This window comes from Lotus japonicus, chromosome 3, assembly GCF_012489685.1.
Source record: "Lotus japonicus ecotype B-129 chromosome 3, LjGifu_v1.2".
Classification (NCBI taxonomy): domain Eukaryota; kingdom Viridiplantae; phylum Streptophyta; class Magnoliopsida; order Fabales; family Fabaceae; genus Lotus; species Lotus japonicus.
This window is the reverse complement of record NC_080043.1, coordinates 35,577,591-35,648,342: the sequence shown is the minus strand read 5'-3', so window position 1 is coordinate 35,648,342 and position 70,752 is coordinate 35,577,591. Positions and strand designations below refer to the sequence as shown.

Here is a 70,752-nt window from a genome sequence, read left to right as displayed (position 1 = left end):
GAACTCATCAGCATTTTGAAGTGCCATGAGCTGAAGCGCTCAGAGATGCAAGATCTGAAGAAAAAGTCCATAGCCTTGAAATCCAAATCTGAAAAGGCTAAGGTTGAGAAGTCAAAGGCTCTTCAAGCTGAAGAAGAAGAATCTGAAGAAGCATCAGAAGATTCTGATGAAGATGAGCTGACTCTGATCTCCAAGAGACTCAACCGCATCTGGAAGCACAGGCAGAGCAAGTTCAAAGGCTCTGGAAGGGCAAAAGGAAAGTATGAGTCCTCAGGCCAGAAGAAGTCTTCAATCAAGGAAGTCACATGTTTTGAATGCAAAGAATCTGGGCATTACAAAAGTGATTGTCCAAAGTTGAAGAAAGACAAGAAGCCAAAGAAGCACTTCAAGACCAAGAAGAGTCTGATGGTGACATTCGATGAATCAGAGTCAGAGGATGTTGACTCTGATGGTGAAGTCCAAGGACTCATGGCAATTGTCAAAGACAAGGAAGCAGAGTCAAAGGAAGCTGTTGACTCTGACTCAGAATCAGAAGGAGATCCTAACTCAGACGATGAAAATGAGGTATTCGCTTCCTTCTCTACCTCTGAACTGAAACATGCTTTGTCTGATATCATGGATAAGTATAACTCTTTATTGTCTAAGCATAAAAAGTTGAAAAAGAACTTATCTGCTGTCTCTAAGACTCCTTCTGAACATGAAAAAATTATTTCTGATTTGAAAAATGAAAATCATGCCTTGGTAAATTCTAACTCTGTGCTTAAGAACCAGATTGCCAAGTTAGAAGAAATTGTTGCCTGTGATGCCTCTGATTGTAGAAATGAATCTAAGTATGAAAAGTCTTTTCAAAGATTCCTAGCTAAAAGCGTGGATAGAAGCTTAATGGCTTCAATGATCTATGGCGTAAGCAGAAATGGAATGCATGGCATTGGCTATTCTAAACCAATTAGAAATGAGCCTTCTGTGTCTAAAGCTAAATCCTTGTATGAATGCTTTGTTCCCTCTGGTACCATATTGCCTGATCCTGTACCTGCTAAAGTTGCTAAACATCCTCTTAAAAAGGGATCTTTCTCTATGACTAAATATCATGCAAATATTCCTTTAAAATATTATGTTGAGACACCCAAGGTGATCAGAACCTCTGGGGTAACTAACAAAAGAGGACCCAGAAAGTGGGTACCTAAGGACAAGATCATCTATGTTGCAGATATCCTTGATAGCTCCACTGAAACACCAATCATGGTATCTGGACAGTGGATGCTCGCGTCACATGACGGGAGAAAAGCGTATGTTCCGAGAGCTGAAACTTAAGCCTGGAGGCGAAGTTGGCTTCGGAGGAAATGAAAAGGGTAAAATTGTTGGTACTGGCACTATTTGTGTAGATAGTAGTCCATGCATTGATAATGTTTTATTGGTAGACGGCTTAACACATAACTTATTGTCTATAAGTCAATTAGCTGACAAGGGTTATGATGTTATATTCAATCAAAAGTCCTGCCGGGCTGTAAGTCAGATCGATGGCTCTGTTCTGTTTAACAGCAAGAGGAAGAACAACATTTATAAAATCAGATTATCTGAGTTGGAGGCTCAGAATGTGAAGTGCCTTCTGTCTGTTAATGAAGAGCAGTGGGTATGGCATAGATGGTTAGGGCATGCAAGTATGAGAAAGATTTCTCAGCTGAGCAAGCTAAACCTTGTCAGGGGCTTACCCCATCTGAAGTTCGCTTCAGACGCTCTTTGTGAAGCATGTCAGAAAAGCAAATTCACAAAAGTCCCTTTCAAGGCAAAGAATGTTGTCTCAACCTCAAGGCCGTTGGAACTTCTGCATATCGACCTTTTTGGACCAGTGAAAACTGAGTCTATAGGTGGCAAGAGATATGGGATGGTTATCGTTGATGACTATAGCCGCTGGACATGGGTAAAGTTTCTAACCCGCAAGGATGAGTCTCATGCTGTGTTCTCTACCTTCATTGCTCAAGTGCAAAACGAGAAGGCTTGTAGGATTGTGCGTGTCAGAAGTGACCATGGTGGAGAGTTTGAGAATGACAAGGTTGAGAGTCTGTTTGATTCCTATGGAATTGCACATGATTTCTCTTGTCCCAGAACTCCTCAACAAAATGGTGTTGTTGAGAGGAAGAACAGAACTCTTCAGGAGATGGCTAGAACCATGCTCCAAGAAACTGGCATGGCTAAGCACTTTTGGGCAGAGGCAGTAAATACAGCATGTTACATTCAGAACAGAATCTCTGTGAGACCAATTCTGAATAAGACTCCTTATGAATTGTGGAAGAACATAAAACCCAACATTTCTTATTTTCATCCTTTTGGCTGTGTTTGTTATGTTCTCAATACTAAGGATAGATTGCATAAATTTGATGCTAAGTCTTCTAAGTGTCTATTACTTGGTTATTCTGATAGATCTAAAGGTTTTAGATTTTATAATACTGATGCTAAGACTATTGAAGAATCTATTCATGTTAGATTTGATGATAAGCTTGACTCTGACCAGTCAAAGCTAGTTGAAAAGTTTGCAGATTTAAGCATTAATGTTTCTGACAAAGGCAAAGCTCCAGAGGAAGTTGAGCCAGAGGAAGATGAACCAGAGGAAGAAGCTGGTCCCTCTAACTCACAAACTCTGAAGAAGAGCAGAATCACTGCAGCTCACCCTAAGGAATTGATTCTGGGCAACAAAGATGAACCAGTCAGAACCAGATCTGCCTTCAGACCCTCTGAAGAGACCTTGCTGAGTCTGAAAGGATTGGTGTCCTTAATTGAACCCAAGTCCATAGATGAAGCTCTTCAGGACAAGGATTGGATTCTGGCCATGGAAGAAGAATTGAATCAATTTTCCAAGAACGATGTTTGGAGCTTAGTGAAGAAGCCTGAGTGTGTCCATGTTATTGGAACGAAATGGGTATTCAGAAACAAGCTAAATGAGAAAGGAGAAGTAGTCAGAAACAAGGCAAGGCTAGTTGCTCAAGGCTACAGCCAGCAGGAAGGAATAGACTACACTGAAACATTTGCTCCGGTAGCAAGACTGGAGGCAATTAGACTGTTGATCTCCTTCTCAGTAAATCACAACATAGTTCTACATCAGATGGACGTAAAGAGTGCCTTCCTAAATGGTTATATCTCAGAGGAAGTCTATGTTCATCAACCCCCAGGTTTTGAAGATGAAAAGAAACCAGACCATGTGTTCAAATTGAAGAAATCACTCTACGGTCTGAAGCAAGCTCCCAGAGCATGGTATGAGAGACTTAGCTCATTCCTTCTGGAGAATGAATTTGTAAGGGGTAAAGTAGATACAACTTTTTTTTGCAAGACTTATAAAGATGATATCTTAATTGTGCAAATTTATGTTGATGATATTATATTTGGTTCTGCTAATCAATCTCTATGCAAAGAATTTTCTGAGATGATGCAGGCTGAATTTGAGATGAGTATGATGGGAGAATTAAAGTACTTTCTGGGAATACAAGTTGATCAAACACCAGAAGGAACATATATCCATCAGAGCAAGTACACTAAAGAACTTCTGAAGAAGTTCAATATGCTGGAATCTACAGTGGCCAAGACTCCAATGCATCCTACATGCATTTTGGAGAAAGAAGATAAAAGTGGTAAAGTATGTCAGAAGCTCTATCGTGGAATGATAGGTTCACTTCTATACTTAACTGCATCTAGGCCAGACATATTATTTAGTGTTCACTTATGTGCTCATTTCCAATCAGATCCAAGGGAAACCCACTTAACTGCTGTTAAGAGGATCCTAAGGTATCTGAAAGGCACCACTAACCTTGGCTTGATGTATAAGAAAACATCAGAGTACAAGCTTTCAGGTTATTGTGATGCTGATTATGCTGGAGATAGAACAGAGAGAAAAAGTACTTCTGGAAATTGTCAATTTCTGGGAAGCAATCTAGTCTCATGGGCAAGCAAGAGGCAATCAACCATTGCACTATCAACTGCAGAGGCAGAATATATCTCAGCAGCAATATGCAGCACTCAGATGCTCTGGATGAAACATCAGCTGGAGGATTATCAGATCCTTGAGAGCAATATCCCAATTTATTGTGATAACACTGCTGCAATCTCGTTGAGCAAGAATCCTATCTTGCATTCAAGGGCAAAGCACATTGAGGTAAAGTATCACTTCATTAGAGATTATGTGCAGAAGGGCGTACTTCTTCTGAAGTTTGTTGATACTGACCATCAATGGGCAGATATCTTTACAAAGCCCTTAGCAGAGGATAGATTTAATTTTATTCTGAAAAATCTAAACATGGACTTTTGTCCAGAGTAAAGATGGATCAGAACCTCTGACTATGATACTTCTTGATCAGAAGATGTCTAGTCCAGAAGGTAACTCAATCAGAGTGTGTGTGCCCACTGGTACTGACTCTGAAGCTGAGACAACAACACGTGCGTCAGAATTTCTGATGCATAGTTCCTTGTGCCCGTGTGACAGTCTGTTATGATTGTGTGTAGATATGCTTATCTCCTGTGTGTGATTGTGTATTTTACTGTTACTATCTATCTTTAATTTTCAACCGTTGATCTTACAGTGCTTTTTGAATCAACAACGGTTATTTGATAAAACCCACTATACACACACGTTCTCGTTCACTTCCGGTTTTCACTCTCGCACTCTCTGCTTTTCAAAACCGCCTCTTTCTTGATTTCTCTCTCGATCTCTCTTCATCCTTCAAACTTCATCTTCTACCTCAAACCTTCAACCTCTTCAAAATGGTGAGACAAACCAGAAGATCTACTGTAGATGCACCTCAGTTCCCTCACATGGAAGTTGGTTTGGCAACGGGTCAAAGGGGCTCTGAGAACCCGGCACAAGAACAAGTTCAAGTTCAAGAGCAGATTGTTCCTATTGCAGAACGGGGCTGTGCCGTTCACTGCGTATTTGCTCCTGAGGAACTCCAAGTCCTGGCAGAATGGAGATTCAACCTCGACAACCTGGCTGCAAATGGGTTTGATCTTCGTCCTGAAGTCCAAGCTCAAGGTTGGGGAAACTATTTCAATCGACTTCGAGGACCGGTGTATGAGAAATTGGTAAAGGAATTCTGGAAGCACGCAGACTGCGATGACACTCAGGTGGTCTCTCACATTCTTGGCAGAAAGATCATTATCACGGAGAAGTCATTCGTGAATCTGCTAGGAGCAGAAACTGCTTATGGGTATCGGTTCCAACTGACGGAATCGAAGCTGAAACCCAGCACCAAGGACATAGTCAACAAGGCCCTGTACACCACCTTCAAACCGGGCAAGACGAGTTACAAGGTGATGGATCTTCACCCCAAACTCAGAATCTGGCACAAGATCCTGCTCAACTGCATCAATCCGAGACCGAAGGGCAGTTCCCCAGATTACATCAACTTCAACCAGAAGGCGATGCTGTTCTTCATCCAAGACAAAGAGAAGATCTGCCTTCCCTACTTCCTGTTCTCCTACTTGAAGGAATGCATCCGGAAGTCTCGCACCACCGCCTCCATCAAGTCTGCAATCAAATACATCCCTTTTGGGAGGCTGCTCTCAGACTTTCTCATTGAAAGCAACTTGGTGCAAGATTTGATCGATGCTGGTTGCACAGAGGATTTGAGCACAATTGTCAGTGATGTCTTCACTGCAAACTCCTTGAAGAAGATGGGCTTAATCCAGAAGAAGATTGCTCCTGCTCATGAAGACACATCTTCTGAGATCAGAGGAAGAAGATTGCCTCTGAATGACTACCCTCTGTGGACTCAAGCAGACCATCCTGAAGCCATCAGATGCTATGTTGAAGACCTCAGGGCTCAAGGTTTCGAAATTGACCTTGATGATTTCATCAGCAAACTACCACCAGCTCCAGAGTTTCCTTCTCCTCCCAAGAAGAAAACCAAGAGGAAGATGGTTCTGGAAGAATCCTCAGAAGAATCTGATGTTCCTCTGGTCAAGAAGACAAAGAGCAAGCCTGATGATGATGATGGTGATGATAGTGAGGATGGTCCTCCAAAGAAGAAGCAGAAGAAGGTCAGAATTGTGGTGAAGCCTACTCGGGTGGAACCAGCTGCTGCAACGGTCAGAAGGACTGAACCTCCTGCCAGAGTGTCTCGATCATCAGCACATTCAAGTAAGCCTGCACTTGCTTCTGATGATGATTTGAATTTATTTGATGCACTTCCTATTTCTGCCTTGCTCCAACACTCTTCAAATCCCCTCACTCCTATTCCTGAATCCCAGCCAGCCGCACAAACCACCTCTCCACCACATTCCCCAAGATCCTCCTTCTTTCAACCTTCTCCTACTGAAGCACCCCTCTGGAATTTGCTTCAGAATCCAACCTCTAAGTCAGAAGATCCAACCTCTCTCCTTACCATTCCATACGACCCATTCAAAGACGTTGTTCCATGATGTCGAGTCTGGATGAGCTTGTCTGAGTAGAGCTGGAAGGAACATTCTGAGCAGCTTGAGGTTCTGGAATGGAAGCAGAAGCAGCAGGAGTAAATACAACTGGCGCAAGTCGCTCTGCCTCAGCCTCAGCTTCAAGACGCTCTGCCTCAAGTCTGGCTTGTTCAGCTTGAGCTGCTGCTTGACGTGCAGCTTCTTCTGCCTGTTCTTTCTGTCTCTTGGCTTCTTCAATAGCTTCAAGAAGCTTATTTCTCTGTTCTAGTTCGTGAAGAGCCACTCTCCTAGCAAGCCTTTGCTTTGCAGCCTCAATGCTCTGACTGCCCTCTGCATGCAGGTGCTGCATCATAATTGGAACTTGAGCCACTAGCCAAGTGCTCAGATTGTTCCACTCATCAGCCACATTTTCAGCATTCTCACTGAGATCAGTCTGACCGTGCACATTGCGGAGCCTCAAAGAGGCTTCATGATAGAAGATATTGATGCACTCAGAGAGAGATGTGGGTTGAAGGTGAGTATAGGGAATTATGGAGAGGTTGGGTTCAGGAGAGGCTGGGTGATTGCTGCTATGGGCTTCAGAGGCACCTTGTGGAGAACCAATGCTAATCATGGGAGCATTGGGTTCAGAGGTTCCAAGGTGAGGGTCTGAAGTTTCAACCAGAGGGTGAGGTGATCTAACCGAGGATTGGTTAGACACTGATTGTTCAGGTTCAGGGTCTGGTTGAATGGGCTCTTGTTGGTCAGGGACAGGGTGAGCTTGTTGAACTAAGGGGTCTGCCTCTTGGATAGGATTGGCCAAGATAGGTTCATCTGGGTCAACTAGACGTTCAGGTCTAGGGCCAGGATATCTCCTAGGGCTTGGACAGGTAAGGTAATACTCTTCCAAGGCAGATACCTTTTCTTTTCTAACCTCCATGAATTTTCTAATTGATTCAGAGGTATTGGAGGGAGGAGAGTCAATGACATTGATTGGGAAGGATACAGGGGTGAAGGTTGAAGAGTCTGTATCCGTGGTTCTGGCAGCAGGACGTGCTGATGCTCTGGGAGCAGAGTGATCAGACGTTCTGGGTTGTGGTTCTGTTTGGTTGGGCTCAGGTTGGTCTTGGACGATTGGTTCAGAAGATAATGGGTCGTATGGAATGGTAAGGAGAGAGGTTGGATCTTCTGACCTAGAGGCTGGATTCTGAAGCAAATTCCAGAGGGGTGCTTCAGTAGGAGAAGGTTGAAAGAAGGAGGATCTTGGGGAATGTGGTGGAGAGGTGGTTTGTGCGGCTGGCTGGGATTCAGGAATAGGAGTGAGGGGATTTGAAGAGTGTTGGAGCAAGGCAGAAATAGGAAGTGCATCAAATAAATTCAAATCATCATCAGAAGCAAGTGCAGGCTTACTTGAATGTGCTGATGATCGAGTCACTCTGGCAGGAGGTTCAGTCCTTCTGACCGTTGCAGCAGCTGGTTCCACCTGAGTAGGCTTCACCACAATTCTGACCTTCTTCTGCTTCTTCTTTGGAGGACCATCCTCACTATCATCACCACCATCATCATCAGGCTTGCTCTTTGTCTTCTTGACCAGAGGAACATCAGATTCTTCTGAGGATTCTTCCAGAACCATCTTCCTCTTGGTTTTCTTCTTGGGAGGAGAAGGAAACTCTGGAGCTGGTGGTAGTTTGCTGATGAAATCATCAAGGTCAATTTCGAAACCTTGAGCCCTGAGGTCTTCAACATAGCATCTGATGGCTTCAGGATGGTCTGCTTGAGTCCACAGAGGGTAGTCATTCAGAGGCATTCTTCTTCCTCTGATCTCAGAAGATGAGTCTTCATGAGCAGGAGCAATCTTCTTCTGGATTAAGCCCATCTTCTTCAAGGAGTTTGCAGTGAAGACATCACTGACAATTGTGCTCAAATCCTCTGTGCAACCAGCATCGATCAAATCTTGCACCAAGTTGCTTTCAATGAGAAAGTCTGAGAGCAGCCTCCCAAAAGGGATGTATTTGATTGCAGACTTGATGGAGGCGGTGGTGCGAGACTTCCGGATGCATTCCTTCAAGTAGGAGAACAGGAAGTAGGGAAGGCAGATCTTCTCTTTGTCTTGGATGAAGAACAGCATCGCCTTCTGGTTGAAGTTGATGTAATCTGGGGAACTGCCCTTCGGTCTCGGATTGATGCAGTTGAGCAGGATCTTGTGCCAGATTCTGAGTTTGGGGTGAAGATCCATCACCTTGTAACTCGTCTTGCCCGGTTTGAAGGTGGTGTACAGGGCCTTGTTGACTATGTCCTTGGTGCTGGGTTTCAGCTTCGATTCCGTCAGTTGGAACCGATACCCATAAGCAGTTTCTGCTCCTAGCAGATTCACGAATGACTTCTCCGTGATGATGATCTTTCTGCCAAGAATGTGAGAGACCACCTGAGTGTCATCGCAGTCTGCGTGCTTCCAGAATTCCTTTACCAATTTCTCATACACCGGTCCTCGAAGTCGATTGAAATAGTTTCCCCAACCTTGAGCTTGGACTTCAGGACGAAGATCAAACCCATTTGCAGCCAGGTTGTCGAGGTTGAATCTCCATTCTGCCAGGACTTGGAGTTCCTCAGGAGCAAATACGCAGTGAACGGCACAGCCCCGTTCTGCAATAGGAACAATCTGCTCTTGAACTTGAACTTGTTCTTGTGCCGGGTTCTCAGAGCCCCTTTGACCCGTTGCCAAACCAACTTCCATGTGAGGGAACTGAGGTGCATCTACAGTAGATCTTCTGGTTTGTCTCACCATTTTGAAGAGGTTGAAGGTTTGAGGTAGAAGATGAAGTTTGAAGGATGAAGAGAGATCGAGAGAGAAATCAAGAAAGAGGCGGTTTTGAAAAGCAGAGAGTGCGAGAGTGAAAACCGGAAGTGAACGAGAACGTGTGTGTATAGTGGGTTTTATCAAATAACCGTTGTTGATTCAAAAAGCACTGTAAGATCAACGGTCGAAAATTAAAGATAGATAGTAACAGTAAAATACACAATCACACACAGGAGATAAGCATATCTACACACAATCATAACAGACTGTCACACGGGCACAAGGAACTATGCATCAGAAATTCTGACGCACGTGTTGTTGTCTCAGCTTCAGAGTCAGTACCAGTGGGCACACACACTCTGATTGAGTTACATTCTGGACTAGACATCTTCTGATCAAGAAGTATCATAGTCAGAGGTTCTGATCCATCTTTACTCTGGACAAAAGTCCATGTTTAGATTTTTCAGAATAAAATTAAATCTATCCTCTGCTAAGGGCTTTGTAAAGATATCTGCCCATTGATGGTCAGTATCAACAAACTTCAGAAGAAGTACGCCCTTCTGCACATAATCTCTAATGAAGTGATACTTTACCTCAATGTGCTTTGCCCTTGAATGCAAGATAGGATTCTTGCTCAACGAGATTGCAGCAGTGTTATCACAATAAATTGGGATATTGCTCTCAAGGATATGATAATCCTCCAGCTGATGTTTCATCCAGAGCATCTGAGTGCTGCATATTGCTGCTGAGATATATTCTGCCTCTGCAGTTGATAGTGCAATGGTTGATTGCCTCTTGCTTGCCCATGAGACTAGATTGCTTCCCAGAAATTGACAATTTCCAGAAGTACTTTTTCTCTCTGTTCTATCTCCAACATAATCAGCATCACAATAACCTGAAAGCTTGTACTCTGATGTTTTCTTATACATCAAGCCAAGGTTAGTGGTGCCTTTCAGATACCTTAGGATCCTCTTAACAGCAGTTAAGTGGGTTTCCCTTGGATCTGATTGGAAACGAGCACATAAGTGAACACTAAATAATATGTCTGGCCTAGATGCAGTTAAGTATAGAAGTGAACCTATCATTCCACGATAGAGCTTCTGACATACTTTACCACTTTTATCTTCTTTCTCCAAAATGCATGTAGGATGCATTGGAGTCTTGGCCACTGTAGATTCCAGCATATTGAACTTCTTCAGAAGTTCTTTAGTGTACTTGCTCTGATGGATATATGTTCCTTCTGGTGTTTGATCAACTTGTATTCCCAGAAAGTACTTTAATTCTCCCATCATACTCATCTCAAATTCAGCCTGCATCATCTCAGAAAATTCTTTGCATAGAGATTGATTAGCAGAACCAAATATAATATCATCAACATAAATTTGCACAATTAAGATATCATCTTTATAAGTCTTGCAAAAAAGAGTTGTATCTACTTTACCCCTTACAAATTCATTCTCCAGAAGGAATGAGCTAAGTCTCTCATACCATGCTCTGGGAGCTTGCTTCAGACCGTAGAGTGATTTCTTCAATTTGAACACATGGTCTGGTTTCTTTTCATCTTCAAAACCTGGGGGTTGATGAACATAGACTTCCTCTGAGATATAACCATTTAGGAAGGCACTCTTTACGTCCATCTGATGTAGAACTATGTTGTGATTTACTGAGAAGGAGATCAACAGTCTAATTGCCTCCAGTCTTGCTACCGGAGCAAATGTTTCAGTGTAGTCTATTCCTTCCTGCTGGCTGTAGCCTTGAGCAACTAGCCTTGCCTTGTTTCTGACTACTTCTCCTTTCTCATTTAGCTTGTTTCTGAATACCCATTTCGTTCCAATAACATGGACACACTCAGGCTTCTTCACTAAGCTCCAAACATCGTTCTTGGAAAATTGATTCAATTCTTCTTCCATGGCCAGAATCCAATCCTTGTCCTGAAGAGCTTCATCTATGGACTTGGGTTCAATTAAGGACACCAATCCTTTCAGACTCAGCAAGGTCTCTTCAGAGGGTCTGAAGGCAGATCTGGTTCTGACTGGTTCATCTTTGTTGCCCAGAATCAATTCCTTAGGGTGAGCTGCAGTGATTCTGCTCTTCTTCAGAGTTTGTGAGTTAGAGGGACCAGCTTCTTCCTCTGGTTCATCTTCCTCTGGCTCAGCTTCCTCTGGAGCTTTGCCTTTGTCAGAAACATTAATGCTTAAATCTGCAAACTTTTCAACTAGCTTTGACTGGTCAGAGTCAAGCTTATCATCAAATTTAACATGAATAGATTCTTCAATAGTCTTAGCATCAGTATTATAAAATCTAAAACCTTTAGATCTATCAGAATAACCAAGTAATAGACACTTAGAAGACTTAGCATCAAATTTATGCAATCTATCCTTAGTATTGAGAACATAACAAACACAGCCAAAAGGATGAAAATAAGAAATGTTGGGTTTTATGTTCTTCCACAATTCATAAGGAGTCTTATTCAGAATTGGTCTCACAGAGATTCTGTTCTGAATGTAACATGCTGTATTTACTGTCTCTGCCCAAAAGTGCTTAGCCATGCCAGTTTCTTGGAGCATGGTTCTAGCCATCTCCTGAAGAGTTCTGTTCTTCCTCTCAACAACACCATTTTGTTGAGGAGTTCTGGGACAAGAGAAATCATGTGCAATTCCATAGGAATCAAACAGACTCTCAAACTTGTCATTCTCAAACTCTCCACCATGGTCACTTCTGACACGCACAATCCTACAAGCCTTCTCGTTTTGCACTTGAGCAATGAAGGTAGAGAACACAGCATGAGACTCATCCTTGCGGGTTAGAAACTTTACCCATGTCCAGCGGCTATAGTCCTCAACGATAACCATCCCATATCTCTTGCCACCTATAGACTCAGTTTTCACTGGTCCAAATAGGTCGATATGCAGAAGTTCTAACGGCCTTGAGGTTGAGACAACATTCTTTGCCTTGAAAGGGACTTTTGTGAATTTGCCTTTCTGACATGCTTCACAAAGAGCGTCTGAAGCGAACTTCAGATTGGGTAAGCCCCTGACAAGGTTTAGCTTGCTCAGCTGAGAAATCTTTCTCATACTGGCATGCCCTAACCGTCTATGCCATACCCACTGCTCTTCATTAACAGACAGAAGGCACTTCACATTCTGAGCCTCCAACTCAGATAATCTGATCTTATAGATGTTGTTCTTCCTCTTGCTGTTAAATAGAACAGAGCCATCGATCTGACTTACAGCCCGGCAGGACTTTTGATTGAATATAACATCATAACCCTTGTCAGCTAATTGACTTATAGACAATAAGTTATGTGTTAAGCCGTCTACCAATAAAACATTATCAATGCATGGACTACTATCTACACAAATAGTGCCAGTACCAACAATTTTACCCTTTTCATTTCCTCCGAAGCCAACTTCGCCTCCAGGCTTAAGTTTCAGCTCTCGGAACATACGCTTTTCTCCCGTCATGTGACGCGAGCATCCACTGTCCAGATACCATGATTGGTGTTTCAGTGGAGCTATCAAGGATATCTGCAACATAGATAATTTTGTCCTTAGGTACCCACTTTCTGGGTCCTCTTTTGTTAGTTACCCCAGAGGTTCTGATCACCTTGGGTGTCTCAACATAATATTTTAAGGGAATATTTGCATGATATTTAGTCATAGAGAAAGATCCCTTTTTAAGAGGGTTTTTAGCAATTTTAGCAGGTACAGGATCAGGCAATATGGTACCAGAGGGAACAAAGCATTCATACAAGGATTTAGCTTTAGACACAGAAGGCTCATTTCTAATTGGTTTAGAATAGCCAATGCCATGCATTCCATTTCTGCTTACGCCATAGATCATTGAAGCCATTAAGCTTCTATCCACGCTTTTAGCTAGGAATCTTTGAAAAGACTTTTCATACTTAGATTCATTTCTACAATCAGAGGCATCACATGCAACAATTTCTTCTAACTTAGCAATCTGGTTCTTAAGCACAGAGTTAGAATTTACCAAAGCATGATTTTCATTTTTCAAATCAGAAATAATTTTCTCATGTTCAGAAGGAGTCTTGGAGACAGCAGATAAGTTCTTTTTCAACTTTTTATGCTTAGACAATAAAGAGTTATACTTATCCATGATATCAGACAAAGCATGTTTCAGTTCAGAGGTAGAGAAAGAAGCAAATACCTCATTTTCATCGTCTGAGTCAGGATCTCCTTCTGATTCTGAGTCAGAGTCAACAGCTTCCTTTGACTCTACTTCCTTGTCTTTGACAATTGCCATGAGTCCTTGGACTTCACCATCAGAGTCAACATCCTCTGACTCTGATTCATCGAATGTCACCATCAGACTCTTCTTGGTCTTGAAGTGCTTCTTTGGCTTCTTGTCTTTCTTCAACTTTGGACAATCACTTTTGTAATGCCAAGATTCTTTGCATTCAAAACATGTGACTTCCTTGATTGAAGACTTCTTCTGGCCTGAGGACTCATACTTTCCTTTTGCCCTTCCAGAGCCTTTGAACTTGCTCTGCCTGTGCTTCCAGATGCGGTTGAGTCTCTTGGAGATCAGAGTCAGCTCATCTTCATCAGAATCTTCTGATGCTTCTTCAGATTCTTCTTCTTCAGCTTGAAGAGCCTTTGACTTCTCAACCTTAGCCTTTTCAGATTTGGATTTCAAGGCTATGGACTTTTTCTTCAGATCTTGCATCTCTGAGCGCTTCAGCTCATGGCACTTCAAAATGCTGATGAGTTCTTCTAAACTCATATTCTCAACGTCTCTCGTGAGCTCTATTGAAGTCACCAAAGGCATCCAACTTTCAGGAAGACACCTGATGATCCTTATGACATGATCTTTTGTTGTGTAGCTCTTGTTGAGAGGTCGTATGCCAGCTACAAGCAATTGAAATCTGGAGAACATTTCTTCAATGGACTCATTTGGCTCCATGATGAAGGATTCATACTTTTGGATCAAGGACAATGCCTTTGATTCTTTGACTTTCTTGTTTCCTTCATGAGACATCTTCAGAGAATCAAAAATGCCTTTAGCAAACTCACGATCTGTAATCTTCTGGTACTCCTCATAGGAAATAGCACTTAGAAGAATTGCTCTTGCTTTGTGATGTTGTGAGTACAGCTTCTTTTGATCTGCAGTCATCTCTGATCTTGGGATCTTCTTGCCATCTGTATCAACTGGACGCTCATAGCCATCCACAATAATGTCCCAGAGATCTGCATCGAAACCCAGAAAGAAACTTTCCAGTCTATCTTTCCAATATTCGAACCTTTGACCATCGAACATAGGAGGCTTTGCGTTGTAACCATCTCTTTGAGTTTCACTGGTGGTGGCAGCCATTGTTTTTCACACCGGCCCGGATCACTGAACACTGTTAGGTGTGGTAATCAGAACTTGCGCTCTGATACCAATTGAAGGTATGAAAAACGGTAGAAAGGGGGGGTTTGAATAACGTTTTCAGAACAAGACTTCCACCTTAAAGATTTTGACAAATCTTTCGAGAACTTAAGTGCTAAAGATAAGAGATAGAAAAGCACACAAGTATTTTATCCTGGTTCACTTGATAAATCCCTCAAGCTAATCCAGTCCACCCGTTAAGGTGATTTCTTCCTTCTTAGAATGAAGGCAATCCACTAATCAGATAATCGTTACAACTGCACTTGAAACCTACAAGTGACTAACAATACACTGACTTAGCTCTCACTAAGATTCACTCTCTTAGTCTTCTCTAGGATCCGATCAACCTTGATCTCCTAAAGGAATCACCACTAAGATTCACTCTCTTAGTTTTCTTAAGGATACTGACCTACCCGGTCCCTTAAGGAAAATCAAACAACTGTTTGAGGTTGGTGTTTACAAAGGTTTGCTTCTAAATAAGCTGAGTGTAAACTAACTAAGAACAGATGAAAGAAAGCTTAGAATATTTTGAATATGTCTTGCGCGTGTGTATTTCTTCTTTTGATATTCTCTTGCCGCTTCTTTCAATCTTCAGCCTCTATATATACTCCAAGGATTAGGGTTGAGCGTTGCATGGGAAATGCTACCGTTGGAGGGCAGTTCTGGAAAATCCAGCTTCTGCAGTGGCTGAGAACGTTAGGTAGGTCGTCAGGAAGGTACACTTGCTTTTGTACTTGGATAGCGACTTGACCTTTTAACCTAGGAGACTTCTGATCAGGGGAATACTTCATATAGGAACTTGTGAAGCCGGTTGATCAGAGTCAGAGGGAAAGCACAGATCCTCTGACCATTGTATCTTCTGATTCTGAACTCAGAGGGAAGAACATAGCCTTCAGAGTTTCTTGCTTCTGGACTTCAGAGTTTCCACTATTCAGCTTCTGGATCTTCAGAGTCTTCTACACCATCAGAACATCTGAACCTTCAGTGTTTCTTGGTTATCAGAACTTCTGGATCTTCAGAGCTTCTAGCGACTGAGTCCACATCAGAGTTTGTATAGCTTCAGAACTTCTGAAGCTTTTCCACTGTTCATACTGAACATGGTGAATGCGAAAGCGTTGCTTGGGTCACTCTTTATACACAGTGCTTCTGATTTGTGTGAGATTGAGTTGAGGTCAGAGCCTGTAAATAGCACACTCAGAAAAACACGTTAGAGTACCACAATTGTTCATATCAAAAGGTTAACTTGTAATCATCAAAACATAGAGTTGTACTACTAGATCAAAACTTGATCTTACAGTTAAGTGGTAACGCAAACAATTAGAGCGAAAATCGCTCTGCAGACAATCAATTTTCATTCTTTGCAGAGTCACACAACCTAGCACAGAAGACCTATTCCCCAAAGACTCCCAAAAGACTCGACTAAGCTCTGATACCACAATGTAACACCCCGATTTCCGGGTGTCACCTTAGTAACCAAAAATAACTCTACGCGGAAAACAGGTAATTTTTTTTCGTTTGATTCCTTTTAAATAAAGCAATAGAAAGTAAAGACATAACCCAACCACTAAACTAACCAATATACATCAAATATAAACATGTACAGCCTCAGCTGCACTCCCACGTCACGCGCACTCGCAGTGACTCCAAAGTAGTGTGCCCGTAGGCAAATATTTACAGATCCAGAAGTGTGAGTGAGAAAATTATAATTACAAACCACTAGGAGAAAGTCGGCCTCAAAATGGCCTAAGCAAAGACCCCTATGGTCCGACTGACTCACTGTGATCCCTCAGTAAAAGAACCACACAAAAGTCATGCGTCGGGAACCTACCCTGTCCCAAAAGCAAAACGAATCAGAGCTCTACACAAAATATGACGCCTGCCTAAACCTACCCTCCCAGTACCAAGTCCACTGCGAACTGAAGTTGGCAAGTTGAAGCTCAGCTCCATGCGTCGTAAAGCTCCTTTCGTCAGACGTCCACTCTCGTCAGTCCGGTCCTCCATGACCCTTCCCCGGTACGTCGCCCGATGACCAACAAGATAGATCACCCAAGCGGTGGGGCATGACGGTCCACCAACTCATATCTGATCCCCCCCGAGGGAAAGACCATCGAAACCCAATCCACCGTTGACATCTGGCAGCATGCCGACCGCCCAAACACAAACATACAACCAAAGCCAAGGCGCTAGGGTCAACTCACGGAAATAAGTAGATATACACTCAACATGTGATATGGGGTATAGATATATATGTTGATATATATATATATATAAACAATCCTAGCATGTTATTGGCTCTAACAATGCTTCAATAAATCAAACAGCACACGATTTCAGTTAGAATGAATGTATGCGTGAAATGCACAATATGATCCGGATTTGTGATGCGTTCCTGTTCGCCACAAGTGAAGCATTCCCGTTCTTCACTATGGATGAACCATTCCCGTTATTCATCCTGGATGAACCATTCCCGTTATTCATCCTTGGTGAACCATTCCCGTTATTCACCATATGATGAACCATTCCCGTTATTCATCATTAATGCAAGGTGAACCATTCCCGTTATTCACCATGAAATGCACAGGTGAACCATTCCCGTTATTCACCCGATTGATGCAATATGATTAGCCAAACATCGAATCGCCCTCACCACATAAGTGTTTAGCTCAAACCCAAACTCAAAACAAACCCAAGAGTTAGTGTCGGTCAATACAACACAACTCGGAGTAAGTGTCGGTCAATACAACACAACTCCACCAACAAGAATACACAAGGGATTAGTGTCGGTCAATACAACACAACCCCAACAACAAAACCCAAAATCAAAGCCAGAGTCAGTGTCGGTCAATACAACACGACTCGGAGTTAGTGTCGGTCAATACAACACAACTCCCACCACAAAACCCACAAACAAGGCCCAGAGTCTGTGCCGGTCAATACAACACGACTCGAACAACACTACCAGGAGTACTAGAGTACTCGGTGACTTTCAATCATCACCATAGCTCACCTTAGTGGCTTTCCCCAATTCCAAAACTCTCCAAACCCACAACAAGTCGACTTTTCCCCGTCTTTCACAATCATTTTCTCCTTTAGGTCTCCTATGATTATTCGTTTAGTAAAAACGTTTCGAATTGAATTAGTCAGGTTATGAGTTTATTCCTCAAAGTCTAAGTCTCCCAAAGTCTCTAGTTTTCGAAATTCTAATCATTCTAAGTTTTCCAAAAACCCTCCAAAAGAAGTTTCCCGGGGAAAGTCTAAGTATTCAAACGAATCCCAACAAATGGCTAAGTCTCAAACCCCACATTTGAACTTGCCTAGGGTTGTTCATCCAACCCGAAATATCAAAGATCACCAGATCAATGAATCTCCACTCCGAAGTCGCGTCAAAACGAACCATCCAACAATATCACAATATCACAAGTTATGGAAAAACATCATAACATCAACTCATCATCATAACAACATCAAATAAAGCATGAGTCGAATTTATCGACGCCTATCATGCAATCATAGCTAATATAGTAAGTTGCCCTAACCTCGAGCTGCTCCAGCCTCGTAATCAAAATCTCCTTCACACAAATGCTCTGAAACTCCCAAAGTTCCTTCAACTGAACCTCGGAGAAAAACAAAGCAGAATCCAAACAAAATCGATTAGTTCGATCACAATACAACTCACAAGCGCTAGACAAAGCATTAAAGCTTCAGAATACAACAATCGGATACAAAAGACAAGTTTTCGAAAACGAAAACTCCCCCCTAACACTACAAGCTCACGGCCATAAGAGAAAAAGGGCTCAGGCTCATTTTCTTCGATCAAATCTGTTTACAAGGTAGTTTTAGGGTAAAACTAAGGCAAAGAAACTGTCGGAACAATTTTCGGACAATCGGATCAAAATACGGCCGTTCAGGGGCGTTTTGGTCCAAAATAAAAGCTCAAAGCCTCAAAGTTATCAGTTCTGAAAACAAATTTGACAGCAATGATCCTAACGACATCCGTGACAACAAATCCTAAAGGCACGAAGTCCGATTATGACTTTTCGACAATAAAGTTTCGAAATGTGCGACTAAAGAGTTTTGAATCAGTTTTTCAGATCCTGGACAGCTCGATCGCAATCGGCGATTACTGACAGAGGTTTTAGACTCTTGGGAACGTAGGGAAGATAACCCAAGTAAGAAATCAGAGAAAACGGACCGTTTTACAAAAAGCTCAAAACTGTGAGCACAGAAACGACTTCAGAAACGCAGTAGAAACAGAAATCAGAGGTAAGAATCAAGCTAGTTACCTCGATACCTTGAAGTAGAGACGAACTGTGCGAAGATTGGTCAAGTTTTCGCGAAAAATCTTCCTCTCCTCCTCTCTCCTTGCTCGCGGCCTTGAATGGGTGAGAATGAAGAGATTTTTGCTTTTTCGACTATTTATAGGCAGGTGAAATCGCGGGAAAATGAAAATTTCGCGATTCCGATTTTTGCAGCACATTCACCGATGAATTCTAAGAGAGATTCTGGCGTCAGAATTCCATAACTCAAAACAAGTATCTATGATTTGGGAAAAACGATATCTAAAATCCCAAAAGCGGTGTAAGTTAATCTGACCCGAAAAACCACTTTTTGCTGTGATGCTCAAACGACAAAACTTCCTACTGAAGAAAGATTGGAAATGTCGAAAAAAATCTGGCAACACGGACGGAAACTTCGTTAGAAGTCCCGAATAGAAAAAGTCTTCATCCATCGCTCGAATCTCGGGTTTCGAAGCAAAGAAATTAGCGTCGTTGGACTTCCAAAAAGTGAATACTATCATGCGTACAGTCCAGAGTTCCGAAATGAAACGCTGGTTGAAGGAAAAATAAAGAGAATCTTTAAATTTTCCAAGGATTTGAAATCTCACTTAAAACGTTGCTCTAAAGCAAAATTAGCCTATTCTGGACACGCTCGCCATAAAGCAGGTGTGCAGACAACTCGCACTAATTCCTACAGCGACTCCGCAACATTCCTCAAGCAATTCCTGAACTTTCTTCTTCATTAATCTTTCTCAAATATCAAACTCATGTCACGCTTACACTGATTCTACGCGTGAGTCGGAAATTAACTTGTTCTGCAAATCCAGGTCTTACAGATCGGATCCTAGAGAAGACTAAGAGAGTGAATCTTAGTGTGAGCTAAGTCAGTGTATTGTTAGTCACTTGTAGGTTTCAAGTGCAGTTGTAACACATACCTGATTAGTGGATTGCCTTCATTCTAAGAAGGAAGAAATCACCTTAACGGGTGGACTGGATTAGCTTGAGGGATTTATCAAGTGAACCAGGATAAAATCCTTGTGTGCTTTTCTATCTCTTATCTTAAGCACTTCTTGAGTCACGAAAAGATTTGATAAAAATCTTAAGGTGGAAGTTTTTATTTAAAAACGCTATTCAAACCCCCCCTTTCTACCGTTTTTCATACCTTCAATATATGTAACAATTGCACGTAGCAATTAACCTCGATCGCAACTTAGAACCGCAACCCCAAATCAAACCAAGCACAAAGACGAATCAACTCAAGGAGATATGTGATTTACCTCAGCAAATCACATCAAGAATCACTTCTACACGCAGCAGAATGTGATTTTCAGAGAGATCGATTTTCACCCACAAGCTCTAGGTCAAACACACGCTCTTGATACCAATTTGTTGAAACTTAGAGAGAAAATAGAGGAAAAGAATTGAGCTGAGAATGAAATGTTCTCATTATTGAAGGAAGAAAGTGTGTACATGCCTTTATATAACTATTTAGGGTAAACACTAATCCACTAACTAACAAATAACTATGCTTAGTGAGCATTTTAACACTCTAAGCTATACACCTCAGCATATACATTCAACTAACCAGTACTTGGATTACATTTCAATATTCAACACACTTCCCTAAGCCAAGTACTTGAGAGAAACAACACCCATATTCTTCTTTAAATGAATGAGAGAAAAAAAATTATTTTTTTATGCTAAGAACTCAAAAAGTAAAACATCTTATATAAGAACAGTTTTTATTTTTAAGAACTAAGAACTCCACGTCAGTCTCCTCCAGTGGTTAAAAACTCAGTTCTTAGTTCTTAACTCAAAAATAAGAATTAAGAATTAAGAACCTTACATTAGAAATACTCTTAGATTTTACAGGTGAAACTCATCACATTACTTTATAACAAATGTTTTCATTTAAAAAAAAAAAAAAACTCCGAGATTTACCATATTCAATTATTGCAGATTGAATTATGAGAGAATGAAGTTAATACAAAGTACAAAAACACTTAACATGTGGCATTGAACCTATTGACGTGGTGCCTTTGTCTACTTCGGTTTCGGTTGACTTCTTCAGTAGCACGGCACCACCGTTCACTCTCTCTCTCTGTGCCCGTGGCCTAAGCCTGAACCTGAGTTTTGTTCTGCAACCATCACCGTAGAAAATGGCTAGCGACGACGATCTTCGATTCTTCGAGCTGAACACAGGTGCCAAGATTCCTTCTGTTGGTTTGGGCACTTGGCTTGCTGCACCTGGCGTTGTTGCTAATGCCATAGCCACCGCCGTCGATGTACTTGTTCCCTTCACCCACTCTTGCTATTATTCCTTATCATCCATTCCATTGTTTTTCAGAATCTAGAGCTTCCTGTTGTTTTCTTTGAGTTGTGAATTTTCTTGCTATGTTTATGTAGGTTGGATATCGGCATTTGGATTGTGCACAAATTTATCGCAATGAAAAAGAGGTCAGAGTCTATGGTTGAGGTTAATGTTTAAAGAGCTTGCAAGAGATGGAGAAGAGAATATGAACTTGTATTTCTGATTTATTATATGGGTGTGTTTGGGTAAACAACTTAATTAAGCACTTATGACAATAAGCACTTAGGTCCCGTTTGGAAAACCAGCTTAATTAAGAGCTTATGGTCATAAGCGCTTATGACATAAGTGCTTGTTTATAAGCTAATTTAAAAGATTTATTGAAATAATTGAAAATAAGCTATAAATAAGCGTAAGCTCTTTTTCATAAGCTCTTATGAGTAGCTTATGAAAATAAGCTCAAAACAGCTTATGGTAGACCATAAGCTATTTGCATAAGCTCTCCCAAACACTGACATTAACGCTTATGCTGTCAGATATTTGTAAGCTAATTTGAGATAATCATTGAAATAAACGGAAAATAGGTTATAGGACAGCATAAACTCTTATTCATAAGCTAATCTGATCAGCTTATGAAAATGAGCTCAAAACAACTTATAATATAGGTAGGTCATAAGCTCTTCCAAACGAAGCCTATATAACTATCACACAGTACTGCTTGTGGGTTAGCTGGAAATGACATGAGGAAACTGTTGAGAGCTGAAGTGCAGGGTCATGTGATCTGGTAGAGCCAATGTTGGCTGTAGTAGTGTAAAGATGGCAGCCTCCCAGGAGGGAATGGAGTTAATTCAAGTTAGCTAAGATTTCAAGTTATGAGAACTTAAGTCTGAATTGGTATGCAACTACTGTGAACAGGATTACTCATTAGTCGAGCATTGTCTAGGGTTCATGCTCAGCTTGTCTATAGGGTTCATGCTCTAGTCAAGCATTTGTTAAAGATAAGTATTAGAAATTAGGGGCCTAACTCAACCCAAAAGCTAGCTCAAGAGTTGAGGGTTGCTATACCCTTATAAAGGCTATCTATGTCATATCTCTAGCCAATGTGTGACTTCTAACAATAAGTTCTGTGGATCAGTGAATATTTGAATTTGATTTTGTTTATTTATCTTCAAAAAACAGAAAAGGAAAATAGAAAACTCTTTGTCAGCTCATTTACAAAGATATTCATTCAGAAAAATAGTTCTGTACACCCGTAAATGGAATTGGAGTGTAGATCTCCATCTGCTTGCCCTCTCTTTAGCCAACACTAGCCAACAAAGTCTCAAATAGCACAATACTGGAATCAGCACTAAAAATCAATACTCCCCAATGTGACTCAAGTTGGAATAGAGTCCAGCTGATACAAACAGAAACATGTGGATACCAAGGTAGAACATTGAACTTAGCCACTTGAGAATGGTCCCTTAACCTTTGAATTAGCAAGCTAGTGCAATCAGCAACAACTAGGTCCCTCAAACTAATAATTCCCGAACCATTTTCCTTCCCACTACCAACTTCAACTTGATTTGTATGAAGAAATTTAAGGGCTGTAACATGGCCATCACTATGCTGAAATTGCCCTGTTAATTCCAAATTATTCTGGGCTTTTCCTTCCTCCCAAACACTTTTGTTATATTTGTGCCCCAACAAATGTGCTAGGCCTAGGAATTCCAAAGCTCTAGGTACAGAGGCAGTACACAAAATAAGAGCTAGATCTTGGAAAAACAACAAGCTAGTAGCAAAAATACTGTCAAGCCTCTTTCCTGTACCAAGTTGGAGATGGTCTAAACTAGCAGTAAAAGCTTCAACATCCCATTTTATTGTACTACTTTGGCCTTGTTCCATTCTACTAAAATATTTAAATGCATACCTGTGGTGCATCTCACAATTAAAGCAGAAGTATAATTTTGACACAACAGCCCTAACTTCTTTATTACCCCCATTTGAAGTTAACACCATGGTTCCAGTAAAATCTTGGGAGTGACCACAAGCTCTTTCACTTAGCATTTGCAAATAACCATGTGACTCTTTGAAGTGAATTATGATTCCTTGTTGTCTCATATCAATGGGTAAATTGGGTTTTAGCCCAAAGTATGATAAGTTGACCCAACCCATACGAACAACCTTGTTTTCCATAAAAACTCTACTTCTCTTGATCAGACCAGCTCTATCCTTCTCTAGGGCCCAATTTTTTCCACTAGTGAAATGGGTATGACCCATTCTGTGAAGAAAAAGTTCCAGCTGGTACCCAATTCCTGCTGGCCTTGTCTCCTTGTTCCACGTATCCCTGAAGCAGTCCCTCACATGCATGCTTCTTCTTACTGGAACAACTTGCTTTGCTTGCCCCTAATTGGCTACTATCTCTGTTTCCACCTCATCCAGAGTTGAATCAAATGGTTTTCGCTGCTTAAACTTTACCTGAACGCTAGCTGTCTTCGTTTCCATGGCTTGCGGGTTTGCTCTCATCATCACCTCTGTTGTCATTACTAAATCTGCAAACCTTGCATGAGCAACCGTTAAATCCAGCGGTTCCGGTGGTGGTTGTTTCTCCTCCGGCGACCTACAACTCATCAATTCCACCGGCGCCGAGCCCCGGTCGCCATCGCCCCACCAATCTGGCGGTTCCGCCGGTGGCCGTACTGTCTTCCGTCGCATGAGAAAGATCGCTCGCTCGTCAGCTTTCTTCCAAACCAATTCCATCAGCGTCGAAACCCATAACTCCGCCATGTGAGGTGGTTTCACCGGCGGCCGATTCACCATCTCCTCCTCGCCAGGCCAGAACTTGGTTCTCTTTTCCCCCAATTCTGAAATTCCTGGTCCGGGGAACCCTAATTTGTCAATTTGGGGCCAAACAGGGAAATTTTCCCTCTTCTCACCCACGAACGATTCCTTTTGTCGCAACGCCTCGGTGGCCAAACGCCTTGCATCCTCCGCTCTTGTCTCCGATTCACCCTCTGTTTCAAGACTTAGTTTCTGAGTCACTTCCGCCGTCGTAGTGTCATGATTCACATTCTCCGGCGTCGCCTCTGCTTCAGAGGTTTCGTTTCCTTCTGCCTCTGATGCAAACTCTGATCCTGTCCTTTCTTGTGCGACCAGAATGGTTTTCTAAATAATCTCAGAAAGAGAATGAAATTCATAGGATTGTACCTCTATCCGGATTTCTTCCTTCAATCCCTTCAAGAAAATGCCTTTCACAAATTCTGGATCAATTTCTCTGAGAGCACCCACGTACCTCTCAAAATCTTTCACATAATGTTCCACTGTTTCATCTTGCTTCAGAGAAAGAAGCAACTCAAATGGATTTTGAATCTTTGAGGGTTGAAACCTCCTCACCACTGCAATCTTGAACTCTTCCCATGATGAATTGGGATTACAACTGGTCCACCCTTGAAACCAGGTAAGAGCCCTTCCTTCTAAGGCCTCCATGGTTGCTTGCATCTTGTCTTCCTCTCTAACCTTCTTCAACAGAAAATACCGCTCCAAACAGTGTACCCAATCATACGCATCATCACCCCCAAAAATTGGAATTTCCCTCACCAATTCCTCTGAAATTCTCACCATGCTCCTTGATTCTTCCATAACGCAGCAAAGAAATTGTGGTTCAGGCACCAGATCGGTGCTCTAATACCAATGTTAGAACTCAGAAAATCAGCTGTAGTTTATTGATAGAAGAACCCTAATTCCCAATTGGGGATTAGGGGAAAGATACAAGGAAGGATACCAAACACCTTCCCTAACCCAAGAGAGAACCACTTCTCTCTCAAGAACTCAATTCCTAACTGAATATCAGAATGATCCCTATTCTCTAACCCCCCTCTTATTTGTACTAGCCCTCTAACTAATTGTCTAATTATGTGATAACTTCTTCACTTATGTGATATGTGAGTTCCTATCAATAACAGCTTAAACTTTTGGGATAAGTGGTTGCTTGACATGGTATCAGAGCCTCTATGGCCGAGAGGTATAGAGTTCGATCCTTGCTCCCCTCACTTTCTAATTAAACAGTGGAATTTAATTAAGCACATGGTAGGTGGACCTGTGCATTTGTCCACGCTTCAAGCCCAAAGGGCTCTTGCGTGAGGGGGCGTGTTAGAGTATAATATAAAACCATTAAAGTGGCTCTTACCTAACAGCTTAAGCTTTTGGGATAAGTTGATGCACCACGGATTTCAGCGATTCCTTCCCCCTTTGATCCAACGTCACCCCCTGCATCTGAAATGATAAATTTTCCCTCATCTCCATGGGCGACTGTGGTTGTCTCTGAGATTCTTGACCCAAAATGTTGTTGTTTGCGTTCTTGGAAGCTTCATTCTTGCTTCCGATTTCTGTTTCTCCTCTCTGCTGGACCACCACCACCTCTGCGATTCCTGGTTTCCCTTGCGACGCCACCAGCGTGGTTGATGCTCGCTCCTCCTCCCCTGTCAATTCTGTTACCCTCAGCGACGCTACCACTGCCGTTGTTCGTTCCGCCTTGATTGCCGTCTCCGTTGCCTCTGACGCCGCCTCAGATTCTCTCTGCGCCGCCTCTGCTGCTTCAAATTCGCGCTTTTCCCGTTCCCTATGTTTTCTCCGCTCTTCAAGTTCTCGCAAGCGGTTCTCTAGTCTTAAAATTTCTTTCTCAAGTTCAGGGTTTGCAACGAATTGCACCCCCAGTTTCTTCCCAAACGCTGCAAGTCGTAACTCGTTCGCCGCGGCCCTGGCTTCAAGCGACTCCATTCTCGCCCTAAGTTCTTTGCGATCCTGCTCCATCGAACACAGCACAGGGAAATCGTGGTTCAAGCACCAGATCGGTGCTCTGATACCAATGATAGAACCCAGTAAAATTTGAGTATTATTTCTATGAAGAATTTGGGAATTAGAGAAGATACATGAGAGAAGGGATACCAAACACCCTTCAAACCCAGAAAGAGACCACTCTCTCTAGAACCCAAAACCAAAACAGAATACAACGATACCCAATTGACTCTAACTTCCCCTTATTTATAGGACCAACCTCTAACTAACTAACTAACCCTCCCAACTAATTAACTAACAGTGAGTTCCTGTCAGCGTTGTTTGATCCATATAGCCAACCTCACTTGTGAGACAAAAGGCTTTTGTTGTTGTTGTTGTTGTTGTTGTTATTGTTTTTTTCTTTTTCTGTTGCACAATATTGGTATTCTATCTGGTAACTTAGAGTAAGTTGTATGTAGATTGGGGATGGGTTGAAGAAGTTGTTTGCTGATGGTGTAGTGAAGCGTGAAGATATGTTTATCACCTCCAAGCTATGGTTTGTCATTTTCTATATCTACTTCTCAAGGAATTCTTAATTGTTTACATGATAACTCGCTTATCAATTCACCCTTGTACAGAAAGATGAGATATTCTGATATTAGCGTTATTAATGATTTGTACAGTGTCAATTTATTGATAAACTTTTTGGTGTTTTTCAACTCTTCAAACTTACTACAGATTATGATGATCTTCTTGAATTTGTATCTGGACATATTTTTTTCATTATATCCACAAGATTAGCCATTTTTAGCTAAAAACAGAAGTCTGTCTTTTTAAAGAAAAGGGATTTTTGTTGTTGAGATTATTTTTTAGCAATCTATATAAGAAGTGAAGGACTATCTCAACAAAAGTGCATGGACTTCTCTGGGGTTTATTCTAACTTTTCTTCCTAATTTGTTCTCAAACCTGAAATGTTTTCACATATATTATCATTTGGATGCCTGAATTTACATTCTTTTCTATCTAATTTAATATGCTCATGTTTTAGGTGTACCGATCACTTGCCAGAAGACGTTCCAAAGGCATTTGATAGAACATTAAGGGATTTGCAGCTGGACTATCTTGATCTCTACCTTGTGTGTGAATAACAATGAAACTAATTTCTTCCTATATCATTTCCCAATGTTTGGAATATTATATATTGTCTAGCTCTTATTTAAGAGTTCCTTTGCCATATGTCTATATTCTTCTAGATTCACTGGCCCGTCAGCATGAAAAATGGGCAGCTCACCAAACCCGACATACCTAGCACATGGAGAGCAATGGAGGCACTCTACAATTCCGGCAAGGCTCGAGCTATAGGAGTCAGCAATTTCTCTGTAAAGAAGCTCCAGGATCTGTTGGAGGTGGCAAATGTGCCTCCAGCTGTTAACCAAGTGGAATTGCACCCTTCATTACCACAACCAAAATTACATGCTTTCTGTAAATCCAAGGGAGTGCACTTATCTGTGAGTATGCAAACTTTTATAAGGTTGTCTGATAATTATGGGCTTTACCTACTGAATATAAAGGACTTCAGGGAATTATTATAGGTTAGACATTTTGTAGCAAAACTCCGCCTATGCAGTTGCATAGCCAGTACTAAGCCCGGATAGAGGAGGAAGTTTGTGTTAGGCTTTCAGAAACCAACGTAAAACTCACTGATATCTTTAATATAGATCTGTGGTCCATATAGCCGGCCTCAACTTGTGAGATAAGGCGTTGGTTATGGTTATGGTTACAGTCACAGACATTTTGTAGCAACTTGAGTATCACATTAGAAAACTCTCATGATTCTTAACTGCAGTTCTGCTGAGTATCACTGTTAATGTTCTTGTTCAGGGTTATTCCCCATTGGGTAAAGGACTTGAGAGTAATATTCTTAAGAATCAAGTTCTGCACACAATTGCAGAGAAGCTAGGGAAGACACCAGCCCAAATAGCGCTTCGATGGGGACTACAAATGGGTCACAGTGTGCTGCCCAAGAGCACAAATGCCACCAGGATCAAGGAGAACATTGATCTGTTTGACTGGTCCATACCTGCAGATTTGCTTGCCAACTTCTCTGAAATTGAGCAGGCAAGTAATTTTATGCAATCTTCTGGTCATGGAATTCCAGATTTTTCAATTTTCATGTTGCATTTAATTGCTGGACATGTTTCATATTTTAAATTCAGTCTATGTCAGCGTTATCGCCACCATGGCCGATAACCCGCCATCATTATTAGTCTAATATATGGCCGGTTTTTGGCTCTCCGCCATGGTCCGCCATCCGCCAATAACAACATTGTTCTATGTGCAAAGAGGTCCCATAAGACAGATAGCATTAGAAATAAAAACATTAAAGATGAAATCAAGATAGCACCTTTACCCCTTAAAGAATTTGGTTAGACCTACCCCAAAACTAGTTGAGATGTATGAGTATTTTAATTTTAACTACTCTTTATACGGACTATTTTATCCATATCTCTAGTTAATCTAGGACCTTAGTGGTGCCACATTATAGAAAAGATAGTAGAATCTCTTCGTAAGTGGTTTGTAAAGGAAAGTCTAGAGTTAGATTTAGAAAGAGACCAAAAAAACCTATAAACCAAACCATTAAAAGATTTGGATTTCAATTCTCTTAGCATTAAACATGATTCATGATAGTTGTGTCATTTCATCCATATAGGTGATCTTACCTAGTTGAAAAAGTCTATGGTCACTCTTATTGTAATCTATGTCCAAAGGAAAATCCAAGTATAGGAAACTTCAGTGATTCAATATAGACATGGTTTCATTTCAACTTTCTGATTTACTGACGCAGGAGAGAATTGTTCCTGGGTGGGACTTTGTTGGCAAGACATCTGCTGGGTACAAAACAATTGAAGAACTCTGGGATGGCGAGTAATGGACAGATTCCATATTGGCCATTGTTCTTCTCCTATTTAAAATTTTAATGCAGAATGAGTGGATCCTTATGATAATTGTAATAATTTACCATGTGTTTATAACTTGGGACTCAAGATATGTTATTGGGAATTTGGAACTTTACATTTACAAAAATAATTTAACATTTTATAATTTAGCTCTTTGGGTCTTGGATACCTTATTCCTAGTTGGAATAGTTATTTTATGATTACCTAAACTTGGGTTGTCTATCATAATATTAGATCGGTTGTCGAAGTCCCGTCCGAACGAGGGAAGTTAAGCCCTATGACATAATATTCTTAGATGTATTATGAAATTTCGGTGTCTTGGACTTTGAGACCCTTATTCCTCCATCTTGTTGTGTCATTGGCTCTTCTGTTATGCCATTTCATTGTTTTCATGTGCAATGCAAATTTAAATGTTTGGGTATTCGGTTAAATCTCTAGAATTACTCTCCTTTTGTCAGTGGTTTATTTTAAAATCACTTTTTATCTTAGTGTGGAAACCTACTAAGTTCTTAACCATGCTTAAACATATATCAAGATAACTCATAGCATGCTTACTCATACAAATACATGTAAAAAAATAACAGAAAATCCCACACTCACAAGAACCACAAACTAACTATTGACAAATCCAAATTTATGTCTACTTTTCAATTCTTCATGTGTTGCCTCTTTTTTCCTTTTTTTTTTTTTTGAGGAAGTGCTGGCTTTGCACCACAACTATGCGTCTGGCCAGAAGAAAGGGCGGCATTGACGCATCACATAAGAGACATGTGGAGGTTGGCAAATGTTGTATGACGGGAGGAGAGTTGGGGTACATTGCATGGAAGCGAAGTTGCAATTTCTGTAACGTTGTGATCTTCATGGAGTGTCCCAGCTTCTGGCTACGAAGAAACCCCCTGGAGACAAGATAGTGGCAAAATGAAAATAAAAGTAGGGAAACAAAGCCAAAATGCAATATAGGTAGGAAACAGAAGCAAAACAAAAATAGTTACAAGAGTCAAGATGGTATCAGAGAGGAAATAAATGTGACCATGGAAAAGGAAAGAAGAAACAAAAGGGAGAAATCCTCCAATAGAGATAGATAGTTCTCGCATTTATTGATGTATAGGAGAGGGAAATGACCCATGAAGAGGGAAATAACTCCATGAGGGGGGAGGAAACCCCATCATGGAGGAGGCAACTTTTTTGTGGAAAGTTGTAGATAAATTGCTAAGTGGCGGTGGTTATGTTTAGATGCGTATATAGTTAACTGGCAAGAAATTAAATTGATGGCAAATATGCCTTCAGTTATTTACAGCATAAATGTACAGTTTTTCTTTTCTAAAATTCTTGGTCCACATATTGTGTAGGAACTGATTCAAGATGTCTGTGGTCTACGATGCTAAAGCCACCAAATTAGGTTCTTTCACTTAATTTATTTCTTGATATGTTCTGCAAGAGAATTAAGTTCTGTTTTCCATTTTGTTGGTAAAATGATAAGACTACTTTAACAGAGGCCATATTTCGAGCAGAGCATAATTTAATGGCTATTTTATTTCTCCACTACAGAAAGAGTGAAGGAGCTTCACTCTTGTTGTGCCAATAAAAGGCCCTTAATGCGGTACCATCCAACTTCATGGAAACAAATCAGAATAGAGCAACATAAACAATTGCAATGGCTTATGCTCAGGCTCAGATTCTGTAATCTCACGCCTGCAGAAAAGAAGATTCTAAAGCGAAGAAGCCGAAGAAGAAGCATTTGTGTTTCTCTGGTTAGTAGGACCTGTTTGGCTTGCGAGAAAATGTCAAACGACATTCGATTCTTCAATCTCAACCCTGGAGCCAAGATCCCTTCTGTCGGCTTGGGAACCTGGCAGTCCGATCCAGGTGTCGTCGGTGAAGCTGTTGCTGCTGGTATCAAGGTTACTCATTGTGTTTGCAAATCCCTATTTTCCTTTTAGCATTTCTTTATCTGTTGTTATAGAAAAAATTTCATATTCGATATAGTGATCTTTGATCAATTAATTTGATGCAGGTTGGTTACCGCCACATTGACTGTGCTCAAATGTATGGCAATGAGAAGGAGGTAATTGTCACAATTGGTTGTTTGATCATGTTGATTATTGAGTTCATTTCGTTTCATACTATATCGATTCGAATAGCTGTTTGAAGTAAACGACTAAGGGACTGATTGTTTTAACGTTTAGTAATATTAGGCTTTGGTATAATCAAATTTGAGACAATGAAATTATTCAAACAGTATTTTTTCATTAAAAATAATTTTAACATCAAAATGTTATTATTTTCAACCATAATCGTGGAACAAAGTATAATAAAAGTGGTATTGATCATTTCATGTGTGAAGGAAATGATTCATTCTTTCCATCACAGATCGGCTCTGTATTGAAGAAGCTATTTGAAGAGGGTATAGTGAAGCGTGAGGATTTGTGGATTACGTCTAAACTCTGGTTTGTTTTAGATTCTAGAATAATTAGTTTGGTTTCCACATTTGAGATAACTTAATAATGCTGGTAGATTCATGGATTTGTTAGTATGTATAGAAACCAAGGATTTAATATGATCTGCAGGAATACTGATCATGCTCCAGAGGATGTACCGCTAGCATTGGACAGGACTTTGACAGACTTGCAGCGTGATTATGTAGATTTGTATCTTGTATGTAACATCACTCGATCTCCAGATATTCTTTTAAATTGTTTAGTATTAAAAGTTTATGCATCGTCGATGTTTTTGCTATCCAATTTATTTTTCAGGTTGAAACCAGATGATTATAGTACTAGTGTGTTTCACCCGTGCGTTGCACGACGGATTTTTATTTTCCGATTTTACCTATCATTATTGATATAAAAGAAAAAATAGTTTCATGAAAAACAAAGATATGACTTTTGTGATTGAAATACAACGATGATAAAAATGTTGTAAATTGAAGATTGAAGTACAAATAGAGAAACAAACGACATCAATTAACGAATGATATAGTATTGGAGTCAGCTACTATTTAACATATATAGATTAGTCTAATATGAATGTCTTGATAGAAATCTTCAAAGTTGACTATCTAAGGAATCCAAGTCTCCTCAAACCATGAAGCTGCAAATACATAGATTTGTGTAGATTAGATTAGATTTACATAGTAATAAACAAAAGTTAGTTTCAATGGGCATTAAAATAAAATGATTTCTTTCAATTATAACATTGACTACTTTGAATACAAATTTTTTAGTTAATTTATATTAAATGTTGGTTCCACTATGTAAAAGGATGAACGTGTAAAGATTGATTTTTGACTTTTCTGTTATAAAATAATAACTAATTTTAAGATCAAATTCAATGTTATTGAAAAAAACTTAGATCATTAGAAAACGGACCTTTTAGATGTTGTCAAACACTTCTTGGTATACAACATTCTTTGTTGCGTTTGAGAGGTTTCCTTCATCATCTAAAATCAATAATTTAAGCCCTTTTCTTGACTTCACTCTTGAGAGAGCAACATAGAGCTGACCATGAGTGAAAACTGGTCTAGGCAGATATAAGCCAACATGAGATAATGATTGACCTTAACTCTTGTTTATAGTCATTGAAATGCATAATGTGACCGGAAATTGCCGTCTTGAGAATTTGAACGGAAAACCAGGGTTAGATGGTATTAAGTTCATTCGAGGGATTAAAACTTTTTCTCCCATTTTTTTACCTATTAGAATTAATGCTGCAATGACATTTTTGGTCAAATCTGTTACTATCAAGCGAGTTCTGTTACATAAACCAATAGACTGGTCTATATTCCGAAGAAGCATAATTGGAATTCCAAACTTCAAATTAAGTTTGTGGTTTGGAATTCTTGAACATTTGACTTCATTCAAGAACTCAGAAGTGAACCAATCTCCTTCTATCTCCGTGTCCTCATCAGACTTGAATGTAATGTCAAAGCTCAAATATTCCTTCTCATCACCAGGAACCATAGAAGACATGAAATTATTGACATGCTCAACACTCTCAAGGGTTGGTGCCAAAATTGCTCTTTCTTCAAAGAATGAATGATTTTTCATGTTGTTAATCATTTTAGGATAAGCAAAATTCACCAAGCTAAGTATAGGATCATCTGATTTTTCTATCAACAAATCTGGAGGTATTTCTATCATTGTTTGAGCATCATCAATTGTGTTCACCGTACCATCTCCAACTTGTAGAATCCATTCTGCAAACTCCCAGGTTTCTTCATTGGTTGATGATGATGCATAATTTTATAATCTCATGTTTTTGGTCAATTTCAATACTTTGCATGAGTTCCATAAGTTTGAAGAATTGATTGAAGATTCAATAATATCTGCTCGACTACCTTTTGGGACAACGGGAAGAATTTGCCTAAAATCATCTCCCAAGACCACAACTTTACCACTGAATGGTTTATCATAACCAAAATGCAAACGGGTTTTCATGAGGTCATTCAAAGTTCTATCTAATGCTTCAAAACAATGTTTGTTCAACATTGGTGCTTCATCCCATATGATCGAACTTGCCTTTTGAAGTAATTCAGCCTTTTGAGATCCTTGCTTGATATTACAGGTTGATATATCATTAATTGATATATGAATAGAAAACCTTGAATGAGCAGTCCTTTCCTCCAGGCAACAACAAAGAAGCAATACCACTTGATGCCACGTTCAAAACAATGAGTCCTTGTGATCTTAAACCTGAAGACAATGTATTCCACACAAATGTTTTTCCCGAACCTCCAAATCCATATAGAAAATAAAACCCTCCATCGTCGGACAAAACTGAACTCATTATTTGTTTATACACTTTAGATTGCTTAGCAGTCAAAGACTTTAACAGTGCTTCATGTGTATCGCGCATTTCTTGTTTACTGTAATTCAACTCGTCAGCAACAAACTTGTTTTCAAATTGTAGAGTTTCAGAAAATCTAGGATATGGCATACATGGAAATTCTTTAAGTGACCTCCCATTGCAGTGGAGAAGTTCCACAATTTCAATTAAGTAGAGGTTCATGAGAGCATCATCCTCTATTCGAAGACCTAGAATTATATGCATGTTATTAGTAATGAAACATAAATTCTCTTATGAGATCGGTAACTGAAGGAATGTACAAAGAGAAATATCAAGTAACATAGCAAATATGTTAAAAAATATAGATGACAAAATAAAATTGTGCAATACAAAGTTGTAACTGTTGAAAAAATGTGTTGTCAGAGTCTGGTGTATTTTTTTTAAGAAAAAAAAATGAGGAATCATATTTATTATTGATTAAAAATATTCTAATAGAATATTAAGTTGTGAGATTAGTGGGAAGGTGGTTATTTGGTTAAAAATGTGTGTTGTGGGTTAGTGGGGTGATTATTCTATTTTTATTAAAAATTTAATAGTGTTTTATCTTAATATTCTAAACGAATTTTTTTTATCAATGATTTTGGTAGTGTTTCATGGGATCTATAGTGAAACATTATATTCAACGTGGTGAGATGAATATCACCAAGGGAAGAGAGGTGTGTGGTTATTGGGTGACAGTTATTTAGTCCAAAATGTGTGTTGCTAGTTAGTGGGGTGTTTATTTTAACAAAATTAAAATACACCATTTATTTTGTTTAAAAATAAATTTTATTAAAAAAAATAGAATTCACATAGAATTTAAGTTGTAGGGTTAGTGGAGTGGTGGTTATTTGGTCGAATATGTGTTAGTGGGTTAGTGTGGCGGTTATTTTAACAAAATTAATATCTAATATTTATTTTAATAAAAAAATAAATTTTTTATTTTAAAAAAATTCCGCATATATATTAATTTGTGGGGATTTTATAAAAAAAGATATTTGTGAGGTTAGTGGGGTAGTGGTTTTTTGTTTCGGCAGTTTTTTTTAAGGAATAGGCAAATCAATCAACACACTTTTGAACTCATTGCACCTCCACTTTATGCTTCTAGTTTTTTGCCAAGTTATTTTAATCATTTCACATTCCCTATGATTGGATGACTAAGTTTAAATTTCTTTACTTAGATAAAACATTGATTTTTCGATTTTTAACTACAATTTCTAAATCGAATTTGATTTATTTAGATAGAAATGTGAAAGCTTCATTTTTAAACCAAAAGTTAAAATGAAATGGTCAAATGATCCTTTAAATTTGCACGAAAATTTAAACGTATTAAACTAAAATAACATATCAAGTTTTTCATAAAAAACATAAGCCAAATGCATGAAAACATGAAATACTTAAACAACAAACATAACACCTAAGCCAAATACATGAAAACATGAAATACTTAAACAACAACCCTAAAAAAGGAACATGATAAGTTCAATACATAAAATTAACATCCAAAATATGATCTGTCAATTCTTCTCCTTCTTAATCTTCTTGATCAGCTTCTTCTTGTTATTAGCTGAACCAACTCCTTCATTCTCCGAGTGAGTGCTCCCCTTGCATGGGGGTACTTCTTCTTTTTCTATGTTAGGATCAACAACATTGTTTGTCACCAGATCAACAACATCACCACTGGCAACAACAACAAACTCTTCATTAAGATCCTGTTATGTAGTAAAAAAATTAGATAACCACATAATTACTAAAAATAGATAGTAGATGTTACCTTGGCCAAACTGGAACTCGCGTTTTCAACACTCTCATCAGATGTAGGTGTTTCTAGCAACAACAATGGAGCAGTGTCGTCCTATAAGCAAACAAATTATGACAATAATATGTTAACAACACATTTTCAATAAAAAAAACTCAATAAATACAGGAAAAAATGATTCGCAATGAGCCTAGTTACATTAGGAGGAGGGAGAGCTTCCTTGAATTGAGCAATTAAGTCGGGGTCTGCACAAATTTTCTTGACACGATATGATGGCTCAAACCTGGAGCTTGAAGTGTTGCTAACTTCAATCGTAAAGAGAAAGGTCTTTTCCAATAACTTAAGTAATTCAGCAGGAGTTGTAGAGCCAGAGCCAGCAGGATTCTGTCACCAATTAAAAATTTAAGAATTAAGACATGCTAAAAAAGCGAGTACTACATTTTATGATAAAATTGCACTCTGATCTCATAAACACATACCTTTGTTGACGAATCAACCAAGTCAGCACAGGTAGTTTCAAGAAGAGCACTCGCTTCTTTGTCAAATATGACCAATGTAGCAATGTCATTACCCTGCTTTACTTTGACTTGCAAACGGAACATGTAGTATCACCAAAAAAATGGAAAATTAAATGGTCAAGAAATTTAATTTTCAATACAAAATGGAATAGGTAGTTAAATACCTAGGGATCATGGAAAAATAATTACGGTTACAGTTATCACAGAAATACATTTTCTCATCCCAAATAACTTTTTTATTGCACTTGCAAGCTTTGTACCACCAATTATTCCCCTCAGGTATTTGTATGATGGTCCCTAACACAACACAGCATGACTTCTGCATAAAATGACCAGGTTAGTTTAATACATTTAAAAACAACAAAAGAAAAAAAACACATAGATAAAAAAATAATTTTTTTAGACCTCATCCATGGCTCTGATCTGCTCGAAAGTTTTCATCTCTGAGAGTTTTAAGAACTCTTCATCAAGGGAAGGTTTTGAAGAGTCGGACAGTTGAGTAAGAATCTGAGATCCAGGTTCATTCATCTCGAAAAACCTATTGCATCAATATTTCCGTCAATTGTAATGAAGCCATAAAATTAAAAAATTAATATGCAAATGAGCATAAGTAATGAGTATGGCCGTACTTGTCCCTCACAGCAGTAGCTTCAGAAATCTCAGGATTAAAGAGGATTTGTGTTGCACCATATGCATTTTGCAGGCTTTGTTGACCTACGCAATTATTTTAATATGTTTATAAAAAGTAACATTGAACAAACCAGATATAAACAATTTTTTTCCCTAACATACCTCTAAAAGGCTTGATTTTTGCAAACTGGATTAAAACCACAACGCCGGTCAGATCGCGTGAAGATAAAACAGAGAGTAGCTCTTGGACAGAGGTTCCAAAAAATGCACACTCAACCTTCACTCTGTTTTCTACAAACTTATGATTAAAATTATTACTCACAATGATTGGTCAATGAATTCAAAATTTTAATAGATTTTGCGTTTTTGTTCAAAATACTAATAATTACCCTTCTTGTTCAATCTCTATGGTAATTCTCTTTCGCACTTGATGATTTTTTTTCAAATTCCTGCTCGCCGCTATGGCCGGTAAGGATCCCTATCACATCTGCGAGACAAACAAAATATGATAGATCACAAATAATTTTACGGATGTATACAATTTTAGTTTGAAATCTCACCGAATAACAGTGTCTGATCTGGATCATTGAACATGATATCATAAACAGAAACAAATGAATAAGGACTCTTAGTGATGGGAACGTCGGTTAAGGTTTGAACAACCGAATCAAACCCAAAGATTATTTTGTGAGCATGTGTCGTTGTACGAAAATCCAGAGGGCTATCACCAACACTGAAATGTGAAAACATGTATACTCGACCCTCAACTAACAAAGGATTAAACTTATAAACATGAGTCCTTTGCACTGTGCCATGGATCCTATCACCCTGTAGATTGAGAACATGTAAGTGAACGGAATAAACTTAAAATTTTAAACTAACATCAAGTCAAATAGTCATTTGTTTTTAAAATAAATAAAAAGTCGAACCTTTGCATCCATTAAAACCAACTCCATCGAATTAGGAAGTTTTGAGCGATCGAAACTTGGAGTCATCCACTTCCGCACCACCTTCACAGTAACTCTCCACACATCCTTTTCCTCTGAAATGGAAGAGACATCATCAACAGTTAGACTAAGAGCCATGACAACTTTTAGATGGAAAAGTGATGGATGAATTATGAAGTCACATGAGGAATTTATAGAAGTGTTTCTCAAGGTAGTTTATCTTTTTGTGGCGGTTGATTTTTTATACATGGTGGGTGGTTATCAAATTTAAATGAACGTGGTGGGAGTTTGGAAAGATGGTTTGTTTTTTTAAAGCATCAATTTTGGAAAAGAAAATGAAGTTCACGTAGGATACAATTAGTATATGTGGAACATGATGAGAGTTTACACATAGTGGGTGGTTATGGTTTGTTTTTAAAATGCATCAACTTTGGAGAATAAAAGCAAATTCACGTAAGAAACAAATATGGAACATGATGGGAGTTTAGTGATGGTGGGTGGTTATCAAAGGAAATAGACATAGTGGGAGTTTAGAAAGTTAGAGCTCACGTGAATAATGGAGATAGAAATTAGGTAGTTGATTTTCTAAGTGAGTGAGGAGTTATTTACTAAGTGGGTGAGAAGTTATTTTTTAGTAGCATTGTGGACAAAAAAGTTAACCGATGCATGATAGAATGACATGTGGAAAGGAGGCTTCGAAATTTAATCTCGTAGCAGAATCAATGTGGTGATGCCACGTGGAAGGATTCTTCTTGGAGTGATTTTGCTTTATAGTATATATAGATTAAAAGTTTATGCATCGTCGATGTTTTTGCTATCCAATTTATTTTTCAGGTTGAAACCAGATGATTATAGTCTAGCTTTAATTTGTTTAAAATTTGGACTGAAGATGTGAAAGTTCTGAAATATGGATTTCTAAGTAACAGATTTTTGATGTGGTCTTCTAATTATAAAGTTATAGGTATTTAAGCCATCCTTCACAGCAGGAAAAATACTTTGATAGCCAGGACTTGTGGTTATCAGACCGCACATGGTTTGGGAAATGCTGTATATTTTCCTAAACTATCCTTCCAAAATAATTGGGAACTAGTTGTTAAACTGTAAGACCTGGATTTACAGAACAAATTAATTTCCGACTCACGCGTAGAATCAGTGTAAGCGTGACAGGAGTTTGATGTTTGAGGAAGATTAATGAAGAAGAGAGTGCAGGAATTGCTTGAGGAATGTTGCGTAGTCGTTTTAGGAGTTAGTGCGAGTCGTCTGCACACCTGACTTATGGCGAGAGTGTCCAGAATAGGCTAATTTCGCTTTTAGAGCAACGTATTAAGTGAGATTTCGAATCCTTGGAAAATTTAAAGATTCTCTTTATTTTTCCTTCGACCAGCGTTTCATTTCGGAACCCTGGACTGTACGCACGATAGTATTCACTTTTCGAAAGTCCGACGACGCTAATTTCTTTGCTTCGAAACCCTAGATTCAAGCGCTGGATGAAGACTTTTTCTATTCGGGACTTCTAACGAAGTTTTCGTCCGTGGTGCCAGATTTGTTTCGACATTTCCAATCTTTCTTCAGAAGGAAGTTTTGTCGTCTGACCATCACAGCAAAGAGTAGTTTTTCGGGACAGATTAACTTACACCGCTTTTGGGATTTTAGATATCGTTTTTCCCAAATGTCAGAGATTTGTTTTGAGTTCTGCAATTCTGACGCCAGAATCTCTCTTAGAATTCACCGGTGAACGTGCTGCAAAAATCGAAATCGCGAAATTTTCATTTTCCCGCGATTTCACCTGCCTATAAATAGCTCGAAATTCAAAATATCTCTCCATTCTTTCCATCCAAGGCCGCGAGTTTCAAGGGGAGAGAGGGAGAAGAATTTTTCGCCGAAACTTGACCGATCTTCGTGCAGTTCGTCCCTACTTCAAGGTACCGAGGTAACTAGCTTGATTCTTACCTCTGATCACTGTTTCTACTGCGTTTCTTTAGTCGTTTCTGTGCTCTAAGTTTTGAGCTTTTTGTAAAACTGTCCGTTTTTCCTGATTTCTCTGTTGGGGTTTGTTCTCTACGTGCCCAAGAGCCTAAAACCTCCGTCAGTATTCGCCGATTGTGATCGAGTTGTCAAGGATCTGAAAAACTGTTTCAAAACCCTTTTTGTCGCACATTTCGAAACTTTACTGTCGAAAAGTCGTAATCTGACTTCGTGCCTTTAGGATTAGTTGTCACGGATGTCGTTAGGATCATTGCTGTCGAATTTGTTTTCCGAACTGATAACTTTGAGGTTTTGAGCTTTTATTTTGGACCAAAACGCCCCTGAACAGCCGTATTTTGATCCGATCGTCCGAAAAATTTTCCGACAGTTTATTCGCCTTAGTTTTACCCTAAAACTACCTTGTAAACTGATTAGATCGAAGAAAAAGAGCCGGAGCTCTTTTTCCTTTTTGGCCGAGAGCTTGTAGTGATGGGGGGAGGGGGGGGAGTTTTTCGTTTTCGAAAACTTGTCTTTTCGTACTCGAGTGTTGTATTCTTAAGCTTTAATGCTTTGTCTATCGTTTATGAGTTGTATGGCGATCGAACTAATCGATTTTGTTTGGATTCTGCTTTGTTTTTCTCCGAGGTTCAGTTGAAGGAACTTTGAGAGTTTCAGAGCATTTGTGTGAAGGAGATTTAGATCACGAGACTGGAGCAGCTCGAGGTTAGGGCAACTTACTATTAGCTATGACTGCATGATAGGCGTCGATGAATTCGACTTATGCTTTACTTTGATGTTGATGATGTTGATGAACTGATGTTATGATGCTCTCCATGACTTGTGATGTTGAAATGTTATTGAATTGTGCGTTTTGACGCGACTTCGGAGTGGGGATTCATTGATCTGGTGATCTTTGATATTTCGGGTTGGATGAACAACCCTAGGCAAGTTCAAACTTGGGGTTTGAGACTTAGCCATTTGTTCGTATTCTTAGACTTTCCCCGGGAAATTTCTTTTGGGTGGTTGGTCTTTAGAAACTTAGAATGATTAGATTTTCGAAAAATAGAGACTTTGGGAAACTTAGACTTTGAGAAATAAACTCATAACTTGACTAATTCAATTCGAAACATTTTTATTAGCGAATAAGCATAGGAGAACGAAAAGGGGAAAATAATTGCGAAAGACGGGGAAAAGTCGACTTTTGTTGTGGGTTTTGGGATTGGGGAAAGCCACTGAGGTGAGCTACGGTGATGATTGAAAGTCACCGAGTACTTTAGTACTCTTGTTGTTGGAGATGTGTTGTATTGACCGACACTAACTCCTGGTTTGACATTGGGTTTTGTTATTGGAGTTGTGTTGTATTGACCGACACTAACTCTTGGGTCTTGTTATTCGAGTTGTGTTGTATTGACCGACACTAACTCTTGGGTTTTGTTGTTCGAGTTGTGTTGTATTGACCGACACTAACTCTAGGTTTTGGTTGTTGGAGTTGTGTTGTATTGACCGACACTAAACTCTTGGGGTTTGGGTTTTAAGCTAAACGCTTGTGTTGTGAGGACGATTCGATGTTTGGCTAACAATTTTGCATCATGCATCATTTGGTGAATAACGGGAATGGTTCACCAATGCATTATTTGGTGAATAATGAGAATGGTTCACCGATGCATATTCGATGAGGAACGGGAATGCTTCATCGATGGTGAATAACAGGAATGGTTCACCAGTGCATCATTCGACAAGGAACGGGAATGCTTTGTCGAGGATGAAGAACGGGAATGCTTCATCCATAGTGAAGAACGGAAATGCTTCACTAGTGGCGAACGGGAACGCGTCACTTTTATCCGGATCATATTGATTGCATTTCACGCATACATTCACTCTGGCTGGAATTGTGTGCTGTTTGATTTATTGAAGCATTGTTAGGGCCAATAACATGCTAGGATTGCTTATATATATATATCAACATATATATCTATACCCCATATCACATGTTGAGTGTTTATCTACTTATTTCCGTGAGTTGACCCTAGCGCCTTGGCTTTGGTTTCATGTTTGTGTTTGGGCGGTCGGCCTGCTGCCAGATGTTGACGGTGGATTGGGTTTCGATGGTCTCTCCCTCGGGGGGGATCAGGTTTGAGCTGGTTGATCGACATGCCTCCACCGCTTGGGTGATCGATGTTGCGGGTCACCGAGCGACGTACCGGGGAAGGGTCATGGAGGACCGGACTGACGAGCGTGGATGTCTATCGAAGGGAGCTTTACGACGCATGGAGCTGAGCTTCAACTTGCCAACTTCAGTTCGCTGTGGACTTGGACTCTGACACTGATGTCGACTACTACGTCGAGAGCGACGAGGAGGAGGAGGAGGAGCTTTGAGCGGTACTGGGAGGGTAGGTTTAGGCAGGCGTCATATTTTGTGTAGAGCTCTGATTAGTTTTGCTTTTGGGACAGGGTAGGTTCCCGACGCATGACTTTTTGTGTGGTTCTCTTACTGAGGAATCACAGTGAGTCAGTCGGACCATAGGGGTCTTTGCTTAGGCCATTTTGAGGCCGTCTTTCGTCTGGTGGATTGTACTTATAATTTTCTCACTCACACTTCTGGATCTGTAAATATTTGCCTATGGGCACACTACTTTGGATTCACTGCGTGTGCACGTGACGTGGGAGTGCAGCGGAGGCTGTACATGTGTATATATTGTATATCGGTTAGTTGGGTTGTTGGATTATGTTTTTATTTTATATTGCTTTGATTAAAAGGAAACAAACGAAAAAAAAAAATTACCTGTTTCCGCGTAAAGTTTATTTTTGGTTACTAAAGTGGCACTCGGAAATCGGGGTGTTACATAAACCATGTTTATCCACCATATGTATCTTTAGTCCTGGGAATCTAATTTAGCACATCCAGCTTATGCTGCATTGTTTAGGGGCTTCCATTATATTTATGTTATCTTTCTAATGTATGAAATATTTATGTCATCTAATAATTTCAGAATCTGGTAAATCAAAAGTTAGTTTCTTCATGACATGTTCTCAACTCAATTGAAAAGTGGTGATTCTGCCTTTTCAGATCCAGTGTCCTGCTCCAATGAAGAAAGGATCAGAGGGATTTAAGCCTGAAAATCTAATACAATCTAACATACCTGCCACTTGGAAGGCAATGGAAGCACTCTATGACTCTGGCAAGGCACGAGCTATTGGTGTCAGTAATTTCTCCTCCAAGAAGCTGGCGGATTTGCTGGAGGTTGCCTGCATTCCTCCTGCTGTCAACCAGGTGGAGTGTCATCCGTCATGGCAGCAGGACAAACTGCGTGAATTCTGCAAATCCAAAGGTGTCCACCTCTCTGTAAGTTCACAGATCTTGGATGATCTTTATTTTTTTTCTGCGTTATAGTTGCTATTTCCACAAGGGCTTCATATTTCTTGACACAACTTTGTCCCCAAAGGATAGCTCAAGTGGTAAGAGCTAGGGACATAAGAGTTGGGTCGGATGAAGGGTGAAGGGTTCGAACCTGAGGAAGACTAATTTACTAACAATTCTAACAACTAACATTTGCCTATTAAAAAAAAAAGAAAAAAGAAACTATTTCAGACTTTAGCTGTCCGAATTTTCAAAGTCGAATTTGCTTTTCTTTATAAGCTTGAAGTTTAAATTGTGATATTTAAATTGCATTTGCTTAGGGTTTTTCACCTTTGGGTTCCCCTGGAACAACCTGGCTTAAAAGTGATGTCCTCAAGCATCCAGTTATAAATTTGATTGCGGAGAAACTAGGCAAGACTCCTGCTCAGGTAGCTCTTCACTGGGGACTGAAAACGGGCAATAGTGTGCTTCCCAAAAGTACAAATGAAGCAAGAATGAAACAAAATTTTGATGTTTTTGACTGGACTATACCTGAGGACTTACTAGCTAAATTTTCTGAGATTCAACAAGTAAGTAGTTGATGGTTTCCCTCAATCCTTCTAGTTTTGAGACATGAACTTGTTAACTATATTTATATTTTGCTTACCCTTGAAGCAGTAAAGCTAAGAGAAATCATTGGAAAACCCTGCTATCAATCCACAATATATATGACTAAATTTTGGACATCTTGCAAAACCCCTACTTGTTATGATGTTGAAGGTCTTCTTCAGGAAACATAGTCCAGTTTTACGACAGTAGTTTTCATTGCAGGCCTCATTCGTCCATGAAACTTATGGGAGCTACAGATCTCTTGAAGAATTTTGGGATGGTGAAATTTAGCAAGTGGATGAACTGTGGTACCTTCTTGTCTTTGGGTTGTTCAGTTTTTGGAAATTGTGAACTCGAGTGTTTTGATATATACATGTCATTATTCCTCTCACTTTCTCTTCATATCTCTGTTTGTCTTATTTTTCTATTACATTATATCACTATTTTCTCTCTTTTCTTCATGTATTACATGGCCGTGTAGGCCTTAAAGCAATTGCCTAAGGCCCCGGGAAAAAAATTGGTACTGAAGACGTAATAGAATAATCAAAAATCAAATGATATTAACTGCAATGTGGCCATGTGGGTAATGTGCAGCGTGAAAACTAAGTAGTGTAACGTGAAAAATGCAATTTTGTCCTATTAGTAGTGGTGTTTTGTACTTGCAAATTTACAATTCTTTAAAAACTAGATAATAAAATATTTGTTATTTTAAGATTTCCAAAATCGAAAATATTAATTTGTGTTTACTATTAACCGTTAGTTTTTTATGACTTATATATGTATAGTATTTTACAAGTGTGCTCTTTACACATTGTTTCTTCTTTCAAAAAAAGAAAATACTCATTGTTCTATCTTAAAGCGAATTATCAAATGAAATGCTTGATATCAAAGTGTTAGAAAATCTTTTATTGTTTCATTCATTGCATTTCAAGTTCTATTGCTTGATTATAAAACTATAAATAATTTCACAGCTCAAAAATCTAGAAGTTTAATAGAAAACTTGATAATTTATATGATATATTAAGTGTTTTTAAAATTCTTGTCAAAAGAAAATTATTTTAGAATTTTTTTCCTTAGACCCTAAAATGTTTATACATGGCTCACTATTACTTAGGTGGATGTGGATTTCATATGTGAAAACAAATTTTTCCTGTGAACTATATACTCCAATTTGTCAGCAAAACCTAAGATGTTGCTACATTTTCGAATCTAAAACTTTCACCTCATGCTGATAGAACTAGACCAAATTGGACCTGAAGTTAGGGACTTTCATAATTCAGAAAGAGAAATCTAATTATTTTGTTAAGTATATTCCTTCAACTCTCTACCAGTGCTGGACTGAGTGTTGGCTTCAATGGTGAAGATTAAAGCTTTGGAAATTTTGGAGAATGAGATTTCCTCTGAACCGTTCAAGCATTTAAAAAAGAGTTGTGAAATTCAACCCAATTTTGGGAAGCAATTCATTTGAAAATATTTTGAAACTCTAATTTTTTACATCAAAATCAATATTTAAAAAAAATACCCACCTTTTTAGGCATTGTGAGGCCTGACTCTCTACATTTTGAGCATAGCGGCGCTCGATTTCCCAGTAGTTCTATCATTTAGGGGTATTATGAAGCCTGTTAGGTATTGAGATGCCTAATTCTCTCTTATATTAGGGTATTGTCAAGCCTGCTAGGTCGTGGGACACCTAGCTCTCTAAGTTTCGGGTATTGTGAAGCCCGCTATGTATTGTGACACCTAGTTCTCCAAGTTTAGGGTATTGTGATGCCTAACTCTCTAAGTTTAGGGTATTGTGAAGCCTGTTAGGTATTGTGACGCCTAGTTCTCCCGTTTTAGGGTATTGTGACGCCTACTAGGTATTGTGACGCCTAATTCCCCAGTTTTAGGGTATTGTGATGCCCGTTAGGTTTTGTGAAGCCTAATTCTCAGAATTTAAGGTATTGTGAAGCCCGCTAGGTATAGGCGCCGAGTTCTCTCATTTTAGGGATATTATGGTTCATTGGCATTTGTTTGTGTTCTCCCTTCTCATTTTGAATCAGATAAAATTCTGATGCTTTTTGCAATTTTCTTTATCTTTCTCATCGAAAGTTAAGCAAATGGGGGCTTCTGTTGCACCTAATTTTATCCGGCATCATGTGATTACATTTTTTATTCATTATGTTACTTATTAATATTAATAATATTATTATTATTATAATAAAATTAGGTAAATAAAAAAGTTAAAACAAAGAAAACAAAAAAAAAAGAAGAAAGGAGAAGCAGATCAAAGAAATAAAGAAGACAAAGTAAAATTTGGTCAAAAGGAAAATTGAAAAAAACATAAAAGGAAAAGAGACAGAGCCACTTGCAGGGGCCAGGGATAGGGTCTGGCTTGCTGAGCCGTTTTTTGAGGAAAATTACCGAGCAAAGCTTGCTTAAGAGAGAGCTCTACAATTAGACTTGCACCATGAGTCAGTGGCTGTTGAATAATTTGTAATCCAATTTCATTTTTTATCACCTTCTGGCAGTATAAAAGGATGGAAAAACATGAAGGTATGAAAAACGGTAGAAAGGGGGGGGTTTGAATAACGTTTTCAGGATAAAGCTTCCACCTTAAAGATTTTGACAAATCTTTCGAGAACTTAAGTGCTAAAGATAAGAGATAGAAAAGCACACAAGGATTTTATCCTGGTTCACTTGATAAATCACTCAAGCTACTCCAGTCCACCCGTTAAGGTGATTTCTTCCTTCTTAGAATGAAGGCAATCCACTAATCAGGTAAGAGTTACAACTGCACATGAAACCTTCAAGTGACTAACAATTACACTGACTTAGCTCACACTAAGATTCACTCTCTTAGTCTTCTCTAGGATCCGATCAACCTTGATCTCCTAAAGGAACTAAACAAACTGTTTATCAAAGAATTGTTTACAAGAGATTTGCTTCTAAAAAGCTAATAGTAAACTCAATGAATTTCAGATGAAAGAAAGCTTAGAAGAATTTGAATTTGTCTTGCGCGTATGTGAATGCTTCTAGCCGCTTCTTTCAGTCTTCAGCCTCTTTATATACTCCAAGGATTAGGGTTGAGCGTTGCATGGGAAATGCTACCGTTGGAGGGCAGTTCTGGAAAATCCAGCTTCTGCTGTGTCTGAGACTGTTAGGTAGGTCGTCAGGAAGGTACAGTTGCTTTTGTACTTGGATAGCGACTTGACCTTTAAACCTAGGAGACTTCTGATCAGGAGAAAGCTTCATGTTGGAACTTGTGAAGCCGGTTGATCAGAGTCAGAGGGAAAGCCCAGATCCTCTGACCATTGTTTCTTCTGATTCTGAACTCAGAGGGAAGTACATGGTCTTCAGAGTATCTTGCTTCTGGACATCAGAATTTCACTAATCAGCTTCTGGATCTTCAGAGTCTTCTACACCATCAGAATATCTGAGCCTTCAGTGTTTCTTGGTTATCATACTTTCTGGATCTTCAGAACTTCTAGTGACTGAGTCCACATCAGAGTTTGTATAACTTCAGAACTTCTGAAGCTTTTCCACTGTTCATACTGAACATGGTGAATGCGAAAGCGTTGCTTGGGTCGCTCTTTATACACAGTGCTTCTGATTTGTGTGAGATTGAGTTGAGGTCAGAGCCTGTAAATAGCACACTCAGAAAAACACATTAGAGTACCACAATTGTTCATATCAAAAGGTTAACTTGTAATCATCAAAACATAGAGTTGTACTACTAGATCAAAACTTGATCTTACAATCTCCCCCTTTTTGATGATGACAAAACTAAGATTTTTGATGAACAATTCTTAAACATTAAACTGAATTCACTCAGAGTTTAGAGATATAGAATAAGACTTATCTTGATGTGAATATTTTATCTTGCTCATTCTGAATTCAAGTCACTGCTTGATTATAAGCTTAGCTCCCCCTGAATCTAATACTTGATGAAAACATTAGTAAAGTCTAGATTCTGAGCTAAATGATATAAGAGTTCAGAGTGAAAAACTTATGACATAGATGAAAATAGAGTAATCAGAGCGCATAAGTAATCAGAGTCACGGACAAGGTATCAGAGTCTTGGGTATCAGAGTCAAATTAGAATCACTTCAGAAGAAGTGAAATGTATTCCTTGTATTTGCCCAGTGACACATCTATGGTCATAAAGGTGGAACTCTTAAATTCTCCAAAAGAAAAATAAATCACACTAACACATCTTACACATCAAAAACTGGGTTTACTCCCCCTTTTTGTCATAAGCAAAAAGCTTGGGGTGTGAAAAACTTAGCTTGAAGTACAAGGTACTCCCCCTTAGAGAAGGTCTAAGTTTAAAGAAAATGAAAACGATGCATGAATCAGAGTTAGGCGAAATAATTAGAAGAGTTAATGCAAGATAAGAACGTTTACCACCGGCCAAGGGAGTAAAGAGGAGGGTCAGTTACCAAGAACTTAACCTCGAGAAACTGTAGGAGCATTAACTGTCAGAGAGAAAGTGAAGCCTATATAAAGCGTTGGAGAGAGAGGTAAGCTTCACAACTTGAGCAATTTTCAGTAAGAAAAAAATGGCATCATACATCGTAGCACTAGAAGAGCTGAGAAAGAAGGCCTTTGAGGAGGACTTGTTCCTTAACATTAGGCATCCAGAGGGTACAAAGACCATCTCTGAGCTGACAAACACACTGCTGGAAGAAGACCTGCGTCCAGAGTTGAAGAAAGACTTGAGGGAATTCCTTGCCTTCGTGGAGGAAGTGCAAGAACTCAGCCAGCTTGAACTAAAGCTGCTGGAAGAAAAAGAGATTTTGGAAAAGAAGCTCAAGACTTCAGAAGAAATTCTGGAGAGGGATGAGCAGATCGTCAATCTCAACAACATCCAGTATGCACTGGAGCGTCTGGAGAAGGAGAGGTCAGAGCAGCGCCAGGAGTGCAGAAGAATGAGGAGGGATCCTCCATTCTAGGATTTTAGGAAAAAGAAGGAAAATGTATGATGTAAAAGCGGTTATGATGAATAAAAAAATTTGCAAACATAATGTCAGATATATATATATATATGCATAGATAATCACAAACGAACAAAGTAAAGATTAACAAGAAAGAGCCAGAGGTTAACGAAATAAAACATAGATAAAGGAAAAGAAATCAAAACGAAGAGATCCTAAAGCTAGGGTTTATCAGATCGACGCAGAAGTTCCATCATCATTTGCTTCATTTCAATCAGCAGAGACTCATGAGCGTCAAGACGTTGTTCCACAATGTCGAGTCTGGACGAGTTTGGCTGTGTAGAACTAGAAGGAACATTCTGAGCAGCGTGAGGAGCTGGAGTGGAAGCAGAAGCAGCAGGAGTAAAAACTACGGGTGCAAGTGCTTGGCATCGAAGAGCTTCAACCTCAGCTTCAAGTCGTTCTGTCTCTAATCTGGCTTGTTCAGCTTGAGCTGCTGCTTGACGTGCAGCTTCTTCTGCTTGTTCTTTCTTTCTTTTGGCTTCTTCAATGGCTTCAAGTAGCTTATGTCTCTGTTCTTGTTCATGAAGAGCCACCCTTCTAGCAAACCTTTGCTTTGCAGCCTCGATCCTCTGACTTCCCTCTGCATGCAGGAGTTGCATCATAACTGGAACTTGAGCCACTAGCCAAGTGCTCAGATTGTTCCACTCTTCAGCCACATGTTCAGCATTCTCGCTTAGGTCAGTCTGACCTTGCACATTGCGTAGCATCAATGAGGCTTCATGATAGAAAATATTGATGCACTCAGAGAGAGATGTGGGTCGGAGGTGAGTGTAAGGAATTATAGAGAGGTTGGTTTCAGGAGAGGCTGGGTGATTGCTGCTGTGAGCTTCAGAGGCACCTTGTGGAGAGCCAATGTTAAACATTTGAGCATTTGGTTCAGAGGTTCCAAGGTGAGGTTCTGAAGTTTCAACCAGAGGATGGGGTGATCTAACTGAGGATTGGTTAGACACAGATTGTTCTGGTTCAGGTTCTGGTTGAACAGGCTCTTGTTGGTCAGGGGCAGGGTGAGCTTGTTGAGCCAAAGGGTCTGCCTCATGTAAAGGATTGGCCAAGATAGGTTCATCTGGGTCAACTAGACGTTCAGGTCTAGGGCCAGGATATCTCCTAGGGCTTGGACAAGTGAGATAATATTCTTCTAAGGTAGACACCTTTTCTTTTCTAACTTCCATGAATTTTCGAAGGGATTCAGAGTTGTTGGAAGGAGAAGAATCAGCAACATTTGTTGGGAAGGATACAGGTGTAAGGGCTGTGGAAGAGTCTGTATCCGTGGTTCTGGGAGCCAGACGTTCTGATGCTCTTGGGACAGAGTGATCAGAGGTTCTGGGTCCAGGTTCTGTTTGGTTAGGCTCTGGTTGCTCATGAATGATGGGTTCATAAGTTAATGGGTTGTACTGGATGGTAATGGGAGAGGTTGGTTCATCTGGCCTAGAGGGTTGGTTCTGGAGCAAATTCCAGAGAGGTGCTTCAGTAGGAGAAGGTTGAAAAAATGAAGACCTTGGGGAATGTGGTGGAGAGGTGGTTTGTGCAGCTGGTTGGGACTCAGGAATAGGAGTGAGTGGATTGGAAGATTGTTTGAGCATGGCTGATATGGGGAGTGCATCAAATAAATTCAAATCATCATCAGAAGCAACGGCAGACTTACTTGATTGTGCTGATGATCTTGTCACTCTGGCAGGAGTTTCAATCCTTCTGATCACTTCAGCAGCTGGTTCCACCCGAGTAGGCTTCACCACAATTCTGACCTGCTTCTTCTTCTTCTTAGGAGAAGGAGGACCATCCTCATTATCACCATCATCACCATCATCGGGCTTGCTGGTTTCATCATGTTTTCTCTTGGATTGACCAGTCTTCTTCCCTTTGGTCAGAGGGACATCTGATTCCTCAGAAGATTCTTCTAGGATCATCTTCCTCTGAACTTTCTTCTTGATAGGAGAAGGAAACTCTGGAGCTGGCGGCAGTCTGCTGAAGAATTCATCGAGATCAATTTCATAGCCTTGAGCCCTTAGGTCTTCAACATAGCACCTAATGGCTTCAGGATTGTCTGCCTGTGTCCACAGAGGATAGTCATTCAGAGGCACCCTTCTACTTCTGATTTCAGAAGATGTGTCTTCATGGGCAGGAGCAATCTTCTTCTTGACTAGGCCCATTTTCTTTAGAGAATTCGCAGTGAAGACATCACTGACAATGGTGGTCAGATCCTCTGTGCATCCAACATTTACCAGATCTTGAATGAGGCCACTCTCAATGAAGAGATCAGACAACAGTCTCCCAAAGGGAATATACTTGATTGCTGACTTGATGGAGGCAGTGGTACGAGACTTCCGGATACACTCCTTCAAGTAGGAGAACAGGAAGTAGGGAAGGCAGATCTTCTTCTTGTCTTGGATGAAGAACAACATCGCCTTCTGGTTGAAGTTGATGTAGTCTGGGGAACTGCCCTTTGGTCTCTGGTTTATGCAGTGGAGCAAAATCTTGTGCCAGATCCTGAGCTTGGGATGAAGGTCCATCACTTTGTAATTAGTCTTGCCCGGTTTGTAATTGGTGTACAGGGCCTTGTTGGTCTCATCCTTCGTCTTGGGTTTCAACTTCGATTCAGTGAATTGGAAACGATACCCAAGAGCAGTTTCTGCACCCAGCAGATTCACGAAAGACTTCTCTGTAATGATGATCTTTCTTCCAAGAATGTGAGATACCACCTGAGTATCATCGCAGTCAGCGTGCTTCCAGAATTCCTTGATCAGTTTGTCATACACCGGTCCTCGAAGCCTGTTGAAGTAATTTCCCCAACCTTGAACTTGGACTTCAGGACGAAGATCATACCCATTTGTAGCAAGGTTGTCGAGGTCAAATCTCCATTCTGCCAGTACTTGAAGTTCCTCAGGAGCATATACGCAGTGAACGGCACAGCCCCGTTCTGCAATCGGAATAATCTGCTCTTGAGCTTGACCTTGATCTTGATTCGGATTCTCAGGACCCCTTTGACCTGTTGCTAGACCAACTACCATATGAGGGAACTGGGTTGCATCTGCAGTAGCTCTTCTGGTTTGACTCACCATTTTTGGAGCGGTTGAAGGTTTAGGTAGAAGATGAAGGTTGAAAGATGAAGAGAGATCGAGAGAGAAATCGAGGGTAAGCGGTTTTGAAATAGCAGAAGAGAGAGAGAGTAAAACCGAAAGTGAAGGAGATCGTGTGTGTATAGTGGGTTTTGACAAATAACCGTTGTTGATTCAAAAAGCAATTGAAAATCAACGGTTGAAAATTAAAGATAGATAGTAACAGTAAATACACATATCACAAACAGGAGAGAAGCACATCTACACGCAACATGACAGACTGTCACACAGGCACAAGGAACTATGCATCAGAAATACTGACACACGTGTTGCTGTCTCAGCTTCAGAGTTAGTACCAATGGGTACACACACTCTGATTGAGTTACCTTCTGGACTAGACATCTTCTGATCAAGAAGTATCATGGTCAGAGGTTCTGATCCATCTTCACTCTGGACAAAAGTCCATGTTCAGATTTTTCAGAATAAAATTAAATCTGTCCTCTGCTAAGGGCTTTGTAAAGATATCTGCCCATTGATGGTCAGTATCAACAAACTTCAGAAGAAGTACGCCCTTCTGTACATAATCTCTAATAAAGTGATACTTTACCTCAATGTGCTTTGCCCTTGAATGCAAGATAGGATTCTTACTCAATGAGATTGCAGCAGTGTTATCACAATAGATTGGGATATTGCTCTCAAGGATCTGATAATCCTCCAGCTGATGTTTCATCCAGAGCATCTGAGTGCTGCATATTGCTGCTGAGATATATTCTGCCTATGCAGTTGATAGTGCAATGGTTGATTGCCTCTTGCTTGCCCATGAGACTAGATTGCTTCCCAGAAATTGACAATTTCCAGAAGTACTTTTTCTCTCTGTTCTATCTCCAGCATAATCAGCATCACAATAACCTGAAAGCTTATACTCTGATGTTTTCTTATACATCAAGCCAAGGTTAGTGGTGCCTTTCAGATACCTTAGGATCCTCTTAACAGCAGTGGGTTTCCCTTGGATCTGATTGAAAACGAGCACATAAATGAACACTAAATAGTATGTCTGGCCTAGATGCAGTTAAGTATAGAAGTGAACCTATCATGCCACGATAGAGCTTCTGACATACTTTACCACTTTTATCTTCTTTCTCCAGAATGCATGTAGGATGCATTGGAGTCTTGGCCACTGTAGATTCCAGCATATTGAACTTCTTCAGAAGTTCTTTAGTGTACTTGCTCTGATGGATATATGTTCCTTCTGGTGTTTGATCAACTTGTATTCCCAGAAAGTACTTTAATTCTCCCATCATACTCATCTCAAATTCAGCCTGCATCATCTCAGAAAATTCTTTGCATAGAGATTGATTAGCAGAACCAAATATAATATCATCAACATAAATTTGCACAATTAAGATATCATCTTTATAAGTCTTGCAAAAAAGAGTTGTATCTACTTTACCCCTTACAAACTCATTCTCCAGAAGGAATGAGCTGAGTCTCTCATACCATGCTCTGGGAGCTTGCTTCAGACCATAGAGTGACTTCTTCAATTTGAACACATGGTCTGGCTTCTTCTCATCTTCAAAACCTGGGGGTTGATGAACATAGACTTCCTCTGAAATATAACAATTTAGGAAGGCACTCTTCACGTCCATCTGATGTAGAACTATGTTGTGATTCACTGAGAAAGAGATCAACAGTCTGATTGCCTCCAGTCTTGCTACTGGAGCAAATGTTTCAGTGTAGTCTATTCCTTCCTGCTGGCTGTAGCCTTGAGCAACTAGCCTTGCCTTGTTTCTGACTACATCTCCTTTCTCATTCAGCTTGTTTCTGAATACCCATTTTGTTCCAATTACATGGACACTCTCAGGCTTCTTCACTAAGCTCCAAACATCGTTCTTGGAGAATTGATTCAATTCTTCTTCCATAGCCAGAATCCAATCCTTGTCCTGAAGAGCTTCATCTATGGACTTGGGTTCAATTAAAGACACCAATCCTTTCAGACTGAGCAAGGTCTCTTCAGAGGGTCTGAAGGCTGATCTGGTTCTGACTGGTTCGTCTTTGTTGCCCAGAATCAATTCCTTAGGGTGAGCTGCAGTGATTCTGCTCTTCTTCAGAGTTTGTGAATCAGAGGGACCAGCTTCTTCCTCTGGTTCATCTTCCTCTGGCTCAGCTTCCTCTGGAGCTTTGCCTTTGTCAGAAACATTAATGCTTAAATCTGCAAACTTCTCAACTAGCTTTGACTGGTCAGAGTCAAGCTTATCGTCAAATCTAACATGAATAGATTCTTCAATAGTCTTAGCATCAGTATTATAAAATCTAAAACCTTTAGATCTCTCAGAATAACCAAGTAATAGACACTTAGAAGACTTAGCATCAAATTTATGCAATCTATCCTTAGTATTGAGAACATAACAAACACAGCCAAAAGGATGAAAATAAGAAATGTTAGGTTTTATGTTCTTCCACAATTCATAGGGAGTCTTATTCAGAATTGGTCTCACAGAGATTCTGTTCTGAATGTAACATGCTGTATTTACTGCCTCTGCCCAAAAGTGCTTAGCCATGCCAGTTTCTTGGAGCATGGTTCTAGCCATCTCCTGAAGAGTTCTGTTCTTCCTCTCAACAACACCATTTTGTTGAGGAGTTCTGGGACAAGAGAAATCATGTGCAATTCCATAGGAATCAAATAGACTCTCAAACTTGTCATTCTCAAACTCTCCACCATGGTCACTTCTGACACGCACAATCCTACAAGCCTTCTCGTTTTGCACTTGGGCAATGAAGGTAGAGAACACAGCATGAGACTCATCCTTGCGGGTTAGAAACTTTACCCATGTCCAGCGGCTATAGTCATCAACGATAACCATCCCATATCTCTTGCCACCTATAGACTCAGTTTTCACTGGTCCAAAAAGGTCGATATGCAGAAGTTCCAACGGCCTTGAGGTTGAGACAACATTCTTTGCCTTGAAAGGGACTTTTGTGAATTTGCCTTTCTGACATGCTTCACAAAGAGCGTCTGAAGCGAACTTCAGATTGGGTAAGCCCCTGACAAGGTTTAGCTTGCTCAGCTGAGAAATCTTTCTCATACTGGCATGCCCTAACCGTCTATGCCATACCCACTGCTCTTCATTAACAGACAGAAGGCACTTCACATTCTGAGCCTCCAACTCAGATAATCTGATCTTATAAATGTTGTTCTTCCTCTTGCTGTTAAACAGAACAGAGCCATCGATTTGACTTACAGCCCGGCAAGACTTTTGATTGAATATAACATTAAACCCTTGTCAGCTAATTGACTTATAGACAATAAGTTATGTGTTAAGCCGTCTACCAATAACACATTATCAATGCATGGACTACTATCTACACAAATAGTACCAGTACCAACAATTTTACCCTTTTCATTTCCTCCAAAGCCAACTTCGCCTCCAGGCTTAAGTTTTAGCTCTCGGAACATTCGCCTTTCTCCCGTCATGTGACGCAAGCATCCACTGTCCAGATACCATGATTGGTGTTTCAGTGGAGCTATCAAGGATATCTGCAACATAGATAATCTTGTCCTTAGGTACCCACTTTCTGGGTCCTCTCTTGTTAGTTACCCCAGAGGTTCTGATCACCTTGGGTGTCTCAACATGATATTTTAAAGGAATATTTGCATGATATTTAGACATAGAGAAGGATCCCTTTTTAAGAGGGTTTTTAGCAACTTTAGCAGGTAAAGGATCAGGCAATATGGTACCAGAGGGAACAAAGCATTCATACAAGGATTTAGCTTTAGACACAGAGGGCTCATTTCTAATTGGTTTAGAATAGCCAATGCCATGCATTCCATTTCTGCTTACGCCATAGATCATTGAAGCCATTAAGCTTCTATCCACGCTTTTAGCTAGGAATCTTTGAAAAGACTTTTCATACTTAGACTCATTTCTACAATCAGAGGCATCACAAGCAACAATTTCTTCTAACTTAGCAATCTGGTTCTTAAGCACAGAGTTAGAATTGATCAAAGCATGATTATCATTTTTCAAATCAGAAATAATTTTCTCATGTTCAGAAGGAGTCTTGGAGACAGCAGATAAGTCCTTTTTCAGCTTCTTATGCTTAGACAATAAGGAGTTATACTTATCCATGATATCAGACAATGCATGTTTCAGTTCAGAGGTAGAGAAAGAAACGAATACTTCATTTTCATCGTCTGAGTTAGGATCTCCTTCTGATTCTGAGTCAGAGTCAACAGCTCCCTTTGACTCTGCTTCTTTGTCTTTGACAATAGCCATGAGTCCTTGGACTTCACCATCAGAGTCAACATCCTCTGACTCTGATTCATCAAATGTTACCATCAGACTCTTCTTTGTCTTGAAGTGCTTCTTTGGCTTCTTGTCCTTCTTCAACTTTGGACAGTCACTTTTGTAGTGCCCTGATTCTTTGCACTCAAAGCATGTGACTTCCTTAAGTGAGGACTTCTTCTGACCTGAGGATTCAGACTTTCCTTTTGCCTTTCCAGAGCCTTTGTATTTGCTCTGCCTGTGCTTCCAGATGCGATTGAGTCTCTTGGAGATCAGAGTCAGCTCATCTTCATCAGAATCTTCTGATGCTTCTTCAGATTCCTCTTCTTCAGCTTGAAGAGCTTTTGACTTCTCAGCCTTAGCCTTTTCAGATTTAGATTTCAAGGCTATGGACTTTTTCCTCAGATCTTGCATCTCTGAGCGCTTCAGCTCATGGCATTTCAAAATGCTGATGAGTTCTTCTAAACTCATATTCTCGACGTCTCTCGTGAGCTCTATTGAAGTCACTAAAGGCATCCAACTTTCAGGAAGACACCTGATGACTCTTATGACATGATCTTTTGTTGTGTAGCTCTTGTTGAGAGGTCGTATGCCAGCTACAAGCAACTGAAATCTGGAGAACATTTCTTCAATGGACTCATTTGGCTCCATGATGAAGGATTCATACTTTTGGATCAAAGACAATGCCTTTGATTCTTTGACTTTCTTGTTTCCTTCATGAGACATCTTCAGAGATTCGAAAATGCCTTTCGCAAACTCACGATCTGTAATCTTCTGGTACTCTTCATAGGAAATAGCACTTAGAAGAATTGCTCTTGCTTTGTGATGTTGTGAGTACAGCTTCTTTTGATCTGCAGTCATCTCTGACCTTGGGATCTTCTTGCCATCTGCATCAACTGGACGCTCGTAGCCATCCACAATAATATCCCAGAGATCTGCATCGAAACCCAGAAAGAAACTTTCCAGTCTATCTTTCCAATATTCGAACCTTTGACCGTCGAACATAGGAGGCTTTGCATTGTAACCATCTCTTTGAGTTTCACTGATGGTGGCAGCCATTGTTTTTCACACCGGCCCGGATCACTGAACACTGTTAGGTGTGGTAATCAGAACTTGCGCTCTGATACCAATTGAAGGTATGAAAAACGGTAGAAAGGGGGGGGTTTGAATAACGTTTTCAGGATAAAGCTTCCACCTTAAAGATTTTGACAAATCTTTCGAGAACTTAAGTGCTAAAGATAAGAGATAGAAAAGCACACAAGGATTTTATCCTGGTTCACTTGATAAATCACTCAAGCTACTCCAGTCCACCCGTTAAGGTGATTTCTTCCTTCTTAGAATGAAGGCAATCCACTAATCAGGTAAGAGTTACAATTGCACTTGAAACCTTCAAGTGACTAACAATTACACTGACTTAGCTCACACTAAGATTCACTCTCTTAGTCTTCTCTAGGATCCGATCAACCTTGATCTCCTAAAGGAACTAAACAAGCTGTTTATCAAAGAATTGTTTACAAGAGATTTGCTTCTAAAAAGCTAATAGTAAACTCAATGAATTTCAGATGAAAGAAAGCTTAGAAGAATTTGAATTTGTCTTGCGCGTATGTGAATGCTTCTAGCCGCTTCTTTCAGTCTTCAGCCTCTTTATATACTCCAAGGATTAGGGTTGAGCGTTGCATGGGAAATGCTACCGTTGGAGGGCAGTTCTGGAAAATCCAGCTTCTGCTGTGTCTGAGACTGTTAGGTAGGTCGTCAGGAAGGTACAGTCGCTTTTGTACTTGGATAGCGACTTGACCTTTAAACCTAGGAGACTTCTGATCAGGAGAAAGCTTCATGTTGGAACTTGTGAAGCCGGTTGATCAGAGTCAGAGGGAAAGCCCAGATCCTCTGACCATTGTTTCTTCTGATTCTGAACTCAGAGGGAAGTACATGGTCTTCAGAGTATCTTGCTTCTGGACATCAGAATTTCACTAATCAGCTTCTGGATCTTCAGAGTCTTCTACACCATCAGAATATCTGAGCCTTCAGTGTTTCTTGGTTATCAGACTTTCTGGATCTTCAGAACTTCTAGTGACTGAGTCCACATCAGAGTTTGTATAACTTCAGAACTTCTGAAGCTTTTCCACTGTTCATACTGAACATGGTGAATGCGAAAGCGTTGCTTGGGTCGCTCTTTATACACAGTGCTTCTGATTTGTGTGAGATTGAGTTGAGGTCAGAGCCTGTAAATAGCACACTCAGAAAAAACACGTTAGAGTACCACAATTGTTCATATCAAAAGGTTAACTTGTAATCATCAAAACATAGAGTTGTACTACTAGATCAAAACTTGATCTTACAAAACATTAAGGGTCTGTTTGGTGCGACGTATAGTATAAGACCTGATAGTATAAGACCTGATAGTATTAGGCCTGATAGTATAAGCCCTGATAACTTTCTTAAACTATCCAGCTAGCGTTTGACCATACTCTGTATAATTTACCATATCGTTTAAATTAATGCAATTGTATGTTTAATGAAGTATTGAATAGTGGTATATAATAAAAATCAAATATGGAGGTGATTATAACGGTGGTGGCGGTGATGATGGAAGTGATTATAACGGTGGTGGCGGTGATGATGGTAAGTTGGTGGTGGTGGTGGCAATGGTGGTAGGTTGGTGTTGGTGGCGGTGGTGGTGACAGTGGAGATAGGTTGGTGGTGGTGGTGGTAGCGATGGTGGTTGTGGTGGTGGTGGTGGTAAGGCGGTGGCGGCTACGATGGAGGGTGGAGGCTGTAACACCCCGACTTCCAGGTGTCTAGTAACTAGAAATAAACTTTACGCGGAAAACAGGTAATTTTTTTTTCGTTTGATTCCCTTTAATTCAAGCGATAGAAAATAAAGACTTAACCCAGCAACTAAACTAACCGATGTACAAACATATACACATGTACAGCCTCAGCTGCACGTCAACGTCACGCGCATTCGCAGTGACCTCAAAGTAGTGTGCCCGTAGGCAAATATGTACAGAACCAGTAGTGTAAGTAAAAAGTTTTAAGTCTCAAACCCCGTGTTTGGACTTGCCTAGGGTCGTTTCTCCAACCCGAAATATCAAGATAACCAGTTCAATTATTCCCCACTCTGAAGTCGCGTCAAAACGCACAATTCTATAACATCTCAATATCATAAGTTATGGAAAACATCATAACATTAGTTCATCATCATAATCAATATCAAAGTAAAGCATAAGTCGAATTTATCGACGCCTATCATGCAGTCTTAGCTAATGGGTAAGTTGCCCTAACCTCGAGTTGCTTCAGTCTCGTGGTCTAAGTTTCCTTCACACAATTTCTCTGAGAAACCCAAAGTTCCTTCAACTGAACCTCGGAGAAAACAAAGCAGAATCCAAACAAAATCGATTAGCTCGATCACAATACAACCCATTAACGATAGACAAAGCATTAAAGCTTCAGAATACAACATTCGAGTACGAAAAGACAAGTTTTCGAAAACGAAAAACTCCCCCCCCCCCACACAACCATGCTCTCGGCCAAAAGAGGAAAAGAGCTCCGGCTCTTTTTCTTCGATCTAATCTGATTACAAGGTAGTTTTAGGGTAAAACTAAGGCAAAGAAACTGTCGGAAAAATTTTCGAACGATCGGATCGAAATACGGCTATTCAGGGGCGTTTTGGTCCAAAATAAAAGCTCAAAAACTCAAAGTTAAAACTTCGGAAAACAAATTTGACAGTGATGTTCCTAACGACATTTGTAGCAACTAATCCTAAAGGCACGAAGTCGGATTGCGACTTTTCGACATTAAAGTTTCGAAATGTGCGCAAAAAGGGTTTTGAATCAGTTTTTCAGATCCTTGACAACTCGATCAAAATCGGCGAATATCGGCGAGTGTTCTAGGCTCTTGGGCAAGTACAGAAGATATCCCAAGCGAAAAATCAAGAAAAACGGATAGTTTTACAAAAAGCTCGAAACTTTGAGCACAGAAACAGCTAAAGAAACGCAGTAGAAACGATGATCAGAGGTAAGAATTAAGCTAGTTACCTCGATACCTTGAAGTAGGGACGAACAGCTCGAAGATCGGTCAAGTTTCGGCGAAAATCTCCTCTCCTCCTTTCTCTCCTCAACTCGCGGCCTCTTGGTGGGTTGTGAGATATTTTTGAATTTTTCAACTATTTATAGGAAGGTGAAATCGCGGGAAAATGAAAATTTCGCGATTCCGATTTTTGCAGCACATTCATCGATGAATTCTAAGAGAGATTCTGGCGACAGAATTCCAGAACTCAAAACAAATCTCTAGAATTAGGGAAAAACGATTTCTAAAACCTCAAAAGCGGTGTAAGTTAATCTGTCCCGAAAAAACTACTTTTTGCTGTGAAGGTCAGACGACAAAACTTCGTTCTAAAGAAAGATTGGAAACATCAAAACAAATCTGGCCACGCGGACGGAAACTTCGTTAAAAGCTCCGAATAGAAAAAGTCTTCATTCAGTGATTGAATTTAGGGTTTTGAAGCAAAGAAATTAGCGTCGAAGGAATTCCGATAAGTGAATACTATCGTGCGTACAGTCCAGGGTTCCGAAATGAAACACTGGTCGAAGGAAAAATAAAGAGAACTTTTTAATTTTTCCAAGGATTTAGAATTTCGCTTAAACGTTGCTTTAAGAGCGGAATTAGCCTATTCTGGACACTCTCGCCATAAGGCAGGTGTGCAGACGACTCGCACTAACTCCTAAAACAACTATGAAACATTCCTCAAGCAATTCCTGAACTTTCTTCTTCATTAAACTTTCTCGAACAGCGAACTCCTGTCACGCTTACACTGATTCCACGCGTGAGTCGGAAAATAAACTTGTTCTGTAAATCCAGGTCTTACAGAGGCAATGGTGGTGGTGGTGGCGATAGGGTGGTGGTTGTGGTGTCGGTGGTGGCGGTGGTGGCAATAGAGTGGTGACGACGATTATGGTGGTGGTGGCGATATGGTGGTGGTTGTGGTGTCGGTGGTGGCGGTAGGGCGGTGGTGGCGGTGGCGACAACACCGGTGGTGGCGGTGGTGGTGATCAGGTGGTGGCAGCGATGGTGGTTGTGGTGTTGGCGACGATAAGGTGGTGGTGGTAGTGGTAAGGCGGTGGTGTCTTAGTAAGGTGGCGGCGACGGTGGAGGGTGGAGGCAATGGTGGTGGTGGTGGTGGCGATAGGGTGGTGGTTGTGGTGTCTGTGGTGGCAATAGAGTGGTGGCGGCGATTATGGTGGTGGTGGCGGTAGGGCGGCGGTGGTGGTGGGGGCGGGAACACCAGTGGTGACAGTAGGGCGGTGATCGGGTGGTGGTGCCAATGGTGGTGTAAGTTGGCAGCAATGGAGGGTGGTGGTGATGGTGACTTATACATCACAACCTTATCATGCCTTATTCATCACTCACATGATGGATTAAATAATACATCATTTTAACGTATAAGGAGACTTTGATGGATAAGCTTATACAATACAATGTCATCACCAAACAATGGATAAACTCATAATGTATTGTATAAGCTTATACTATCATGCCTAATACGGCATGCCAACCGAGCCCTAAAAGAAAGAAGGGTAGCAAGGTGTTGCAAGAAATGGCCGAAGCTGAGTTGCAATTTTAGAAATTTTTTATTGTAAAAAGTAACTTAATTAATGGTTGTAATGACTTATTTTATCATCGAAAGTAAGTATCTCAATAGAGAGTGAGTTTCACGCACTACTTGTGAGAGTGTGATTCTCATGAGTCAAACTAATTGTTTAAATTTAAATACTCTTGCAACTTTAAGGTTTATTCTTTGTTTAAAATTTGAATTGAAAACATTTACATTTTTAATTTATTTATTATTATTATTTTTAGCATTAATTTTGAATTCCATTTAAATTAATTTTTCTCTATTAAGTAATTTTACTAAATTGGTTCAAAAATTTATTTTTAATTAAATTTATTTGTTTTTGAAAGCAAAAGGAGATATATATATATATAACAAAAGATGATTAGTACACCAAAAAGCTATTCGAAGTTCACTATACCCAGCCCCTCAAAAAATCAACCAATAAAACCCAAAAGATCCTAAGCCAACAAGGGTACGTAAAAACACCAAAAAAACCCCGGGCAAGCCATCAAGCACCCTCTAATTAAATTTATACTATATATATATCCATCTTTTCATTTAATTTAGGATTATTATTATATTTTTTATCTTTTGATCATTACTTATTAATTCTTACTTTATTTTCCATGATCCTTATCATCACATCCATAATAGAATTAATATTTTAATTAATATCTTACCACTTTTCAATAGATACTAAATAAAATTTACAACAGTTTCAAATCATGTTAAATTTAAACTTATAATAATTTTTATTTATATAGTAAATTTGAAACTAATTCATCTAGAATACTATACTTTAATAAACTAATATCTACATAATAAATTTATGTATTTAAATTATAATTTAAGAACTATGTATAATTTTATATTATAATTTTTAAATGAAATACACAAGTTTAATATTTAGATATTAAAGTTAATTTAAAAAAATGAATAATTGTCAATTTTAATATATAAATGTAAAATATGTTTAAATTTCATCATATATGAAAATTGTTATAAATATAATTTCAATATATAAATATTGATATTATAATTTTTATATATAATATTTAGATATTAAATTATAATTTTTCAATTTAATATGTAAATATAAATATCATTAGAAGATTCAATCTTAATTTATAATTTTTTATGAATTTTATTTAGTAAAAAATAAATAATATTATTTATTATTAATTTTCTTATTTACTCTTAATATAAATATAATTTGTTTTCATGGATGTAATAATAAGGTTGATAGAAAGTAAAGTAATAATTTAAAAAAGTGTAATCATTACTTATCCAAAAAAACTGTAATCATTTATAATTTTTTTTAGTATTTACTGAAAAAAGGTAAGATATTAATTAAAATTTTAATTTTTCCATGGATATGTTATCAAGGATCATATAAAATAAATTAAGAATTGTAAAATATGCATCAAAAGATAAAAAATATAGTGATAAGAATTTAATTAAGAAATATATTTATAGTATAAATTTAATTAAAATAATTTAGTAAATTTATTAAATTTAAATAATATATTGTGATGTTAAGTATATTCTAAAACTTAAAATTATTAAAAAGGAATATAAATTTATATTGAAAGAATAATCATAACTAAAATAGAAATATTAAAGGTTTTTAATTTAAATTTCAAAACAAAAGTTAAAACTTAAATTCAAAAGAGTATTTGAATTTAAATCACTAAACTTTACTTATATGAATCACACGCTCATAGGTAGTGTGTGAAACTCACTTTCTATTAAAAGAATAGAGTGTATTGGAGATAGCCTCAATGAGAAAATATTGAGACTCTCCTGTGCAAAAACTATGAGTCATAATGATTATCTTTATTTAAAATTCATTTGAATCCTGAATAAATATAATAAAAAATATTAATTGTACATAAAAAAGAAATGTTATCTACATAAAACAAAAATGATTTAGGATTTATATTTTCTCATGTAAGTTTGTGGTGAGTTTTTACATGTTCTTGTAATGTTAAATTTTTTGTGCGTGACTCTCTCTTCATGCATATTTATTTATGATGAAAAAAAAACATAAAAAATTTAAAATAACTACGTCATGTCACATGAGCCAGCAACATTTGATTATTGGACCAAAGAAATTGAGTACCAACAAGTACCATTTAGGCCAGTCATGCTAGTTAGGTGTTAAGAAAATGAGGACAATAACATGATTATACATAAGAAAAATACATTTGTGTACAAGAGCTAAAGAAAAAAGAGAGCTTAGTAGATAGACCACGAGGAGGCACTCATGAAACAACAGCTGGAACTTTGAAGAAGCACCAAGCTTTATTAGAAAGTTTGAAACTTATTGCGAACCAAATCTAAAGCCATTTGAGAAGAGCAACTTGGGAAAAAACCCAAGTCTCTATGCAAGCACAAACAATAAAGATGGCTAAAAGCTCCACTTTCAGAACTTCAACAAACCTCACAAAGCCTGAAAAAATCGACAATTCATTGCCAAATATCACCTCTAAGAGCATCTCCAATGCTAAGTTCTTAGTTCTTAACACTATTCATGTGGGCATGTATTGCCACATATGTACTTAAGCAACTCTCAAGCAATTTTGCTCCAACCATAGTTCTTAATACTTACTATTCATTTGGTCACACAAACCATATTATTTATACTTTTTATTTTCATAAAACAATAAAATAAAACTCATAGAGTAATAAATAAATTTGGATGAGAGAGAAAAAAATATTTTTTATGCTAAGAACTCAAAAGTAAAACTCCTTATATAAGAACTGAGTTCTCTTGTTGTCTCTATGCTACAATTAGCATATATCAGACACGTCACTGCCGCTCCCGAAATCTCCAAAAGTCCATGACAATTCTGAAAAGTCGATTTGGCTATAGAGGTCATCATAATCATTCATCTCCTCCACATGAACTCCAATTTGATTTTCACCTACAAATTAAAAACAAGAGTTTTAAATTGCGGTTGCCGTCGCTGCTGCTGCACACAAGATATTTCACAAAATTCATGAAACATAAAATTAAAATTTGAAAATTACCAAGTTCATTGCTCTGGTTCTCATTAGTAGCTTCAGCATTGTTCTCCTTCACAGTGTTGCTGCTTCCTTCCGCAGCATCATCCTGATCAGCCATTATGTTCTTCCCCTTGTTATTGAGAGATAGACTCTCAGCATCAAGCACCATATCACCCAACAAGCCAGTGTTTCCTGGAAGAGGAGGATATGGAAACGGTGCAACATCTTCATGATAGTCATTGGCCATGTTGCTTGTAGCTTCAAGCCAACCTTCAAATTCACTAGCAAGGGATGAAACAGGGGTAACAGAGCCAGCAGCTGCGGTAGTTATGGTCGCAGATATCTCAGAGGCCGAGCCTGTTACATATGCAGAAACAGGGGACAGAGGCAGAGCAATGTTTCTGTCACCACCATTCTTATTGAAAAACTCAAACTGCGGCAGCGGTGAGAGCGGCAGCGGGGGGTATGAACTGGTGTAGTAATTTGCAGCAGGATCAAGGTGGTTTGCCAGAGGATTTCCAAAAGTTGGTTGATTTGGCAGAAGCACACCAGGGTTGTTGGGGTAATCAGCACCTGCAGAAAACGATGAAGACAATATATGTTGAAGTTGCTTCTCCTTTTGTGGCTGATGATAAGCTTCTGCTCTTGCAAGAACTTCTGGGGGATAAAGGGGTAACCCTGCTTTCTCGCGCTTTTTCACCCTGCTATGCCAAAAGTTCTTGATCTCATTGTCAGTCCTGCCAGGTAGCTGAAAAGTGTACAATACAAAAAGAACATATGAAATCAGCAAATGGAAGCATGACAAAATGGCATAAAATTATGTGAAAGTGGGCCAAAATGAAAGTATAGTTTTCAAAGTGACTGATGTGAGGATGCATATGTCAATAGTGATTATCCCAAATTGAGATGTAAGAAAATCCGGATGTCTATTTGGATTTCCGCTGAACTTGACATGGATTTACGTTGAATGTGATATGGTAAAATTTTGTTTCTCCAACCCACGTGTAAAAATTCTAGCTTATCCGTTGATACTTCGAGATACATGAAATCAGGTTTAACGTTCATGCAAACGCAAAGGTGATTTCACATATCTCAAGGTTTTAGTGGAGAAACTATAATTTGTCACCTTGAGGTCGACATAGATCCATGTTGAGTTCAACGAAAATCAGAACACATACATGGACAACACTAGAACTACAAAAACCACAAAATGAAACCGCATAGGAAACAGATTCACTGGTCCTAGTGCAGCAATGGAACCGCAAAAAGAAACTCAATTCAAGTTCAAACCTTTTTGTTTATTTTATTATGATAAAAACTATCTTGAATCTTTGCCATAAAAATCATCATGCACCGGAATGAATTTGGATGAAAATTTTCGAAAAATAAATAGAAATAAACAAGCACATAAAGTTTGAACAGAAAAATGGCTTTTCCTTCTCTCTTCTCGACTCTGTCACTAATCAAAACAAATTGTTGCAGATCTAATTAAATCTGTTTCCATTATCCAAATCTTGAAATTAAAATATGATCATGGTCAAAGATGAACAACAACAATGAAGACAACAAAATTAAATCAGAGATCATACCATCCTTTTTCACTTTCGAAATCAAAATATTGCACTAAAACCAAGAACAGAGAAAACAGAGAAACCAAAATGACACTAAAAACCAAGAACAAGAAAACAGACAGAAGCGAAAATATTGATCACATGAACACAGGCCACAAAGATCAAAACTTTACATACATTTATAAAATAATTTTCTGCAAGCATGTATACAACAAGCAAATAGTCATAGCTTGTCAAAGGAGATAGATATACCTGAGTAGCTATTTTGGCCCATTTGTTCCCAAACATTGCATGAAGTTCCACGATGGTTCTTTGTTCTTCAGCAGAAATTGCACCCTTCTTGAGACCAGGCTTTAGATGATTCACCCACCTACGCCTGCAACTTGGGCCACACCTGAGCAACCCAGAATTATTCTTCACAGCATTCCAATTCTCACCATTTCTCTCCACATACGCGATCAGCATCATGTCTTCTTCTATACTCCAAGGACCTTTCCTCAGGTCAGATTTATTGGTGTTGTTGTTGTAATTGGAGTTGTTTTCCGCCATAACAATCAATATCTGAGACAAAAGGTGAGACAAAAAAACTCTTATATGAAAAAAAAACAGATCAAGAACAAAAGAACTTATATAAAAAAAGAAGAACAATAGAAGGAGAAGAAAGCTACATTTTTTTCTTCAGTTGGTGCTTATGTGATGGAGGGGATGTTTAAGGTATGAGAATGTGTGAAGAGTTGAGTCAGGGATGGACTTCAAAGATTATCTCTCCTCTCACACAAGATAACTAGAACAGAGGAAAAATAGAGGAGAGACAAAGACAAGAGAGTGAGAGAAGAGAGAGAAAGGTGCAGAGAGTGAGAGACAAAGGGGGATATATATATAGAGGAGAAGCAGCCCTTGTCTTCTCTTTGTTTTTTTTTATGTTCAAACAAGGATAGTGAAGATTTTAGATAAAAGAAGGAACTAGGAGGTAGAGAGAGAAGAAGGGGTGCGGGGCATGTTAGAGGAGTTAATTTGGTGGGTTTAGGGAGAAAGAGAGCTGAAAGAAAACAAAGGCATAGAGGGTGATTTGTATAATTAAAGGTGTGAGTTATCGTTTCGGTCTGAGTTGCATGCGTAGTGTTACGTCCATAGGTGAGTTTATCATCACTTGCACATTTCTTCACAAATAATGTTGTTTTCGCACCTCTATTTGAGATGGAAAGAGGTGGAGGGACGAGAGATAGGAAGAAAAAAAAATGAGAGAGAAAGTATGAGATGTGACAGATGATAAGAGGAGAGAGATAAAAATAAAAATTGGTGGAAATAAGGTATATAAAAAAGAGGTGTGAACGTATCATTATTGATTTCTTCGCTATATGTATTTCTATGCAATGCACTCGCTTTCTTTCATAGGAATAGTTAAATAAAAACAATTCATATAAATTCAAATTTCACCTTCACATAAGGAGATAGAGGAATAGAAGAAATATGCGTAGAATATATGATGTATGATATCATAGGAGAAAAGGAGAGAAACATAAAAAGAAAATGTGAGTGAAAATGAGGGACCGAAATCATTGGTCAACATTTGGTGACACATTATTTGTCCCATCGATCAAATTGTGTAGAATAATTATTCTTTAACACCGCAAAAATGAGGTGAAAAGAGGTGGAGGTGGAGAAAGATAAGAAGAAAAGAAAAAGTAAGAGAGAGAAAGTATAAGATGTGATAGATGATAAGATGAGAGAGATAAAAATAAAAATAGGTGGAAATGAAGTGGGGAAAAAATGAGGGGTGGGTATATCATTATTGAATTGTGTAATGTCATTTAAAAAATACGTATAAGGTTATAATTGTCTTAACCATGCCTACATGTTATAATTAGATTGAATGGAGATGATAGAAGACACTAAATATTATGAGAAAAAATATGATGTGAATATATCAATTGGTAAATAGTGTGGGTTGACCCGGTATTAAAATTTGTCATTTTTAGATGTTTTTTTACAACAAAGTTTTTTTTCCTACTTAGAATAATTAGACATCACCTACTAAAAACATTTAGCTATTATAGAAGTGTATTTATTTTCAATTTTATAATTAATATGGGTTTTATGAATTATAAAATTACTAACATTACATAGCGCGTGCAACCACGCCCAAAATAGCGAGTGTTACACGCTCAAAATAGCGAGTGTAACCACGCTCAGAATAACGAGTTTGTGAGTTCAACACAAAAGGTGGGATGGTAAAAAAAAGGATAGGGCCATTTATGTAATTTTGGGTATTACCTAATTGGGTTTTTGTTTAACATGACCCATTTGATTTTCATAGTAAAAAAATAACCCTTTTTTCTTTTCTCGAAGAGCAGGCTCGACCAAATTACAATCGTTGCTCGACGTTTCGACACAACTGCTACTTGGTTTCGATGTTTCTCGAAAGCACAACTCTAGTCTCATCTCATTAGTCCGACGATGGTTCCGAGTTCCACTTTTATCCTCTCTCTTGCAACTTCAATTGGATGGTTAGGTTAATTTTTAATATTATTAGTGTGTATTCATTATTATAATGGTTTTTTAGATATTGATACCCAATTTTAAATGGTCAATTTATCATCAGAAAGTCATACTCAATTATCATCAATGTAATGTCAACTTATTTTTTCTTTCAAGTTTCAATAATAATAAAGGTTGTTCTTCCAGATATTATTTGCAAGACTCAAAGTGTCTTTGTGTCCGGTCGTTTGATTACAGATAATGAATTCGTAGCATTTGAGTGTTTTCACTTCATGAAGAGTAAAATTTGTGACCGCAATGGCGTTATGGCTTTAAAACTTGACATGTCGAAAGCTTATGACAAGATTGAGTGGCCGTTTTTGGCAAGTGTGATGAGGAAGATGGGTTTTCCATCCTCCTAGGTGTCCTTAATAATGGAGTGTGTTTCATCGGTGCAATTCCAAATCATGCTTCATGGAAACCCCCAACTCCCTTTTGATCCTGGGACGGGTTTGCGACAGGGGGACCCTCTCTCCCCATATTTGTTTATTTTATGTGGAGAGGTGTTCTCAGCTCTGATTGAAAAAGAGATTATTTCCGCTTCTCTTAGTGGCATTAAAATTGCTCGTAATGCTCCTGTAATCTCACATCTTTTGTTTGCAGATGACAATATCATCTTTGCTCGTGCTGATGTTCAGGAGGCGCATTGTATTAAAAATATTCTCTCCTCCTATGAGCAAGCTTCTGGACAGGTTGTCAACCTGGAGAAATCCATGCTCTCTTGTAGACGAAATGTGCTTGGCAATAGGTTTGATGAACTGAAACAGTTTTTGGGTGTAAAGGTTGTGGAGAGCTATGAGAAATATCTGGGCCTACCGACGATCATTGGCAAATCGAAACAACAAATTTTTCGCTTTGTCAAGGAGCGTGTGTGGAAGAAGCTCAAAGGTTGGAAGGAGCGCTCTTTATCGAGGGCTGGTCGGGAAGTTCAGATTAAGGCAGTAGCCCAATCTATCCCGTCCTATGTCATGTCATGCTTCCTCCTTCCTGATGGTATCTGTAGAGATATTGATAGTATGATTAGTAGGTTTTATTGGAGCGGAGTGAAGGTTTGAAAAACGGTAGAAAGGGGGGGTTTGAATAACGTTTTCAGAATAAAACTTCCACCTTAAAGATTTTAACAAATCTTTCGAGAACAAAGTGCTTAAGATAAGAGATAGAAAAGCACACAAGGATTTTATCCTGGTTCACTTGATGAATCACTCAAGCTGATCCAGTCCACCCGTTAAGGTGATTTCTTCCTTCTTAGAATGAAGGCAATCCACTAATCAGGTACTTGTTACAACTGCACTTGAAACCTACAAGTGACTAACAATACACTGACTTAGCTCACACTAAGATTCACTCTCTTAGTCTTCTCTAGGATTCGATCAACCTTGATCTCCTAAAGGTAACTAAACAACTGTTTTAAGAAATAATGTTTACAAAGAAATTGCTTCTGAAAAGCTAATGGTAAACACACTGAATTCCAGATGAAAGAATGCTTAGAAAGTTTGTATATAGCTTGCGTGTGTGAGATTCTTCCAACCGCATCTTTCAATCTTCAGCCTCTATTTATACTCCAAGGATTAGGGTTTGAACGCTGCATGAGAATGCTACCGTTGGAGGGCAGTTCTGGAAATTCCAGCTTTTTCTGTGGCTGAGAATGTTTGGTAGGTCATCAGGATAGTACATTTGCTTTTGTACTTTGGATAGTGACTTGACCTTTAACCTAGTAGACTTCCGATCAGAGGAATGCTTCATGTTGGAACTTGTGAAGCTCGTTGATCCTCTGACTGTTGTACCTTCTGATTCTGAATTCAGAGGGAAGTACTTGGTCTTCAGAGCCATCTTGCTTCTGGACTTCAGAGTCTCCACTTTTCAGCTTCTGGATCTTCAGAGTCTTCTACACCATCAGAACATCTGAACCTTCAGAGTGTCTGGGTTGTCAGAACGTCTGGATCTTCAGAACTTCAAGTGACTGAGTCCATATCAGAGCTTGTTTGACTTCAGATCTTCTGAAGCTTTTCTACTGTTCAGAGTGAACATAGAGATTGCGAAAGCGTTGCTTGGGACACTCTTTTAGCATAGTGCTTCTGATTTGTGTAAAATTGAATTGAGGTCAGAGCCTGTAAATAGCACACTCAGAAAAACACGTTAGAGTACCATAATTGTTCATACTAAAATGTTAACTTGTAATCATCAAAACATAGAGTTGTACTACTCGATCAAAACTTGATCTTACAATCTCCCCCTTTTTGATGATGACAAAACCAAGTATTT

At 39.1% G+C, this 70,752-nt stretch overlaps 5 protein-coding genes across 6 annotated transcripts; 3 read left to right on the top strand and 2 right to left on the bottom strand.

Moving 5' to 3' along the window:
• The first annotated feature begins 20,855 nt into the window (after positions 1–20,855).
• On the top strand, positions 20,856–29,003 carry LOC130749763 (NADPH-dependent aldo-keto reductase, chloroplastic-like). The gene is made up of 7 exons (XM_057603135.1): positions 20,856–21,122; positions 21,244–21,294; positions 26,377–26,453; positions 26,946–27,033; positions 27,151–27,405; positions 27,779–28,015; positions 28,743–29,003. The coding sequence occupies exons 1-7, from the start codon at positions 20,997–20,999 to the stop codon at positions 28,824–28,826; spliced, it is 918 nt and encodes a 305-aa protein (XP_057459118.1). The 5' UTR covers positions 20,856–20,996; the 3' UTR covers positions 28,827–29,003.
• A 1,086-nt stretch (positions 29,004–30,089) lies between these two features.
• Positions 30,090–34,014, top strand: LOC130749764 (NADPH-dependent aldo-keto reductase, chloroplastic-like). Of its 2 annotated transcripts, XM_057603137.1 has the most exons (6): positions 30,090–30,253; positions 30,403–30,755; positions 30,869–30,919; positions 31,225–31,301; positions 31,422–31,509; positions 33,418–34,014. In XM_057603137.1, exons 1-6 carry the CDS (start codon positions 30,217–30,219, stop codon positions 33,442–33,444), a joined length of 633 nt encoding a protein of 210 aa, XP_057459120.1. In that variant the 5' UTR covers positions 30,090–30,216; the 3' UTR covers positions 33,445–34,014. The 2 variants fall into 2 exon arrangements, with proteins under 2 accessions (XP_057459120.1, XP_057459119.1); XM_057603136.1 differs by lacking the exon at positions 33,418–34,014 and having other exon boundaries at positions 31,422–33,411.
• Positions 34,015–35,195: 1,181 nt separating this feature from the next.
• On the bottom strand, positions 35,196–37,670 carry LOC130744047 (uncharacterized). The gene is made up of 10 exons (XM_057596241.1): positions 37,515–37,670; positions 37,146–37,413; positions 36,748–36,876; positions 36,585–36,669; positions 36,361–36,493; positions 36,145–36,274; positions 35,917–36,023; positions 35,636–35,821; positions 35,453–35,533; positions 35,196–35,390 (listed from the first exon to the last, which is right to left on the bottom strand). Exons 1-10 carry the CDS (start codon positions 37,668–37,670, stop codon positions 35,196–35,198), a joined length of 1,470 nt encoding a protein of 489 aa, XP_057452224.1.
• A 4,829-nt stretch (positions 37,671–42,499) lies between these two features.
• Positions 42,500–43,864, top strand: LOC130749765 (NADPH-dependent aldo-keto reductase, chloroplastic-like). The gene is made up of 3 exons (XM_057603138.1): positions 42,500–42,840; positions 43,176–43,424; positions 43,666–43,864. The coding sequence occupies exons 1-3, from the start codon at positions 42,583–42,585 to the stop codon at positions 43,732–43,734; spliced, it is 576 nt and encodes a 191-aa protein (XP_057459121.1). The 5' UTR covers positions 42,500–42,582; the 3' UTR covers positions 43,735–43,864.
• A 20,301-nt stretch (positions 43,865–64,165) lies between these two features.
• Positions 64,166–66,501, bottom strand: LOC130744046 (transcription factor MYB120-like). The gene is made up of 3 exons (XM_057596240.1): positions 66,205–66,501; positions 64,406–65,129; positions 64,166–64,299 (listed from the first exon to the last, which is right to left on the bottom strand). Exons 1-3 carry the CDS (start codon positions 66,499–66,501, stop codon positions 64,166–64,168), a joined length of 1,155 nt encoding a protein of 384 aa, XP_057452223.1.
• Positions 66,502–70,752: the final 4,251 nt, after the last annotated feature.

Excerpts from the sequence above, each read along its gene's own strand:
- LOC130749763 (XM_057603135.1), top strand. The coding sequence starts at position 20,997 with ATGGCTAGCGACGACGATCTTCGATTCTTCGAGCTGAACACAGGTGCC. Across the intron at positions 21,295-26,376 it reads TTTATCGCAATGAAAAAGAG|ATTGGGGATGGGTTGAAGAA; the intron begins GTCAGAGTCTAT and ends AGTTGTATGTAG. Across the intron at positions 27,406-27,778 it reads CCAAGGGAGTGCACTTATCT|GGTTATTCCCCATTGGGTAA; the intron begins GTGAGTATGCAA and ends GTTCTTGTTCAG.
- LOC130749764 (XM_057603136.1), top strand. The coding sequence starts at position 30,217 with ATGTCTGTGGTCTACGATGCTAAAGCCACCAAATTAG. Across the intron at positions 30,254-30,402 it reads TGCTAAAGCCACCAAATTAG|AAAGAGTGAAGGAGCTTCAC; the intron begins GTTCTTTCACTT and ends TCTCCACTACAG. Across the intron at positions 31,302-31,421 it reads TGGATTACGTCTAAACTCTG|GAATACTGATCATGCTCCAG; the intron begins GTTTGTTTTAGA and ends TATGATCTGCAG.
- LOC130744047 (XM_057596241.1), bottom strand. The coding sequence starts at position 37,670 with ATGGCTCTTAGTCTAACTGTTGATGATGTCTCTTCCATTTCAGAGGAA. Across the intron at positions 36,670-36,747 it reads AAAAATCAAGCCTTTTAGAG|GTCAACAAAGCCTGCAAAAT; the intron begins GTATGTTAGGGA and ends ATAATTGCGTAG. Across the intron at positions 36,275-36,360 it reads AGATCAGAGCCATGGATGAG|AAGTCATGCTGTGTTGTGTT; the intron begins GTCTAAAAAAAT and ends CATTTTATGCAG.
- LOC130749765 (XM_057603138.1), top strand. The coding sequence starts at position 42,583 with ATGAAGAAAGGATCAGAGGGATTTAAGCCTGAAAATCTAATACAATCT. Across the intron at positions 42,841-43,175 it reads CCAAAGGTGTCCACCTCTCT|GGTTTTTCACCTTTGGGTTC; the intron begins GTAAGTTCACAG and ends GCATTTGCTTAG. Across the intron at positions 43,425-43,665 it reads AATTTTCTGAGATTCAACAA|GCCTCATTCGTCCATGAAAC; the intron begins GTAAGTAGTTGA and ends TTTTCATTGCAG.
- LOC130744046 (XM_057596240.1), bottom strand. The coding sequence starts at position 66,501 with ATGGCGGAAAACAACTCCAATTACAACAACAACACCAATAAATCTGAC. Across the intron at positions 65,130-66,204 it reads GGGCCAAAATAGCTACTCAG|CTACCTGGCAGGACTGACAA; the intron begins GTATATCTATCT and ends TACACTTTTCAG. Across the intron at positions 64,300-64,405 it reads GAACCAGAGCAATGAACTTG|GTGAAAATCAAATTGGAGTT; the intron begins GTAATTTTCAAA and ends TTTAATTTGTAG.